Source organism: Balaenoptera musculus, chromosome 11 (assembly GCF_009873245.2).
Source record: "Balaenoptera musculus isolate JJ_BM4_2016_0621 chromosome 11, mBalMus1.pri.v3, whole genome shotgun sequence".
Classification (NCBI taxonomy): Eukaryota; Metazoa; Chordata; class Mammalia; order Artiodactyla; family Balaenopteridae; genus Balaenoptera; species Balaenoptera musculus.
In genome coordinates this window covers 21,930,966-22,002,535 of record NC_045795.1, presented here as the reverse complement: position 1 = coordinate 22,002,535, position 71,570 = coordinate 21,930,966, and the positions used below count along the sequence as shown (strand labels likewise).

The 71,570-nt window shown below is 40.2% G+C and overlaps 3 protein-coding genes, 4 non-coding genes and 1 pseudogene across 7 annotated transcripts in view; 7 read left to right on the top strand and 1 right to left on the bottom strand.

Annotated features, from left to right (window-relative positions):
* The window catches only part of GPX6 (glutathione peroxidase 6), an 8,750-nt gene extending 291 nt beyond the window's left edge, over positions 1-8,459 (top strand). Inside the window, exons 2-5 of the mRNA XM_036869604.1 lie at positions 1,626-1,779; positions 6,285-6,402; positions 7,375-7,474; positions 8,253-8,459. Of these exons, the coding sequence (XP_036725499.1) occupies positions 1,626-1,779; positions 6,285-6,402; positions 7,375-7,474; positions 8,253-8,459 (579 nt within the window). The remainder of the gene's footprint in view (positions 1-1,625; positions 1,780-6,284; positions 6,403-7,374; positions 7,475-8,252) is intronic.
* A 7,075-nt stretch (positions 8,460-15,534) lies between these two features.
* TRNAT-CGU lies at positions 15,535-15,608 on the top strand. Its single transcript has one exon. It is a non-coding gene; the product is annotated as a tRNA-Thr (tRNA).
* A 2,503-nt stretch (positions 15,609-18,111) lies between these two features.
* TRNAM-CAU lies at positions 18,112-18,184 on the bottom strand. Its single transcript has one exon. It is a non-coding gene; the product is annotated as a tRNA-Met (tRNA).
* A 1,871-nt stretch (positions 18,185-20,055) lies between these two features.
* Positions 20,056-20,137, top strand: TRNAL-AAG. The gene has a single exon. It is a non-coding gene; the product is annotated as a tRNA-Leu (tRNA).
* Positions 20,138-23,083: 2,946 nt separating this feature from the next.
* TRNAT-UGU lies at positions 23,084-23,157 on the top strand. Its single transcript has one exon. It is a non-coding gene; the product is annotated as a tRNA-Thr (tRNA).
* A 13,016-nt stretch (positions 23,158-36,173) lies between these two features.
* On the top strand, positions 36,174-37,115 carry LOC118903528 (olfactory receptor 2B11-like). The gene has a single exon (XM_036868682.1). The coding sequence runs from the start codon at positions 36,174-36,176 to the stop codon at positions 37,113-37,115; it is 942 nt and encodes a 313-aa protein (XP_036724577.1).
* A 5,903-nt stretch (positions 37,116-43,018) lies between these two features.
* LOC118903527 lies at positions 43,019-58,552 on the top strand (annotated as a pseudogene).
* An 18-nt stretch (positions 58,553-58,570) lies between these two features.
* Positions 58,571-67,037, top strand: ZSCAN23 (zinc finger and SCAN domain containing 23). Its single transcript, XM_036869566.1, has 4 exons — positions 58,571-58,610; positions 64,996-65,480; positions 65,725-65,872; positions 66,227-67,037. Exons 2-4 carry the CDS (start codon positions 65,073-65,075, stop codon positions 66,838-66,840), a joined length of 1,170 nt encoding a protein of 389 aa, XP_036725461.1. The 5' UTR covers positions 58,571-58,610; positions 64,996-65,072; the 3' UTR covers positions 66,841-67,037.
* The last annotated feature ends 4,533 nt before the right edge of the window (positions 67,038-71,570 follow it).

Here is a 71,570-nt window from a genome sequence, read left to right as displayed (position 1 = left end):
TGAGCCTGGTGGGTCACTGGGCCGAAAGTGGGCGAAGGACGCAGGCTGCTCTCGCTGCATTCCGCTTTGCCACTTCCCCTGGTGGCCGCCTGATACCCCAGAGCCCGTCCCCTCCACTCTGGTCTGGAACCTCAGGCACCATTGCGGGTCCGGGAAAGAGGACATGAAGCAGCAACTGGATTAGAGGGAAGCTGAACTGGTTGCTCTTGGGGAGGGTGAAACACCGGGGCAGGTGGAAAAGAAGCTGGTGCTGAAATGTGCCCTAAGGAGTTTTAGGGTTGGGGGAGGGTTTTTTTTCTTTTCTTTTTTGTCAGGGAATAATAAAACACAAAAGGCCCAGAGAGTTGCTGGCCAATTTTAATTTCAGGGGAAGTGATGTGACATCCTGGAAACAAGCTTGGATCACAGGTTGATATCCATGTGTGAGACAGACAGCTGGAAGCTGTTGAGCCCAGAGCTAAGGCAGCATGAAGACAAGGAAAATGGAGGCACACAAATGACAGCTCACAGGATGATTTCCACTTTAAAAAAAAAATTGTACTAGAAAGAAAGGCAAATGCTAGAAACTCTTCAGCACAGAGCTGAGGTAGCATGAATGCAAAAGAGAATGCAGGCACATAGATGACAACACTTTCATGGTGGCTTTCTTAGGCTAATACTCTCAAATATTTGGATTAATGTTTGTGCACAGATGTGTATGGATGTATGGAACACAGGGAACATGCCTGCCCTGCGTCAGCCTCCTTCTCTCCAAGGATAATGAAGGGGAAGCTATGCCTGGTATCCTAGTGACAGAACTAACAGGCTTAGAAAATGATCAAAGAGTTTTCTGCCCCACTCTCCCCACAGGAGCTCACCCACAAGCAATTCCTTCACTGCATGGGGCAGACATTTATGTACATAGAATTTTAGAGTAATTGAAACTCACTTAAATTACTCTAAAATTCTATGCCTTTTCTCCACATCTCCAGAGTCCCTCTCCTCAGATAACAGTATTTTAGCTTTTTGCTCCAGGTCCTGTCCGCTCTTTCCCTTGGCATGCTTCTGGGTAGGAAGTCTCTTCCCTTTGCTTCCTGTTTCACATAGAGATAAGAAGAAAGGGGTGTCGAGGATGAATTCTGTAGGTACCAGTGAGCCCCCACCAACAAAACTCTAGAAAGTGCCTTCAGTGGGATCCAGAGGAGGAACAAGTTATTTGCTGGGCTCTGGGGGAAGGAAATTACTATGTAAGAATATATAGATGAGAAATTTATGTAAAACATATTTCTGTTATGAGAAACTCTGCCAAAATCTGTTAAGAATATTTGAGAAGGGACGGGACGACTGGAATGCGGTGTTAGGATGTGGAGGAGAGTGCAGGTAAATTGTAGATCGGACAATGGAGGTAAATTGTGTTAATATTCCAGGAATGGGAAGAGGATTATAAAGTGATTGTCCCACTGTTAAAAAAAAAAAAAAGATTGTAAGTTAGAAGATATAAGTTCTAACTGTGGCATTAGCCATAACTAAAAATATCACTTGGAAAATTCTCTTCAGTTCTTAGAGTTTAAAAAAAGTCCACAGATATTGGGGATTATCGTTTGTCTTATCATCGCATCATTATGGTTATTTTTGTCACATTCCAGGTGGATTGCTATAAGGGGGTGACAGGCACCATCTATGAGTATGGAGCCCTCGCCCTCAATGGCGAGGAGTATATCCAGTTCAAGCAGTATGCGGGCAAGCATGTCCTCTTTGTCAATGTGGCCACCTATTGAGGCTTGGCAGCTCAGTATCCTGGTAAGAACTCATGTTTCACCTCTCTTGGAACTAGCTTTGTCAGATGACCATATTCTAATTCCAGAAGGTTTTGCTACTTTGTTATTAGGAGGAAGCAGGGGGATTGGGGGGGGGGGAGATAGGTGATCATGTGACTCTATTCCCCTAAATCCTGCCACTGCTCTCTGCTTCTTAGAATGCCAGGAGAATTACCTCCAGATTTGAGAACGAAGATTCTCCCAAAGATTTAGTCAAAGACCACCAGGAACATATCTGTAGTTGAGTTTATTGCTCCATGTTCTGAGGGAAAACATATACTGTAGGCAACCATGGGGCTCTTAGTAAGAAGATGTTAGAACGGACTTGAGGATCTCGGCTTGTGTTAGGTGATTTGGGGAAGGGTTCAAGGAATTGAAGCTTTGCTCTGGATTGGATGCTGTCAGGAAATGGGCACAGGTAAGTGACTGGGTATCTTAATAAATCATATCTACAGAGTAGGAGGAATACAGCAAGGGTAAAGAAACAGCAATCACTTAGATTGGTAAGAATAGGATGATGCTTGGTCATTTTTGTGATCTGGATAATGTTCATGTTTTGTGTGGTTAAAACATGATTAAGGGGTTTCCCTGGTGGTGCAGTGGCTAAGAATCTGCCTGCTAATTCAGGGGACGGGTTCGAGCCCTGGTCCGGGAAGATCCCACATGCTGTGGAGCAACTAAGCCCGTGCGCCACAACTACTGAGCCTGCGCTCTAGAGCCCGTGAGCCACGACTATGGAGCCCACGTGCCTAGATCCCGTGCTCTGCAACAAGAGAAGCCACCACAAGGAGAAGCCCTGACACCACAACGAAGAGTAGCCTCCGCTCGCCACAACTAGAGAAAGCCTGTGCATAGCAACGAAAACCCAACGCAGCCAAAAAAAAAGAAACATGATTATGGAGTGGTCCTTGTTTTTGTCTTGATTCATCATGGTCACTTGTATGATATTGATCTTCTGTGAAACTGTTTATGTTCAACAGGAGAACACCAAACCCTAGGTGTGACTCCCAGGCGAGAATCTAGCTTTCAGGGGCTGATTTTATCTTTCTCACTGGTGACTTCTGGTAACAGGAAAGAGGACTGATCTTTGATCTTTTGGAAAACACCCTTGGGTTCCGCAGGCACCTCCAAATGGCAGAGAAGTGGAAATGTAGTTTACTATCTACATAGTATTTAACTGGAGTGAGAGCTATTTGGGAAAATGCTTCATCTCTCCAAACTTGGCTCAACCTTTGGTGGCTGAGGTGGATTTTCCATTTTCTTTGTGCACTCATGGGGACGAGTTTGGAATTCCGGCTGATCCAGAAAAGGTTAAAGTTTTAGATGGATTATACTAGAGATAGATGGAGTTTTTGACATGCCAAGAACTTTATTTTCAGCTTTTTTTAAAAGTTCAAGATAAATTCGAAAGATTAATTATACCAGTGCCACCAAAAAATGGATCAAAAAATACATGAACGAATTTTAAGAAATTTTTTCACATATTGACATCAGTATCTAGTCAACTGATCAAAAATATAAAGTCCTATTAATTTGTCTTAATGGCACTCCAATAATAAGAAATCCAACAATTTTCTCCTTTTTAAACACCACTTAAATTTAGGCATATTGCAATCTCACTTCTAAGATATATGGTTCACCAAATTTTTTTTAAATTAATTTATTTATTTTGGCTGCGCCAGGTCTTAGTTGCGGCACGTGGGATCTTCGTTGCAGCATTCGGACCGTTAGTTGCGGCAGGTGGGCTCCTTAGTTGTGGCATGCTTGCGGGATCTGTTAACCAGACCAGGGATCGAACGCGGGGCCCCCTGCAATGGAAGCACAGTGTCTTACCCACCAGACTACAGGGAAGTCCCGGTTCACCAAATTTTGATATTTGAAAATTAACATTCAGCGGGTGCTACGGTTTGAATATTCGTGTCCCCCCACAATTCATATATTGAAACTAAAGCCCAATGTGATGACAATAGGAAGTGGGGCCTTTGGAAGGTGCTTAAGTCATGAGGGTAAAACCGTCACGAGTGGGATTAATGCTCTTACAAAAGATACCCTACAGGGCTCCCCAGTTCCTTCCACCATGTGAGGACACAGGAAGAAGTTGGCAGTCTGCAACCTAGAGGAGGGTCTTGTTCAGAACCCTACCATACTGGCACCATGATCTTGGACTTCCGAGTTCCAGAACTGCGAGAAATAAATTTCTCATTTATTTATTTACAAGGCACCCAGTCTGATATTTTGTTTAGCAGCCTGAATGGACTAAGACGGTGGGGACTGCTTGATTCAGGCAAAAATCATATTAAAATACCCCCTCCACCAAAGCACAACAAAAACCAAATGATTCACATTTACCAAAAGAAGCTAAAGACCTTTTCAATTTAATGTTGAAATTGTGCATAAAAAGATACTCTCAAATTACAGATTTTGAAAAGATCAAGACATTTAAAAGAATTTGGGAGTCACATTATATTTATTATTTTTATGTACAATCAACTCTAGGGAAAACCTGAAAAGCTAAAGACTACTTTTTAAAATTTTTATAAAAATCTCAGGATCTAATTATAAGAGCCTAAACAACAGTTTAGTATCATTTAGCAAGTGGAGATTCTCCTCCCTTCAAAAAGTTAAGCTTGAAAAATATGGTAAGCTTAAAAAGTTGTGAGGTGTAAACAGAAGTTCCACGGAATGTAAATCTGCTTTTAAATCTGTTTTAATTTAATTCAGTTTTAATTTAAACTTATTGAATAGGTAATACAGTCACAAGATTCAAAATTTAAAAGGTACAAAAGGGCTTTACAGTGAAATCTTCCACAGTCCCTTCCCTTTGGGCAACCAGTGTCATCAGTTTGTGGTGTACATTTCCATAAATCTTTTTTTTTAATATTTATTTTATTATTTATTTATTTATTTGGTTGTGCCAGGTCTTAGTTGCAGCAGGCAGCCTCCTTAGTTGAGACATGTGGGCTCCTTAGTTGCATGTGAACTCTTAGTTGCGGCATGCATGTGGGATCTAGTTCCCTGACCAGGGATCGAACCTGAGCCCACCTACACTGGGAGCTCTGAGTCTTAACCACTGCACCACCAGGGAAGTCCCTGCATAAATCTTTAATGCATATGCAAGCAAATCAGTTTCTCTCTCTCTCTCTCTCTCTCCTCTCTCTCTTTCTCTCTCTCACACACACACACACAAATGATTCTGCACAGTGCTTTTTAACATAATAAAATATCTTTGACATTATTCCGTATCACCACATGATGAGTTTCCTCATTCATTTTAAGATATAGTTTTCCAGGGAATTACCTGGTGGTCCAGTGGTTAGGGCTTTGTGCTTCCATTGCAGGGGCCATAGGTTCCATCCCTGGATGGGGAATTAAGATCCCACATTCCATGTGACGCAGCCAAAAAACAAACAAGACCAAAAAAAGAAAAAAAAAAGGATATAGTTTTCCATTGTATTGCTGTGCTATAATTTATTAAACTAGTTCATGAGAATTATAAAGAGCATCTCATTCAAATTTTACTCCAGATGAGGACATTGAGAGTTTAAGGAACTTGCCAAAGGACTAGAACCAAAGTTTGCTAGGTATTTCCGCAACAGGAAGGAAATATTCTTGATGGCTAAAGATAAGAGAGATAGTAACTGAATAAATATATAAAAAGAAGAAGGCACTTTCTTTTAAGAAGAGGTCCTTGGGGGAGATGCCAGCAGATAGAGCCGAGTCTGAATAAAACTGGCTGGTGCTGGTCATGGAATCAGTAAATCTGAACCGAAAATGGCTAAAGTTGGAAATAATGGTACAAGTCCAGACAGAGAGTTGGAAAGCTTCCTGGCAGTGGTAAAGAACAGTTGGAGTTTGTAGCCTAGAATCCCGGTGAGTGTTCCAGGGAAATGGCATCAGTTATGTCACTGGAACTGACAGAAAGGTAGAGAATGTTCTGGAGCTAGGCTTAGCATCTCACTGATTCCCTCAGCAACTCCCAGGTTAGAGCACCAAAGAGTGCTCCTGGGAAGGTGACTGGAGTGTCAGGTTGTGTCATCATGGGGCATAGTAGGAGGAAGGGGGTAGCATGTCCATTTTGTTTGCCTTTCCTTAAAACATTTTTGATCAATCAATCAATCCATCAACTTAGGAAGGCAATGGACTTCTCTTCAGAAGTCTGAATCAGAATCAAGCAGAACCCCACCTCCCGCCAACACACACACACAGAGTACTAACCAATCTGTGCTTTTAAAGGAGGGCTCCTATTGGGTGATGAAGTGGAGCCACTTATGGGAGCTATTGCACAAGAAAAATGGCAGATACTGGGATGCGCTTCTGGAAACCTGTGTTCTAGCTTTTTGCTCTGTTTCCTCAATCTCTGTAATCTTGAACCTTTCCCTCCATAGTCCTCAGCTTACTCATGTGATAAATGGATAAATCAGTGGTCTTTTACTGCTCAAGGTAGGGCTGCTGGCCGGGTTATCCATGCAGTTCACTCTCTACTTACAGAACTGAATGCACTACAGGAGGAGCTGAAGCCTTTTGGTGTAGTTGTGTTGGGCTTTCCCTGCAACCAATTTGGAAAACAAGAACCGGCAAAAAACTCAGAGATCCTTTTGGGGCTCAAGTAAGTGCCTGCTTGGGACCCTGCAAGACCCTGTCAGGATTTTCCTTCCACATTCTACCTAGAGGCTTCTTATTCTGGAGACTTCTGGGGTGACTGACAGATTAATGGGTTCAAGAACATCATTATGATGCTTTGAATTCAGTCTTGCCCAACTGGCAGTGCTCAATAATTCTCTCTACCTTTCAGTACTTTAATGGTAAGACTACGGGAAATCTAATGTAAAAGAAGCACAGGAAAAAGGAGAAGATACAGGAAATAGAAATGAATCAAGAATCCTAACCTTCCAATTTTCTTTTTTTAAAATTTTTATTGGAGTATAGTTGATTTAAAATGTGTTAGTTGCTGCTTACAGCAAAGTGAATCAGTTACACATATACATATATCCACTCTTTTAGATTCTTTTCCTATATAGTCCATTACAGAGTACTGAGTAGAGTTCCCTGTGCTATACAGTAGCTCCTTATTACTTATCTATTTTATATATAGTAGTGTGTATATGTCAATCCCAATCCCCCTATTTATCCCCCCCCCCCAGTTACCATGAGATTGCTTTCTACAACTGTGACTCTATTTCTGTTTTGTAAATAAGTTCATTTGTATAATTTTTTTCTAGATTCCACAGATAAGTGATATCATATGATATTTGTCCTTCTCTTACTTCACTGACTACTTGTCTGACTTACTTCACTCAGTATGACAATCTCTAAGTCCATCCATTGCTGCAAATGGCATTATTTCATTCTTTTTTATGGCTGAGTAATTTTTGCCTTCCAATTTTCTTGGAATTCTCCATTGGTTCCCTAAAGCCTGTGCATGAAGTCCTGATTCCCAAAGACCTCTTTCCTCACCTTCCCTGTCTACGGCCTCTCTTTCTTTACCTCTAATTTCCTTTTGTGGTTAAGTTGTGGTGGCCATTATTATCCATCCTTTTCTTAATTTGGGTCCTCTCAGGAACACTCTGGTTCATTGCAGGTATGTACGTCCAGGTGGTGGCTTTGTTCCCAATTTTCAGCTCTTTGAGAAAGGGGACGTGAATGGAGAAAAAGAACAGAAGGTCTTTAGCTTCCTGAAGGTAAGCAAACATAAACCTGGCAAGGATTGGTCAGGTAGGTAGAGATGCCCTGAAAGTGTGGGGCTCAAGTCTACGATTGAGTTTGGACTCCTTGGAAAGAAATGCTCAGTTCACAGATCATGGCAATATCTGTTGTGAGGCTTTAGCTTCAAGTAGAGGAAACATATAACATATGATTGCTCTAACATAGACTGACCTTCCCTACAGAATGGTAATGATTCATTTATTCAACAATCATTTATAAAATCCCTGATTATGTGCAAGAACTGTGCTGCACAATGAGTTAACAAATATTAATAGGGCATAATCTCTTCCCTGAAGGAATTCATATCTAATCAGAGAGGCAAATATAGAAACAGATATGTAGAGTGTCATGTCATAATTAACTTTAGAGTCACAGAGTGTTAGAACCACATAAGCCCAGAAGAGAAGGACTCCTTTTTTTCAGGTAAAGAAACTGAAGCTAAAGAAATGTTATGACTTACCAAAGAAAACAGAAGATAGTCTTTCATTGAAGCACCATGATATAATCATGGGAGTGAGGGAGAGACAGGGAAAGGAGGAAATTTTTCTATTTGCTATCATACTCTCTAGCTCTTGGTTGTTTGATTGTACTGGTAGTGATGTACTGAAATGTCTGTGGTTCATTAGGAGCATGTCAAGTAGTTAATATATTGATATATATAATGGTGAGTAGAATTTCTAGGGGTAGGGATAAGACTGGACCACACAGAAGCAGAAGAAAAACTGTCTTGCTGTTTCCATATCTCTGCTCCAGAACTCCTGCCCTCCAACCTCTGATTTTTTGGGCTCATCAAGCCAACTCTTCTGGGAGCCCATGAAGGTCCAAGACATCCGCTGGAACTTTGAGAAGTTCCTGGTGGGGCCTGATGGAGTCCCTATCATGCGCTGGTTCCACCGGGCTTCCATCAGCACAGTCAAGTCAGACATCCTGGAGTACATGAAGCAGTTCAAAAGCAAATAGGAAGGGCCAGACATCATCAGAAGTTGCCTCCTACCTGAAGAACACATTTAAGGATCTATCTTTGCTCCAGACTCCATCCTACCCAGCTTCCACATGACCAAAACATCCTGTACGGGCCAAATACCTGTGCGTGTGTGTGTGTGCGTTTGTGTGTGTGTGTGTGTGTGTGTGTGTGTGTGTGGAGATTAAGGGAAAGAAAACCTATCTCCCAACTGTCTGATCCCAAAGTATCAAGTTTATTCCACTCCATTCCAAAGGAAAATCATATTATAGGTAGATGGTTCGGACTACCCATGTCCCTAAAAAAGTAATCCCCAGCAGTCCTGACACCCTCCTTCCACATCCTGAAGGTTTAAAGAAAACAGAAACTGGCAGCAAGACTCTCAAGATCTCCTTAACAGCCTCTTCCCTCCTCCAAGACAGGCATGCAACCTTAAACTCTTCCTCTCCCTAGTTAGTTTTCTTTTAGTTCCCTGACACCCTGTAGTTCTCTTGTAGGATCTCTGAAGGCAGAGTGAGAGCAGAAACCTCAACTCACATGAAATGAGGGGCATCTCCATGATGGTGGATCCCAAAGCCCCTGTGGGTCGGACCCTACCAGAACCTTCTTTGGTGCCTGTCCCTTAGTGCATTCAGGTCATGGCACCTGGGCAGGGATGTTCCTTCTTTCTGAATGATGGGCTTTTTCCTCACCCTTTAAACTCATCATTGTCACTATCTCAAATTAAAAAAAATTCTGCAGCATCTGGCTTCCCATTGGTGTTTTCCCAGTCCCATATTTTGTGTGGAGTCATACCACTTCCTCTCTCACTTTGTTTCTGTTTCCTTGACTACCTCACCTAGCTCTTTAGTATTTTGGTTTTCACAAAAGTGCTCTAGACCTTTTTTTGGCTCATCCAAGAACACTGGGTGGGACTGGCTGCTCACAGAGTTGCTGTGACATGAACACAGACCTCTTGGAGTCAGCCCCCTGTACCCCTCCCCCCATTCAGGTCTCCTGGGGAACCCCTATGTGAGAGGAATCCTTGCTTCTTAAAAAGTCTCTCTCTCTCCTCTCTCTCTCTCAACAAATATGCATATATTTCTGTTTACAAAATTAATTTCTGTTCACTGTTAAAAATCTAAAATCACATTAAATTAGAAGAAAAGCATAAAAAAACCCACTCCTAATCACAGGAGTAAAGAACATGCTGGAAGCCTTATCTAGCCCATGCTGTTTTATAATTAAAGTTCAGTCTTTTATATGAAGACAGATTTCAGAATATCAGAAACAGGAAAGAGAAGATTGCATGAGGAATAAAATAGGTGTTTTTCTTTTCCTTTTCACAAATTACTATGAACATAGGTACTTGCACTTAAAGATTTTTTTGCACTAAAAAAAGTACACAGAATTTAAATATCGGTGAGTAATGTCAAACATTATAATCCTGTTTTGTACCTAAACAGAAATGTGGTCCCTGACAATCTTCATACAGCAACATGAAAATTGACAGACTAAGCCAGAAATGACCAGGAAAGTGATTCTTAAGACTCTAAAAATTCATAGGTGATAGACACACATGAGAAATGGAAAATAGTTTCAAAATATTTGGATGTTTTTTCTTCTTGAACTCAAAATCTAGTAAGAAAAAAATGGATTAAAAAAAAAAAGAAAAGAAAAAACCTGGCTGTCCTTGGCCATAACCCACAGAATTTGAGACGTCATAAGTCTTCTACTAGGCACTATGGCAGTTAGGGCAGTGAGGGGATTACAGAACCAGTTACAGTGGTGTTGAGAAATGCGTGTTTCATGTTTTAGTTTCTTTGAAATCTCTGCAGTTCTTGAGAACCTCCAGGAACCTTAACAGTCCTCAGAAGGGTTCCCAATCTGTTACTATTTTCAGATCAGAATACTCGAGGTGCAGGAAGTGGGTGGAGGAGGATGGGATTACCCAATGTATAGAATTCTCTCAAGATACTGGTTCAGCCCAAACCAGGAAACTGTAGTTGCTGGACAAAAGTGAATTCTCCAGGGGAATAATATCACCTGTTCCACAGTAAAGACCTAAAGTGATGAAGGTGGAGGACTGTGGCTTCAACCTGAGTGCATTATGCCTGAGTGTCAGGAGAGATCTCAGTCCTGCCACTGCTCTGGAAAATCCAGGTGTCATATTCCTGGTGCCCTCCAGTGGCTGCCCTGAAGAGAAAAGAAAGGTTGTTCTGGGGAGAGCCAAGAACAGAGAAATGAAAAACAAACTTCCTTGCACTGGGAGGTGAGTGCAGGTGAGGGGCAGGTGTGGAAGCAGCAGTCCTAATCAAAATGTTGCAGATTATGATGATGATGATGATGATAAAGTATTTATAAAGAGAAGATCAAGGGATACAGCTTTCCACTTCTCCCTTCCTCACCAATACATGTAACAGACTTTAGTCCCCAAGGAAAGTCACAGGCAGAACATTCTGGGAGGGGAAGACTGCCCAGGAGGGTCTCGAACGTTAGTCTGTTATAGCAGTTAAAACTTTACTATGAGGGAGTTCCCTGGAGGTCGAGTGATTAAGATTCCGGGCTTTCACTGTTGTGGCCCTGGGTTCAATTCCCGGTCTCAATCCCTGGTTGGAGAACTAAGATTCTACAAGCCGCGTGGCACGACCAAATAAATCAATTAATTTAATTAAATTGATGGCAGATTTTTTTGTTTTTAATTTTTGGCTGCATTTGGTCTTCGTTACTGTGCGTGGGCTTTCTCTAATTGCGGCCAATATTCTTCGTTGCGGTGCGCAGGCTTCTCTTGTTGCAGAGCACGGGCTCTAGGCTCGCGGGCTTCAGTAGTTGTAGCTCACGGGCTCAATAGTTGTGGCTTGCGGGCTCTAGAGCACAGGCTCAGTAGTTGTGGCGTCCGGGCTTAGGTGCTCCGCGGCATGTGGGATCTTCCCGGACCAGGAATCGAACCCGTGTCCCCTGAATTGGCAGGCGGATTCTTAACCATTGCGCCACTAGGGAAACCCCACAGCTTATTTTATAAAAAAAACAAAAAACAAACAAAAAAAAAAAAACAAAAAAAAAACTTTACAGTGACTATCATGGTGATCATCATCATCGTTACTGGCACTACTATTGCTGCAAATTTTTTCTTCGAACCAGAGGTTCCCACAATTTATCATTTAAATTAGATAGACTTGAGCTAATTGAATCTAAGACTAGTGTTGTTGCATAAATCTACTACCCCTACAAACCACCTAGCAGGCATCTAAAATCACTAAGGCTCCGCTAATCACAAAACCTTTGAGGAGAGTCCCTGGACAGGACAGGGATGTTCTAAAGTTCAGAGAACCAGGACTCAGACCTTCTCTAATCATCCTACTCCCAGTTTGTTAAGCAACCCATCCCTGGAAGTAAGGCCCCAATACTGTCTCCCCCATGACAGTTATTGCATAGATGTAGTATCTTCCCTGTAGACTGCATGGACACTGGTGGTTGTTGGACTTTGAGAGTGCCTGTGTTAGTTCTGGAAGCTGGATTCCCCAAATCTGATAAAGAGTAGCCAAAGTCCCTCCCATAGCCAGCACATCAAATCTTGCTCTGTGGTCTCGTGAATACTCCTTGACTTGGCTTCGGGTCTCAGAAAACAGAAGCTGTGACTAGCAGTCAGGTACACATAATTTACTGAGAGACTGGTCTCAGAAGAGGGAATCAATGAAGCAGAATAGGGCAGGGTAAAGAGAGAAGTAAGGATGCAATTTCTGTTGGAGTTTAGCTTCAGGTAAATTGCACTATAATTATTTCCATCTTGAAGGAAGAGAGATGGCCTTTTGTAACTCATGTCTGTCAATCCTTAGCTATGGGCTCACCCTTGAGCCCCAGGGGCATAACCGATGTGAGACAGATCCCTTTGGCTGAAGGAAATTCTCTGAAGAATATGGCAGCTGAAGGTAATACTCTGAAAAAGGGACAGCTATGGGCCATTAGGAGCCAACACTCAGAGCAGGTAGGGATGGATGGACAATCCTTCAAGCACATCTGAATAAGGCCATGGAGACCATCTACTACCCTCCATGAACAACTCATTATTCAGAGGAATCCCCAATAGAGGTCCTCACTCAGTCAACATTTTCTCTTTCTTGCCTTCTATCTCTAGGGAGTTGATTCTCAAAGCATGGTCCTCTGACCAGCAGCCAACAGAGTCCCTTGAGAACCTGTTAGAAATGCAGTTTTTAGATCACTTTCAGACTTACTGAATCATAAACGAGGGTTGGGGAGGGTGAGGATGCCGGGGTGTGGGTGGGAACAGCAATCTGTGTTTTAAAAAGCCTTCCAGGTGATACTAGTACAGGCTAAAATTTGAAGACCACTGCTCTAGGGAATGGAGAATCAGCAGAAGGTATTGAAATTTTGACAAAGGATGAATGAGGAAAATCTCTCTAGTACTCCATGTGGCTACCATGTCCTCTGCATGACCATGGCTACAGTGCCTCCCCCGCTCAGCCATTAGGTGTTCCTAGGACCCCAGGGCTGACATGGACAATTCAGCCCCTTGGTTTTCTGTTTCCTCAGTCTCTGACCTTTGTGGTTTCCACCTGGGTCCAAATTCAAGGTGTATTACCTGGCAGACTTCCTTTTTGACCAAACTTTAGTCAGGCTTCTCTGAGCCCTCTTCCCTACTAGTCCTCTACCTTGGCCTGTCTTTAGCAAAAATCCTGTTCTTTATGTTTCTCTGTGGAATCACTCCAAGATATTAGAAATGATTAAGGTGCACAAGAGTGTGTTTGGTACACTTTCATTGAGTAAAAAGTGGGTTAATGCTATAGGCATGCACTTGTCCTTGGAAGGAAACACAAAAATGAGTATGTGTGTCTGTAAGCCTGACATGCTGTCTTGTAAGGCTGTAAGGCTCCCTCTCTGGGAGGTGGAGGTGAGGTGGGAGACTGGGGACCGGGAGCGGGGGCACGGTGGTGAGGGGTAAGGAGGGTCTGTTTGACACTTTTTCAGGTTTGGGACTTGTCAAAATGTTACATATACAACATAAAATCTTTTAAAACTGAACCTTAATTATCCTTAATTTATTATGGTAAGACAAAGTTCTTCCCTAAACACGTCTCTGCCAAATTATCAACTCCCAAAAAAGTGACTGGAAGGGCTCTCTCCCCTTTATGGAAAGGTCTGTACAAAAATGATTGGCAGGGGTGAGATTTGAATCTCCGTACCCCACGGGACTAGCGCCCTCCCCCAACGCTTTGGATCGCTTAGGCAATTTACCTCTGTGTACATGAAAAAAAAAAAGCAAATTACTTTACAGCTATTTCTAATGCTCAAAAGACATATAAGGAAAGTAAATTCAGTGTGAACTTTGTGTATATTACCTTCTCTACTCCCTTTCAACAGACACTCGTCGGGAACTTCACGTCCTTCAAGCAGGCAAAATTAGAGTTAAAATTGTATGCTCAGACTATTCCTAGATTCCCACGCACCAAGTATCAGGTGCTCCATCCTCCCTGATTCTCTGCGCTGTAATGAGTCTTCCCAACTACCGAGAAAGAGCAAAATTCGGTTTCGGGTGGTCACCCCTCTGTCCGTCCAACCCGGACCCAGCAGCCCCGAGTTTCGCCTCTGGTGCGGTCTCTCATGAGAACGAGGAGGTCGACAGAGAATAAATCCATTAGAGTCTAGAAAAATCAACCATCGAGAAAACGTTTGAAAATAACCATGGCCGACCTGGCTTTGGAACTGTGACGACCCTGAGATGAGTCTCAGATTTGCCGGCTGAGTTTAGGCGTCGGCGGAGAGAAGTTATATTTCTTGTCCGCAACCGGAAAGCAGACTAACTCCCCTCCCCACTCCGTGCCCCCGCATCCCTAACCACCTGGACTTCGAGCCCCGACCTTTTAATAAAGACCCTGTTGTAAAAGATATGGAAAGAAACATCTGTGCGATAGACCCACGTTTTTGCTGAATATGTTTATGGCCTGAATTCCCAAAGTTCAGGGCTGGGATCCGTGATGCGCGTCTTCGTACCCACCCGGGTCCTGCGGGTTCTGACCCTGCGAACGCAGTCTGGACTGGTCCTCGGGTCTCCCCTCTCCTGTCCCGGCCTCCCTGCCCGCATCACCTCAGTGGTCTCAGTTCCCGCCTGTCCTGGGGACCCCCAGACTCATCCCGACTCCCACGGCCCTTCCCCCACCCACGCGGGGCCTTCTGGGGGCGCGCAGCCGCGAAGTGGTCCAGAGCCCACCAGCCTTGCTCTCTGCTCGTCCCCGAGGGGATGCGACTGGGAGGTGCGGGGAAGGGGGGTCACCGTGGGGTGCAGGGACCGGGTTAGAGGGGACAAGGCGTTACCTCTTCTACGAGCTGATTTTCAGAACTACCTGAGTGTGAAAACCTAGTCCGAGAAGAACAGAGGAGGAAAAAAGTGGGGGGAACTGAAGTAAACAGCCTTTTTCCTGGTTGGATTTTTTCAGATGCTCACCAAATTTCCTGAGGCGGAAGCTGCAGAGGTTCCTGCCTCCCTGTCCGCACTCCCACCTCCACACACCCCCTGAGCGGCTCCAAGTGGAAGGTTGTTACAACAGATCTTGGCCGTGCTCTTGAGAATGACAGCACGGGGTTTGGAGGGAAACTAAACGGGCTGACACACCTGTAGCTGAAGGAAGATGGCCTTAACGCCCAGCCTCCTCGGCTCCACCCGAGAGACGCACGTTCCTCCTCTCACCAATCCGGCACCTTCAGGTACCTCAAATGAGTTACTTTGTCACATATGGCCAGTTATTTCATGCAAATCCTTGAAGGTTTTTAAAAGATTACATATAGTTTTTAAAAGACATATTTCCTTGTAAAAGTCTTTACCACTTATTTCCTAGCCTCGACTTTCTGTAACGCTTTTCCTTGGGATGACAGTAAAATCCTTTGTCTAACGCTACACCTACCTATTACTTTTCCTTTCGTATTTTTCTGTCTCTAGTGCGTTCTGAGGAAGTGAAGCATCTCCCCGGAGTTGGCATATTTTCTAAAGGCAACAGATTAACACTGGACAGTGTAAAGTCATTTCTTTCACCCAATGGAAGTAAAATGGGGTAGATTCGGCTCCATTTTTGTCTTTCAGGTGGCTCTGTGGCTTAGTTGGTTAAAGCGCCTGTCTCGTAAACAGGAGATCCTGGGTTCGACTCCCAGTAGGGCCTTGAGTTTTACCCGGAAGCCAACTCTTCCTAAACATTTATTTTATGTTGGCGAGTTAATTGTGTCTTCCTACTAATCCCCCACAAATTCTCACCAAACGTACAGCGCTAGAACTCAATCAGATACATTACAAGTTATTCGACTGCAATTTGCTCATATTCCTTACTTTTGAAGAGAAGTAGATTCTTAGGGAGATGACAATTCAAATGCAAACCACCTCCAAAGAATACTGAATGTGACTTTACCTCAATCACTTTTCAAATAGGTTTTGCATTGAACTGTGGTAAGATGTTTTTGAGCACCTACAATGTGTTACAGTTTAAAGTACCCAAACAGGAAGATATGTATAATCTCTCTAGAGTCTAACAATCTCCAGCTCTAAAATTGATTTCATTAAATAAGATAAATTAATGAACAATGAATCCACTACTAGCTATAAAGGAAAATTAGGATGTTTGCAGGGGCATGCTTGCCATTTTGAACAGTATATTCCCATGTTATTTCTCTTAAGGAAAACACTAGAATACTTCAGGAATGATGATCAGCTGGAAGGAAAAATGTCCTAAACACAAACATTCTAGAGCTAGGACAAAGTTGCTGTGAGAAAAGAGCAAGTTGGAGAATTCTGCCAGATATCTAAAGCAATTGAGTTTCAGCCCTAAAGATTTATGGAACTTCTGTGTCTTTTTGTCTCCTATTCATTCATCAATTAATCCAACAGCGTAAACTGCTGGTCTTTTATGTACCAGGCATATTTCTGTCTTCTTTCTTTCTTTCCTTTTATTTTCAGTTACATTTTTTCCCCCATGTTATGGGAACTTTTAAGATCTACTCTCTTAGCAACTTTTAAATATACAATTCAGTATCATTAACTATAGTCACCAACCTGTGCATTACATCTTCAGGACTTATTTATCTCATAAGTGGAAGTTTGTACCTTTAACCACCTTCACTCATTTTGCCCGCCACCCCCAATCCCCGCCTCTGGTAACCACCCCAGGCATATTTCTAAGGGCAGGAAATACAGCAGCGAACAAAGCTAACAAAAAGCCCTCCTCTTATGGATCTTACATTCTGGTGGGGGGTGACACAAAAAATAAAGAAATGAGTGTGTAAAATAAGTAAGCATATAAGATACTGGTGAAGTCTGCAGAGAAAAATAAAGCAGTGAAAGAATATGGGGAGAGTACAGGGTAGAGGCAGAGTAACCAAACAGTGTCATCCTGTCCCTTGGTAAAATCACTGGCAAATGTTAAAAAATTAATTTTTAACTTTTTAATGAGAAATAGTTACAAAGTGGCTACTATTATTACTCTAAGAACCATGAGTAGCAATATTGAATAATCAGAAAACTGACTCCCAGCAATGCCTGGATCTCACCTCCATTCATTTTGATTAGGGCTTTATTGAACTAGTTCACACTGTCTGTATTCAAACCTCAGCTGCTCCACTTATTAGCTAAGGGACCTTTGGCAAATTGCTTTATCTCAGTGGTCATCACTGTGCTCATGTGTGAAACGGTAATAGGACTACCTAATAGAGTTAATGGGAGGACTTGAGGGGTAAATACACATAAAATATTTTAGAAGGATATCTAGCACATAAATAAGCAATCAATAAAGTAAAAATTGTGCCCAGAGTTGATTATACACAGAGCCTCACTCATTCCAAATTTAGGTGATATTTGCAATTTTTGAACTGATGAGATTTAGATGTGTTGATGCTGAAAATGAGTTAAGACTTGGGGGGAAATTCGAATGGGGTTAATATTTTTCCATGTGGGATGAGTGTGAATCTTTGGGGACCAGCAGGTAGACTAAGATGTCCTTTTCCTAATCTCTAAAACCTGTGAATATGATATCTTGCAAGGCAAAAGGGATGTGATTAAGTTAAGAATCTCGAGATAGGGAGATTATCTTGGATATTTGGATTGGTTCAGTGTAATCATAAGGTCCTTATAAGAGGGTGGTAGGAGGGTCAGAGTCGGAGAAGGAGATGAGACAACAGAAGCAGAGGTCAGAGTGATGTGAACATGAGCCAGGGAATAGGGGCATCGTCTACAAGCTGGAAAAAAGCAAGGAATGATTTCTCCCCAGGGCCTCTAGAAAGAAGGCAGCTTTGCCACACCTTGATTTTAACGCCTTAAGGCCCATTTCAGACTTCTGACCTCCAGAACTGATAAATAATAAATTTATGCTATTTTAAGGTGGTATATTTTTGCTAATTTTCTAGGGCAGCAAATAGACAGTTAATACAGATTTATGGTATGGGTGTGCACTGTAGTCAACGTATTGAAAAACTGTCTTGCTGCCAAAGGAAACTGGTACCAAAGAAACCTGCTGAATTTCTTGAAGGACTACAGCCCCATGTATAATCACATCAGATTGACTGGGAGTTAGTCCTTGTACCTAGATTTCACACCGCAGAGCTCGATCAGTGGGATCATTTTATTTGTTACCCTGTTTCTTTCTCAAACGAGAGTATGTGGAAGCGACAAAACTCTTCTGCCTTCTCTGAGGTTCAAACTCAGGACCTTCAGATTATGAGACTGACGCGCTGCCTACTGCACTAAGAAGGCACTGGCTTGTGTTGATTTCGGTAGAACTATCGATTCTCTTTCATGTTTATACGAACTTTCTAGGAAGTTATATTTTTTGAATAGAGTGCAAAATAAGAGTATGTGCTAGGGCATATGTTTACCGTTGCTCCGAGTATGTCGCAGTGATTGATCAAAAGTATTTCAGGATTTTATCCTTGATTAAATATGCCACATGGTGAATTTTTTTTTTCCATTATGCCTTAAACACTACTTACTGCTGGGAGACATTAGACTTCATTAGATTTCACACTGCCCCACTTCACAACATGTGTAGAAAGTGACATACAGATACGAGGGGCCTGAGCTGGGTCCACAGGCATGAAGATTTCCAGACTGCAACAATGAGGGACACACAAAAATGCTTAGCTCTGCTGAGGGCGAAGCTGCTGTCTCCTTATCTAGCTCTGGAGCTTCCTTGCCTGCCAGTGTTCCTCTTACAATCGATGTCTTTGATCATGACCATGACCATGACCATGACCTGAAGGCCCTTCTCTTCTGGCTAGAAGTCCAGAATAATGTAAATAGAGGCGAGATAAGGTGGAAGAGATGAGGTGAGATGATTGAGAATGGAGAAAGAATATACTGGATTTCAATCCGGCAAAGTAAGAAACGGTCCCAAAATTGAAACTGTAGGACTGAAGTGTAAATCTTGTATGTGCCATCTATTAAGTTAGGAAAAATAATTCACTTGGTTTTCTTGGGAATATGTCAATTTTAAAAACTTCATTATCTGTAAAATGGGATAATATCTCACAGTATTATTTAAAAGACTGGACACTTGACACACACAAAAAAGTTGTTCAATGAATACTAGTAAGTGATACAAATGATGATAGCAAACTGTATTAAGTGCTTATTATGGGCGAGGCACTCTTTTAAGCAATTTATATGTATCTTACATGTATTGACCATCTATCTATCTACCTATCTATCTATCTATCTGTCTATCTATCTATCTACCTACCTACCTATCTATCTACCTATCTATCACTTTAGGCGAGTCTTATTATTGTCTCCAGTTTACGTATGAGAAAAGTAAGACCCAATAAGTTTAAGTGACTTGCCAGTAGGCTTGTGGCTACTCAGTCGATGTGAAACAGTGGAACTAGGGCTCACTTAAACGGTGCCGCATATAATGGATCAGGCCGGTCAGCGAGAGGATGAGCCGCCTGCAGGCAGAAACCGGGGGAAAAAAGACCAAGGGACTCGCCCAGTTCGCGCTGCTGGGGTTGGAGCAGGTAGAACGCGTCCTCTCTGGGTCTGGAGAGGATGGGACGCCCCGCACCAAAAGCAAACTAATTCCCTCCCTGAACTTTGTAAATTAAGACCATGATCACATTCAGCAAAAAGTAGGTCTGCTTGCGCAGTTGTTTCCTTCAATAAGAAATCACACACAGACATACAAACCCTGACCTGACTCAAGTTCCGAGTGAGTGGGAAGGGGAGCTTCCTTTTTCTAGGTGAGGACATTAAAAATAACTTCCCGCTGCTGACCCCCAAACGCAGTTGACAAATTGGAGACTCTTGATTTCTGCGTCCTCAGAGTTCCGGTGCTGCATCGGCGGTGGTGATTTCTAATCATTTTTTGTAACGACTGATTTTCTTCGTTTGAGGGATATTATGCATTGGCTGCTTCCCCCTTTACTTTCCAGTATCACAAACATAGCATAGGAGGCAAAAGTGTGTCTCCCGAAGTAGGAATCTATTTGCAGATTTTATTGGTAGTTGGGATGACAGTTGTCCGGGGTGGGGGGCGGGGGCAAATGCTGTAGAAAAAAAGAATAACACACGCGAGAACAGACTTGTGTCTTTTAAAGTGTTAAGGAGAGTTTTAAAAAGCTCGGTGGTGTGGTAGCGTGGCCGAGCGGTCTAAGGCGCTGGATTAAGGCTCCAGTCTCTTCGGGGGCGTGGGTTCGAATCCCACCGCTACCAGCTCTGTTGTTAAGCCCGTTTCTTTGGAACAATTGCTTGAGGCCGGAAGAACCTTGTTTTCCGACTTCAGGGGTAATTAAGGGGGAAAAAAAAAGTCTGACTGCCAATTGTTTGTATCGAAGAACAGGATTTAGGATCGAAGGGAATTCTTTTAAATGTTTTTTTAAATGTTCGTACAGAAATAAATAAAACTTCCACATGGTTCAAAATTACTAAAATAGATACACAGTGAAAGTCTACCCTCATCCCACTTCATTTCCCCCCAGCACCGGATTCTGGTTCCTCACGCAAACATGTTAGAGCCTGGAGTTACCTTGAAGGTATACTTTTTGCATGCAAGCCTGTAGAAGTCTATTATTTTCCTCACATTTTGCACTTTTCAAACCTATTCTACTGCATCTTGCCTTTATTACTTCTCGTATTTTGCCGTGGTTTTCATATCAACATAGAAAGAGCTTCTTTTCTTTTTCTTTTGTCTCAAAAGTATTCCATGTTATGGATATATCTTAAATTTAACCAGCCACATTTAACAATATAAACAATGTTGAAATAAATAATATCTGCATTTCATAAGGGTGTGTACTAGAGAATTTTCTGAAAGTGCAATTGCTAAATCAAATCATATGTGTGATGGTAATTTCGGTGGTTCTTGTCTTTGTCTTCCCTAAATGTTACTAATTTATCCTCCTATAGAGCCAAGGAGGGGCCTGTTTCCTTGACACCCTGACCAGCACAGAGCATTCCTGTGACAATGAGAATTAACAGCCATTTAGTTCTTACTAAGCCCCAGATATTGTCATAGTTCTTTACATTGTCATATTATATTCTCAGTAATATATAAGAAAGTTATATTATTATTCCCATTTTACAGAGAAATAAACTGAAGTTATAACCAGTTAATCTCTTGCTTGTGGGTGGAAGAATCAAGACGTTAATACTGTAGGGTAGACTAAAAAATGGTCTTCCAAAAGATATCTCCATCCTAATTCCTGGAAGCTGTAAATATTACCTTATAAGGCCAAAAAAAAAAAAAAAAAAGGTGGAGTCTTTGCAGAAGAGATTAAGTTAAAAATCTCAAAATGGGGAGTTTATCCTGCATTATCCAGGTGGAGCTTAAATGCCATTACAAGTGTCCTTACAAGAGAGAAGCATAGGGAGAGTACACAGAGACAGAACAGGAGAAGACAACGTGAATACAGACAGAGGCAAAGATAGGAGTAATGCAACTACAAAGCAAGGAAGGCTGGCTGCCACCAGAAGCTGGAAGAGGCAAGGACAGATTCTCCCCTACGGCCTCAAAAGGGAGTATGACCCTGTCAACACCTTGATTTCTGCCCAGTGATACCGACTTTGAACTTCTGGTCTCTAGAACTGTGGGAAAAAAAATTTCTGTTGTTTTAAGCCACTGAGCTCTGGTAATTTGTTACAGAAGCCACAGGAAACTCATACAATGTCTTCAAGTGCTACCACAAACAATTTCTGTTTGTTTGTTTACCAGTCTGTTAGGTAGAAAATATTATTTCATTGTAGTTCTGTAGTTTGGATGTCTCTGAGAAGCTCCACGAATTGGAAAGAGGAAAGGCCTGGATTAGGAGAGTTTCCCACACCCTTAGGTTCTTGCCCTTGGTGAAAGAACTCTTGTCACCTAAACTAATTCCCCGAAGTGTGAATTTTCCGTTAGCTTTTAAGGAAGAGCTTGTTTACTGGGGTTCCACTTGCCGACCTGAGGGGGCTGGGATGTGGCGGTGGGACTTGAACCACTGTTTCTAAAGAAATTAGAGACAATGCTGCATCCTAGAAGGCTCCCACACTACCTCCAAACGTTTTAATCAAACGTTTTTCTCATTTCCAAAAAATATTAAGAAAGTTCTGTATTCCGTATGTATGTTTAAATAGACTTTGCTTTTTCTGCTTTCTTTGTACAAAATAGGAGCTTCGATTCCTACCCCTGGGAATATCAGAGGCGCATCTGCGAACGTCACCTGCTTTATCTTACCACGATCCCCCCAGTCAGCTCCCCGTAAAGCCTTCTGGGCGTTCAGGTGGCCTGCAGTTGCGATCAGGGGACCACCCTCAGACCTAGCTCTCTGCTCGTTCCTCAGGGGGATGCGACAGGGGGGGAAAGGGCGGGTCATCTCGGAGTGAAGGAACCGGGTTAGAAGGGAGAAGGTGTTGCCCTCTTTGCGAGTTGACGACCTATTGCACTGGAAATCAGGCACTTGGTGGGCAGGGAGTGGTCAACGGGTGGTTCTCTGGAACCGTAAGGCTCTTCACCTAAGGAGGATTGTACCTGGATCCAGGGAACACCTTGTGGCCAGCAGGGGACCATTCCGCCTCTCCCCGTCCCCCACTCCAAGGGGCTCTACACCTGTGGTTGTCTGATCGGAGTCTTTACAGCGACCTTGACATTGGCGTTTTAGGATTTTGAGAGCGATGTGACTGACTGTGTAGCTGAACTCTACACTCCCAGCCCCCTCTTCTCCGCTCCCGATTCTTCCCCTCCAAGTCACTGCTTGCTAAGTGCAAGTGACGTGTAGGGACACTAGGTGCTCTAGCCCGGCGGTCTAAGAGTCTTCTAGTGGAGTTCCATTTTTAGAGTTCCTCACTTAGTTTATTGGAATGAAGAATCTTAGTTACAAAAGACGAGGTGCAGTAACAGCAAATTTTGCTTTTAGAAGACTTTATCCTAATTGGAAAAAGTGAGTAGCCTCGACTTTTACTGATGGTTATCCTTCGACTAATTGAAGTGCTATTGGTCCCAACATTCAAGCTGCCCGAAACTTTTTCCCGCTTGTATTAGCTCTGCAGCGCATCTAAGTAAGCAAAACGTCTTCTTGGAGTTTGTCTCTTTTCTCACAATAAGCTGCACTAAATCACATAAACTACGTCAGGAATATTTAATCTCACGGTAAGCACAGATCTAGAACAAAAGCATGCTCACGTGTGGGCTCCATGGCTTAGTTGGTTAAAGCGCCTGTCTTGTAAACAGGCGATCCTGGGTTCGAGTCCCAGTGGGGCCTTGGCTTTTTCCCTCTCCCTAGGAAGCCAAATTCTTCAGTAACCCCCCATTACTACTAATTCTCCACCGTACTCAGTAGTACTGTGAATTCTGATCCACTCACTCAAAAGCAGCTGTGACTACAAAAGTTCTCACTCCTAAGGAAAAGGTGGTGGGTCACTTTATGGGAACAGAAAGAAAATGACCTTCTGTTTTTCATCTTTGCTGAAGTTCCCTGTCCTCTCTTTTTTAGTTGGGGAGGGGGCAACAAAACTGTACCAACTCTTTTTTTTTTTTTTTCACACACACACACACACTATATTTTATTTTTACAAGAGATAAATAGACTGACACCAAGCATTGTACATGGATGACCACAACAAAAGCAACAATGATTGCAACTACCAAACATGAAACACACTCATACTATGTCATAATATTGACATTCAGTCCAGTAATCCTCCACTGTAACAGCTCCTTTACTTTGCAGTGAAAATTTATGTGTATATTCTTTGCCTCTGAGTCCTTGTTGGATTTTTTTTTTTTAATTCAGACAGAAAGTCACAAAAATTATACTCATCCTCATCAGTTCACTCAGTCCCATGTAATTAATTTTTTTTTCATCTTGATCTTTTATTAGCACTTTTATGAGTTCATCAGTTTTTCATTAGAGTTCTGAAAATTCAGTTCTGCTTATTCATTCAGTTCAGCAGTACAGTCAGTTACCAGAAACCTGTACTTGTCAGAGTCTTTTCCATGAATTTCTTAAAGATGAAACCCTTTTATAGGAACATATTTGCAATAGCATCAGAGTACACACAGAACTGTCTGTAAATGACAAAAGACTTAAAAATGACCACAGTTAAAAATTTGATGAAAGTTCATAATAATGCAGTTGACAAGAAAATTAGTTATTTCTGAGATATACATTTTAAGGTAGTAACTAGGATTATGATTTATAACATTATACCAGAACATATAAGATTTTTAGAAATTTCATGTAATATCTGAAACATTTATATTCACATATTTCCATACAAATAACCCAATGAAAGTTTAGTATTAGTTGTTTTGTTTGTTTGTTTTTTTATACTGCAGGTTCTTATTAGGCATCAATTTTATACACATCAGTGTATACATGTCAATCCCAATCGCCCAATTCAGCACAACACCATCCCCACCCCACCGCAGTTTTCCCCCCTTGGTGTCCATATGTCCGTTCTCTACATCTGTGTCTCAACTTCTGCCCTGCAAACTGGCTCATCTGTACCATTTTTCTAGTTTCCACATACATGCGTTAATATACGATATTTGTTTTTCTCTTTCTGACTTACTTCACTCTGTATGACAGTCTCTAGATCCATCCACGTCTCAACAAATGACTCAATTTCGTTCCTTTTTATGGCTGAGTAATATTCCATTGTATATATGTACCACACCTTCTTTATCCATTCGTCTGTTGATGGGCATTTAGGTTTCTTCCATGACCTGGCTATTGTAAATAGTGCTGCAATGAACATTCCGGTGCATGTGTCTTTTTGAATTATGGTTTTCTCTGGGTATATGCCCAGTAGTGGGATTGCTGGGTCATATGGTAATTCTATTTTCAGTTTTTTAAGGAACCTCCATATTGTTCTCCATAGTGGCTGTATCAATTTACATTCCCACCAACAGTGCAAGAGGGTTCCCTTTTCTCCACACCCTCTCCAGCATTTGTTGTTTGCAGATTTTCTGATGATGCCCGTTCTAACTGGTGTGAGGTGATACCTCATTGTAGTTTTGATTTGCATTTCTCTAATAATTAGTGATGTTGAGCGTCTTTTCATGTGCTTCGTGGCCGTCTGTATGTCTTCTTTGGAGAAATGTCTATTTAGGTCTTCTGCCCATTTTTGGATTGGGGTGTTTGTTTCTTTAATATTGAGCTGAATGAGCTGTTTATATATTTTGGAGATTAATCCTTTGTCCGTTGATTCATTTGCAAATATTTTCTCCCATTCTGAGGGTTGTCTTTTCGTCTTGTTTATGGTCTCCTTTGCTGTGCAAAAGCTTTGAAGTTTCATTAGGTCCCATTTGTTTATTTTTGTTTTTATTTCCATTACTCTAGGAGGTGGATCAAAAAAGATCTTGCTGTGATTTATGTCAAAGAGTGTTCTTCCTATGTTTTCCTCTAAGAGTTTTATAGTGTCCAGTCTTACATTTAGGTCTCGAATCCATTTTGAGTTTATTTTTGTGTATGGTGTTAGGGAGTATTCTAATTTCATTCTTTTCCATGTAGCTGTCCAGTTTTCCCAGCACCACTTATTGAAGAGACTGTCTTTTCTCCATTGTATATCTTTGCCTCCTTTGTCATAGATTAGTTGACCATAGGTGCGTGGGTTTATCTCTGGGCTTTCTATCTTGTTCCATTGATCTATGTTTCTGTTTTTGTGCCAGTACCATATTGTCTTGATTACTGTAGCTTTGTAGTATAGTCTGAAGTCAGGGAGTCTGATTCCTCCAGCTCCGTTTTTTTCCCTCAAGACTGCTTTGGCTATTCGGGGTCTTTTGTGTCTCCATACAAATTTTAAGATGATTTGTTCTAGTTCCATAAAAAATGCCATTGGTAATTTGATAGGGATTGCATTGAATCTGTAGATTGCTTTGGGTAGTATAGTCACTTTCACAATGTTGATTCTTCCAATCCAAGAACATGGTATATCTCTCCATCTGTTGGTATCATCTTTAATTTCTTTCATCAGTGTCTTATAGTTTTCTGCATACAGGTCTTTTGTCTCCCTAGGTAGGTTTATTCCTAGGTATTTTATTCTTTTTGTTGCAATGGTAAATGGGAGTGTTTCCATAATTTCTCTTTCAGATTTTTCATCATTAGTGTATAGGAATGCAAGAGATTTCTGTGCATTAATTTTGTATCCTGCAACTTTACCATATTCATTAATTAGCTCTAGCAGTTTTCTGGTGGCAGTTTTAGGATTCTCTATGTATAATATCATGTCATCCGCAAACAGTGACAGTTTTACTTCTTCTTTTCCAATTTGTATTCCTTTTATTTCTTTTTCTTCTCTGATTGCCGTGGCTAAGACTTCCAGAACTATGTTGAATAATAGTGGTGAGAGTGGACATCCTTGTCTCGTTCCTGATCTTAGAGGACATGCTTTCAGTTTTCCACCATTGAGAATGATGTTTGCTGTGGGTTTGTCATATATGGCCTTTATTATGTTGAGGTAGGTTCCCTCTATGCCCACTTTCTGGAGAGTTTTTATCATAAATGGGTGTTGAATTTTGTCAAAAGCTTTTTCTGCATCTATTGAGATGATCATATGGTTTTTCTTCTTCAATTTGTTAATATGGTGTTATCACATTGATTGATTTGCGTATATTGAAGAATCCTTGCATCCCTGGGATAAATCCCACTTGATCGTGGTGTATGATCCTTTTAACGTGTTGTTGGATTCTGTTTACTAGTATTTTGTTGAGGATTTTTGCATCTATATTCATCAGTGATATCGGTCTGTAATTTTCTTTCTTTGTAGTGTCTTTGTCTGGTTTTGGAATCAGGGTGATGGTGGCCTCATAGAATGAGTTTGGGAGTGTGCCTTCCTCTGCAATTTTTTGGAAGAGTTTGAGAAGGATAGGTGTTAGCTCTTCTCTAAATGTTTGATAGAATTCACCTGTGAAGCCATCTGGTCCTGGACTTTTGTTTGTTGGCAGATTTTTAATCACAGTTTCAATTTCAGTGCTTGTGATTGGTCTGTTCATATTTTCTGTTTCTTCCTGGTTCAGTCTTGGAAGGTTATACCTTTCTAAGAATTTGTCCATTTCTTCCAGGTTGTCCATTTTATTGGCATAAAGTTGCTTGTAGTAGTCTCTTAGGATGCTTTGTATTTCTGCAGTGTCTGTTGTAACTTCTCCTTTTTCATTTCTAATTTTATTGATTTGAGTCCTCTCCCTCTTTTTCTTGATGAGTCTGGCTAATGGCTTATCAATTTTGTCTATCTTCTCAAAGAACCAGCTTTTAGTTTTATTGATCTTTGCTATTGTTTTCTTTGTTTCTATTTCATTTATTTCTGCTCTGATCTTTATGATTTCTTTCCTTCTGCTAACTTTGGGTTTTGTTTGTTCTTCTTTCTCTAGTTTCTTTAGGTGTAAGGTTAGATTGTTTACTTGAGATTTTTCTTGTTTCTTTAGGTAGGCTTGTATAGCTATAAACTTCCCTCTTAGAACTGCTTTTGCTGCATCCCATAGGTTTTGGGTCGTCGTGTTTTCATTGTCATTTGTCTCTAGGTATTTTTTGATTTCTTCTTTGATTTCTTCAGTGATCTCTTGGTTATTTAGTAACGTATTGTTTAGCCTCCATGTGTTTGTCTTTTTTACGTTTTTTCCCCTGTAGTTCATTTCTAATCTCATAGCATTGTGGTCAGAAAAGATGCTTGATATGATTTCAATTTTCTTAAATTTACTGAGGCTTGATTTGTGACCCAAGATGTGATCTATCCTGGAGAATGTTCCGTGCGCACTTGAGAAGAACGTGTAGTCTGCTGTTTTTGGATGGAATGTCCTATAAATATCAATTAAATCTATCTGGTCTATTGTGTCATTTAAAGCTTCTGTTTCCTTATTTATTTTCATTTTGGATGATCTGTCCATTGGTGTACGTGAGGTGTTAAAGTCCCCCACTATTATTGTGTTACTGGCAATTTCCTCTTTTATGGCTGTTAGCAGTTGCCTTATGTATTGAAGTGCTCCTATGTTGGGTGCATATATATTTATAATTGTTATATCTTCTTCTTGGATTGATCCCTTGATCATTATGTAGTGTCCTTCTTTGTCTCTTGTAACATTCTTTACTTTAAAGTCCATTTTATCTGATATGAGTATAGCTACTCCAGCTTTCTTTTGCTTTCCATTTGCATGGAATATCTTTTTCCATCCCCTCACTTTCAGTCTGTATGTGTCCCTAGGTCTAAAGTGGGTCTCTTGTAGACAGCATATATATGGGTCTTGTTTTTGTATCCATTCAGCAAGCCTGTGTCTTTTGGTTGGAGCATTTAATCCATTCATGTTTAAGGTAATGATCGATATGTATGTTCCTATGACCATTTTCTTAATTGTTTTGGGTTTCTTTTTGTAGGTCCTTTTCTTCTCTTGTGTTTCCCACTTAGAGAAGTTCCTTTAGCATTTGTTGTAGAGCTGGTTTGGTGGTGCTGAATTCTCTTAGCTTTTGCTTGTCTGTAAAGCTTTTGATTTCTCCATCAAATCTAAATGAGATCCTTGCCGGGTAGAGTAATCTTGGTTGTAGGTTCTTCCCTTTCATCACTTTAAGTATATCATGCCACTCCCTTCTGGCTTGTAGAGTTTCTGCTGAGAAATCAGCTGTTAACCTTATGGGAGTTCCCTTGTATGGTATTTGTCATTTTTCCCTTGCTGCTTTCAATAATTTTTCTTTGTCTTTAATTTTTGCCACTTTGATTACTATGTGTCTCGGCATGTTTCTCCTTGGGTTTATCCTGTATGGGACTCTCTGCGCTTCCTGGAATTGGGTGGCTATTTCCTTTCCCATGTTAGGGAAGTTTTCGACTATAATCTCTTCAAATATTTCCTCTGGCCCTTTCTCTCTCTCTTCTCCTTCTGGGACCCCTATAATGTGAATGTTGTTGAGTTTAATGTTGTCCCAGAGGTCTCTTAGGCTGTCTTCATTTCTTTTCATTCTTTTTTCTTTAGTCTGTTCCGCAGCAGTGAATTCCACCATTCTGTCTTCCAGGTCACTTATCCGTTCTTCTGCCTCAGTTATTCTGCTATTGATTCCTTCTAGTGTAGTTTTCATTTCAGTTATTGTATTGGTCATCTCTGTTTGTTTGTTCTTTAATTCTTCTAGGTCTTTGTTAATCATTTCTTGCATCTTCTCAATCTTTGCCTCCATTCTTATTCCGAGGTCCTGGATCATCTTCACTATCATTATTCTGAATTCTTTTTCTGGAAGGTTGCCTATCTCCACTTCATTTAGTTGTTTTTCTGGGGTTTTTTCTTGTTCCTTCATCTGATATATAGCCCTCTGTCTTTTCATCTTGTCTATCTTTCTGTAACTGTGGGTTTTGGTCCACAGGCTGCAGGATTGTAGTTTTTCTTGCTTCTGCTGTCTGTCCTCTGGTGGTTGAGGCCATCTAAGAGGCTTGATGGGAGGCTCTGGTGGTGGGTAGAGGTGACTGTTCTGTACCAACTCTTAAAGCTTTTTTCTGAATTCCCATGTAATTTATTAGTGATTCTAGGAAACTCAGCATTATGTTATCTGTTTTATATATGATTTTCCAAATATTACTAAATTATAATAACAGTAATTTACATTTGCTTATACGCCGTCAGTCTTCAAGGAAGGGCTTTAGTCCCAAAGGGAATACATAAATTGGCCCCACTAGAAACTGAACTTTAATTCTGCAATTTAAAAAACGGAATGATCCTATAATGCAATGATTCCCAAGCTTAGTAGACATTTAAATCACCTAGGGAACTAGTTAAAACACAGTTTCTTGGGACTTATCCCCAGAGGTTTTAATTCTGTTTTGGTGAAAGGCCCAGAAATGTGTGTTTTTAACAAGCACTCCAAGAGATTTTGAAGCAAGTGAATCACATTTGCAAAAATCCTGCTTAGAATATTACACACAGAGCAGAACTGAAAGTGAGGTCCAGCTATGCTATTAGCACTTTTGTATTAATTCATGAACATCTACTTACCCTCTTTATCATCTAGTTAGGATTATTGGAAGTCTACTACATTCCAAGAGTTTCCAGACACGCTGTCATTTAATCAGCCCAACAATCCTGTCAAATATGTGTTATAATCAGCTCTTTGAAGATGAGGAAACAGGTTCAATAATATTCACAGTAACAGAGTAAGTGACAAAGTTCAATTTCAAACTCAGGTCTGTCTGATTCTGGAATCCATGCTTTTCTCATGATATCTGTCTTCTATTTGATTAGAGTCAAGAATGAAGTTTTTGGCCACAGAACTAAATAAAATTCAGCAACTTAGACTGATCTCAAACCTTAGTCCTAGGGGTTAGGGATCCTGAGATAACTGTCTGTTTTCTGCTAGAAGATAATCAGCCCAGTGAACAGTTGCTTAACTCATTTAACTTAGGGAGGAGGAAAATATAAAATAAAACCTCAGAAATCTATGTAGGAGGTTCTCCACAAAAAAATGAGCAGGCCATATAACTAACAAACTGAAATAATCTTCTTCATCTCCTAGGCTCTGTTTGTTTGTTTGTTTGGTTGGTTTTGGTTTTTTGTTTTGTTTTTTTGCCTTGGACATGCTGTCTTCATGCCCTGATTCTTTAGATTTAAACACAGTGTATTAGTCAGCTAGGGCTGCCATAAAATATCACAGACTGGGTGGCTGAAATAACAGAAGTTTATTTTCTCATAGTTCTGGAACTAGAAGTCCAAAATCAAGGTGCCGTCAGACTTGGTTTCTGGTGAGACCTCTCTTTGTGCCTTGTAGAAGGCCCCCTCTGACTGTGTCCTCACATGGCTTTCCTCTGTACATGCAAGGGAAGAATGGGAGTGAGAGTGAGAGCAGAAGGTAGCTCTGGTGTCTCTTCCTCTTCTTATAAGGACACCAGTCTTATTGGATTAGGGCCCCACCCTTATGACCTCATTCAACCATAAATTACCTCCTTAAAGGCCCTGTCTCAAAATGTAGTCACATTAGGGGTTAGGGCCTCCAAATATGAATTTTGGGAGAACACATCCAGTCCATAACAAGTAGGAAGAGGGAGGACTGTATGGCCTAGCTCTGAGTAACAACTCAGTCATGACAGCATCTAATAACTTTTGAAGTTCAGCCTGAAAAGGGAGTTTTTGGATGTGAAGAAAGTGTTGAGATAAAAGTTTTGTCAGACACTTTGTATCAGGTAATAAGATTTAAATGTAAAAATATGTAATATTTATGTAAAAACAGAAAATACTGTTATAAAATATTTAAAGTAAAACCATAAAATATTGCACAAAATGTAGGTAATATTTATAATATCTTGAGGTGGAGAAGGCCATTCTCAACATGGCACCAAATGTACAAACTATTTTTTTAAAAGAGTGAACGATTTCATGAATAAAAATAATTTTTATTGTAAAATTAACATCCCCCCAAAATTAAAATACAAAGTATAAAAAAGGGGAAAAAAAAGCATTGTCAGACAATTAGGCAAGGATTTGTCCTTTAAAGTACTTATTCAGTTGCTTCTTTGTTCTACCTTGTTCTGAGGAGTGACCTTCTCTGAGATGGTCTTCATGTGATGGAGATGTGGATATTATACCTGCATTCGTAAGAAATAAGAGGAGGATCTTAATTTGATCAGCACTGTGCTTTAACCAGTTGAAAAAGAGGACATAAACCTTGCCCCCAAGGAGCTTTCAATATGGTTGAAAAGACCAAATAAGCACGTACCCCAAACACTACAGATATTTAAAAATCCTATGTTTACTCATGACATTTGCAGAGCATCCAGTTGGTGTGTGAATTCTGGAAGTGTGTGAGCCTTATGAACCTTGGACAAATTACTTACCTTTTTTAAGCTTTAAGTCCCTCAACTATAAAATGAGGACAATAATAGTACCCACCTCAAGGAGTTGTTAGGAGACAATTCATATAAATTGTCTAGAATGTGTTAAGCCATTATTATCATCATTACTGTTAATAGCACTATATTTGTTTTCTTTCTGAAAATTATTGGGGTAAATCCTGCTCTCCCTTGCTATTAAGATGGGATTAATGAGCGGAAGAACTGATGCAATCTATAATCACAACCAAAAGTATAAATAAAAGATAGATACTGTCTCTAGAGAGATTAATTCACCAGTGACAGCCCCTATGGGATCACTGGCACACTGGGTGTGAACTTGTTTTATCTGCCTTTGAATCAGATTTGGAACCAGGAGAGATTATCCAATGCCTCCAGAATCACATTCACCCTACCTGCCATATTAAGACCTTTGGTGGCTTTTATTGAAGTGCTGACCTGATCATACTTGCTTCCCTCTCTCAGGACTGTTGGAATCCAACCCTTCTGCAAACTTTCTCCTGACTAAGCTTCTATAGCTAAACACATTTGCTTAATACAAATTCAAATAAGAAGAGGTAAGTTCTAGTGATGTCTCTTTCTATTCACACCAGCCTAGATGGTATTGCGTTTTGTTTTGAGACAGAAAATGAAGGTTCTGAGTTTTGGCAATATCAGGCAGGGTAAGATGCCACCATGAGCTAAATGAATTCTCGTTATGCCAGACCAGTGGTTGTCACTTGTTCAAAATTATGTTGATCCCAGAATTATGTCCAAAAAATCCAATTATCTAGGAGATGGGGAGGAATGAGAAAGCAGGTCAAGTCACTAAAAATCAATTCTCTAAAACCAATACTCTGTCATTTTTGTCACATCCCTATGTGAAGACCAGCAAGAATTTCCCAGTAATAAAGTTTTTATCTTTTTGCTTTAAAGTGAATGAATGAATGAATAAATAAATAATAAATGCCACTACTCTGAAGATAAATTTGAGGATCAAACAATATAAAGAATAACCAATGATAAAATATTGAGGATTTGCGAGGTGGGGTGTGGGGTAATGGGATCTTGTTTTTCTCTTTTCCTCAGCCATTTTATACACAAATGCATGAACTTCCTGGCAAATGCAGGCGATTATCTTTTCTGTTTTTGGAGACATACTCCCTTGCCTCTCCCTCTTTCTGTCCCCGTCCCTGTCCTTGGTGGTTAAACAGCTGCAACAAACCATCCTAGCCATGAATTCAAGTGGTTGTATGTAAATGTGTAGTTTGTCAAATTGACCTAGAGGTGTCTGGATGAAGCAGGAATCCATCCTCTGGTGAATGGACCCTCAGGGCCAATTGTTATAGGTCAAGCTTTAAATTTATCTTTTTGGGGAGGTCTTTTTTAGTTAAATCTCATATTCTGATCAATCCTCATATACATGCTTCTTTCTCTTAATTGAATTTCCATTCTTTCAGCGCCTCAGATTAAAACTTCAAATGTTCTTTCAGCTCCTTCCTCTCTCCTACATTCATACCTTGCTCTTGATTCCCACCGCCACTATCTGAGCTAACGTTCTCAGCCTCTCTCCCATAGACTCTTGCAGTAGCCTCCCCACTGAGCTCCCAGCTTCCAGTCTCTTCTTGAATCCCTCGTTATTCAGCCATAATAAATGTTTTTAAATGCTGCTCCAATCATTTCACACCTCTTCTGAAAAAAAAATCTTCATTTGATCAGACTCCTTAACCTAGTGTTCAAGATTTTCCATATCCTGGACCCAAGTTATTTTTGCAACCTGGTTTTCCACTACACCATGTTATGCACCCTATGCTGCAATAAGTGATGATGTGTGCTTTCCACGCTTTCAAACAATGTATACGACTCTAATGCCTTCACCATCATTGACAAATATTCAGATCCCTTCCATTCCTTCTTATTTAATTTTCATTTATATTAAAGACATATGCGATCAAAGTTAAAAAAATAAAATAATACTATGGGCTTATAATGAAAAATAGCAGTTCCCTTCTTCATCATTCCTCACTCTCAATTCCTGGTCTCCCAAGTTAACACATTTTTAATAATTTCAGTGTTTTCTTTTATTTACCCATACTTCTTAATAACAAGTCTTTATTCTATTTGTGGGTTTTTTTTAGTTTTAAATATGACTTATCACTTACTATAAAAAATGAGAACTTTTAACCCTTACATTACAAAGAGAAAGAGCGAGGACAAGAGACAGAGAGAGAGAGAGAGAGGGAGAGAGAGAATGTCTATGCCTTACTCTCCAGATACTCTTATATCATACTTTTTGGTTATATCAGCATGGAGAGTTTACACTTTCACGACTGCATAAACATTAGTCACAGTGGAATCATTTAGTGAACTATGGTTACCTAAAAAAAAATCTCTTCTCAATTCTCACAGATGGTCAGATGGTACAATTCCTGTTGTTTTTGTTTGTTTGTTTTTGGAGACATGACAAGGGATCTTGTCCTCAACACCAGTCTGTTGTTATTACATAATCCACACACATCTTCAGGGTCCTTCTACTATATGCTAAGGGAATTCTGACAAATCAGCATCATTTAGATGGGTCACTTTAAAGTGACCAGGTTTTAGTGTTGACTAAAACAACAGAGAAAAAAAAAAAACCAATTAAAACCATACTCATGGCTCCAGCCAGTAAATTGAAACAAGTCTCTCTGGTAAAGGTAACAATTATGACAAATTCATATCTAATTTCTTGGGTCAAACGCTCTCAAAATTCATTCCCATATACAGTCTCCAAATTTCTGCCCCAAATTAGCAAGGACCTGTAATGTTTCTTGCCCTGGCAGAGCCTGCAGCAATCGAACCCTGTTTACCTGATGGGTATGGAGAGGGCCATCAGGAGAATTATTCCTTTTACTCTGCATCCCACTCAGTAAGGAAGTATCACAATTTTCTTAAGATTTTATTTTTAGAACAGTTTCACATCACAGCAAAACTCAGCAAGAGTACAGAGATTTCCCATATAACCCCTGCCCCTACACATGCATAGCCTCCCCCTTTACCTTCATCCCTCACCAAAGTGGTACAATTGTTAGAGCTGATGAACTTACCCAGACATATCATAATCACCCGAAGTCCACAGTTACATTATGGTTCACTCTTGGTATTGTACATTCTATGGGTTTGGAAAAATGTATAATGACATGTATATACCATTATAATATCATACAGAGTAGTCTCACTGCCTAAAAATCCTTTGTGCTCTACTTAGTCATCCCTCCCTCCCAAACGTTGGCAACCACTGATCTTTTTACTGTCTTCATAGTTTTGCATTTTCCAAACATACTGTATGATAGCTGGAATCATACAGTATATTGCCTTTTCAGATTGGCTTCTTTCAGTTAGTAATTAGCATTCAAGGTTCTTCTATGTCTTTTCATAGCTTGACAGCTTGTTTCTCTTTAGTGCTGAATAGTACTCCATTGTCTGGATATACCACAGTTTATTTATCCATTCACCTTCGGAAGGACATCTTGGTTGCTTCCAAATTTTGGCAATTATGAGTAAAACTGTTGCAAACATCTTTGTGCAGGCTTTTGTGTGGATGTAAGTTTTCAGCTCATGTGGGTAAATACCCAGGAATGTGATTACTGGATCATATGGTAAGAGTATGTTTAGTTGTGTAAGAAACTGCCAGACTGTCTTCCAAAGTGGCCCTACCATTTTGTATTCCCACCAGCAAATGAGAGTTCCTATTGTGCCACATCCTTGCTAGCATTTGGTGTCATTGTTCTCGATTTTGGCCACTCTAATAGGTGTGTAGTAGAATCTGATTGTTGTTCTAATTTGTATTTCCCTGATGACATATGTCTTAGTCCATTTGGGCTGCTATAACAAAATGCCAGAGACCAGGAGACCTATTGCAACATTTATCTCACAGATCTGGAGGCTGGGAAGTCCAAGATCATGGCACTGGCAGTTTCAGTGTCTGGTAAGAGTCCACTTTTTGGTTAATAGATAGCACCTTGTAGCTGTAACTTCACATGGTGGAAAGGACAGGAATCGCTGTGGGTTCTTTTATAAGAGCACTAAGACCATACATGAAGGCTCTAGCTTCATGACCTAAGCACCTCCCCACGACCCCACCTCTTAGGTCACACACTCCCTTAGCTGCAAGGTAGCTGGGAGAAGACCACCTCCCATTGGCTTCTTTAATCATACAGAAGAGCCATAACTAATAATGAATGTCCCCTAACCCAACACATAGGGCTTTGATTTAGGGGGGAAAAAATGAAACCACTTTCTCTACTGAAAGGATTTTTCAAATGTGACTTATTAATTATAATTATTATATTCATTAATGTTGTTATGATTTCTACTGAGGGTGTACCCCATTGCTCCCCCATAAAAGTATTTTTTTCCTGTTATTGTCAAAACTTCTGCCAACTCAGGGTTTTTAAAATCACCCTTCTCTTCCTTGATTTTAGCGGGTGTCTCCCAGCAAAATTCAATGAAGCACATGAATGAAAGTTTTCCAGAGGATTTCATTCTCATGGGCTTTACCAAATATCCGTGGTTGGATCTTCCTCTCTTCTTTGCCCTCCTAATCTCCTACATGTTCACACTGTTGGGAAACATTGCTATTATTCTGGTCTCTCAAATAGATTCCCAACTCCAAAGTCCTATGTATTTCTTCCTCACAAGCCTCTCCTTTTTGGACCTCTGTTTCACCAGCACAGCTCTACCCCAAAAGCTGTTCAACTTGGGGGGGGGGCCCAAGAAGAACATCACTTATATAGGCTGTATGACCCAGGCCTATGTATTTCACTGGCTAGGCTGTACTGAATGTGTCCTGCTTGGCACCATGGCCTTACACCACTATGTGGCTGTGTGTAAGCCTCTGAGATACTCTGTAATCATGAACCACAAGCTCTGCTGGCAGCTCTCCAGCACTGTTTGGCTCATTGGTCTGGCCAATTCACTACTGCAGTCCACACTCACAGTCCAGCTGCCCCTGTGTGGGAACCAGGAATTGGACCACTTCTTTTGTGAGCTGCCCAGTCTAATTAAGATGGCTTGCGTGGACACCACAGTCAGTGAGCTTACAGTGGTGGCCACCTTCCTGATAATGGATCCCCTCTCCATGATTCTTGTCTCTTACAGTTATATTGCCCAAGCTGTATTTCAAATCCCTTCTGCTGATGGGAGACTTATGGCCTTCAACACCTGTTCATCACACTTACTGGTGGTGTCTTTATTTTATGGCTCTGGCATCTACATCTATATGCAGCCCTCAGGGGACAGCCCTCAAGACGTCATCAAAGTTCTGATGCTGTTTTACTGCATTATTACTCCCATGGCCAACCCACTCATCTACACCTTGAGGAACAAGGATGTTAAAGGAGCTTTGAGGAGACTTCTGAAGAGGGCCATTTTGTCCAAAAGAATGTAAGAAAATGATGCTTTATTCTGAATGGGAAAGCCCAACAATAACCTGAAATATATCCTCCTTTAAATAGATGTTCCATCAAAATCATGCTCAAAAGTCAATTCAAGAAAACCTTTGTGTGTTGTGTTTACCACTTCTGACACCAAATGTGTTGGCTTTTTTCTCCACAACAACCAATTCTCTGAAACAAACTGGGTGTCCTACATTCAATTCAATTCTGACACTAACTACCCAGAGTTATCATAGGCCCCACAGGTTAAGGGCTCAATTCCACAAAACTGCCTCTGTTACTGGAGAGTAGGTTCTTGTCTCATCCCAGAAAGATTTCAGAGATGAGACACAGAGGCTAAGAAAGCAAAGCGAGGATTTATTAATTGATAGTACACTCTCAGGAGGGAGAGCAGGCAGGCTCAGGTGAGCAGCTGCTCTGAGTTCCTTCGACAAGCTGGTTACATAGCGTATGAAAATGATTGGGCAGAAAATATTCATTGACGAGGGAGGGGTTTGGGGTCAAATATCCTGATTTTCATGCCAGCTCCACCTTCCCCGGGGGAGGAGGAATTTTTGCCCTTTCTTGGTCTTGATTGTAAGTGTCATGGTGTCGGTGCATCATGGGTACTTCTTTTCTGCAAGGCTAATTTTATTGTAATGAGAGCGTAACAAGCAAAAGGTTACATTCAGAAGCCAGAGATTCCCACCTTTTGCCGCCATTCTTTGCCTCTAGGACCCCTGTCGCCTCAAGATGTAAGGTTTCCTGTCACCTGACCCGTGCCCCCCACCCCCTTTCTCTGCTCATATCTAGCTACCTACCTGCTCTAATACCTCTGCTTCAGATGCCAATCACAAGTTCAGGCCACTTGTACTTCTGACCAACCAGCTACAAAGTCAAGGGTTCCTAGAACAGCTCACTAAACTCAAGAAAACATTTTTTAAAACATTTATTTATTTGGCCGCGCCAGGTCTTAGTTGTGGCACTCGGGATCTTCGTTGCAGCGTGCGGGATCTTTTAGTTGCAGAATGTGGGATCTAGTTCCCTGACCAGGGATGGAACCTGGGCCCCCTGCGTTGGGAGCTCGGAGTCTTAGACTCTAGACCACCAGGGAAGCCCCTCAAGGGAACATTTCACATATTTTACCAATGTATTATAAAAAATACAACTCAGGAACAGCCAAATGTAAGATATGCATAGGGCAAAATATGACAGGGAGGGGCAGTGGGCAGAGCTTCCACTCACTTTCAGGGCATGGGTCCCCTGCACCTCAATGTGGTCACCAACTAGGAGGCTCTCCAAACCTCATTGCTCAGTGGTTTTTTATGGAGGTTCCCATATGATTATGTAAATCATTGGCGGTGCGTGACTAACTCAATCTCCAGCCTCCTCCCCTCCCCAGAGTCAGGGGATGGGGCTGAAAGTTCCAACCCTCTAAACACATGGATGCTTCCCTCTAGCAACCAGCCCACATTCTGAAGCCGTACAGGAGCCCACCAAGAATCACTTTAGGATAAACTCAAATATAGCTGAAAGGGGCTTGTTATGAATAACAAAAGATGCTCCTATCACCCCTATCAGTCAGGAAATTCCAAGGGTTTTAGACGCTCTAGGTCAGAAACTGGTAATAAAGACCAAATATATGTTTCTTATTATCATACTTTTCTTATGAAAGTAAGCATCTTCATAAAAAAAACCCTAAAAGTTAGTTTGAAAATTCTTTGGAACCTTTAGTATAGTATCAGTGAAAAATGCTAAGGGCATGTAAAGTTCTGAAACAAATCTGAAAGGAATTACCTGGGAAAGTGTTTTATTATGTTAGAACTTTAAAAACCTTAAAATATAATTATCAAAACTGTATAAAATTTTCATTGATAAAAATATAAAATTATTTTATGACTTCGTACATTTAATTATTTCTAAAACTTATCAAACCACAGTTATTTCAACAGGACAAAGAAGCACTATTATTAAACAATATTGATTCTATCGGATGTTGGTATGTTGAATAATTGAGTCTATACTTCATACCACAAATTACAACAAATTAAATTTGAATCAAGAAGTTAAACATTTAAAAAGCTTTTCATTAAAAATGAAATACTTTTCTGTCATAGTTGTGGAAGAGAAATACATTTCTGACAATTGAATATATGGAAAAAAAGACCAAAACAAGATGAATAGAAATAATAAAGATGTATATAACAAAATAAACATCAAGAGTAAAGTTGTTGCTTTAAAATGTAGCCAATATTATGTTTTATTCTATATAAAATATATAAAGACTTAACAAATATATATGTATAATACCCTGAAATAAGCAACCACTATTTAGTGACAGACACTTTACATACGGGCAAACATAGGCAATATATCATTATGTGACGAAACTCAGTCTTACAAACAAGTTTTTTTTTTTAAAATATAAATTTATTTTATTTTTATTTATTTTTGGCTGCGTTGGGTCTTTGCTTTCTCTAGTTGCAGCGAGCGGGGGCTACTCTTCGTTGTGCGGGCTTCTCATTGCGGTGGCTTCTCTTGTTGCAGAGCACGGGCTCTAGGGGCGCGGGCTCTAGGGGCGCGGGCTCTAGGGGCGCGGGCTTCAGCAGTTGTGGCTCGCGGGCTCTAGAGCGCAGGCTCAGTAGTTGTGGCACTCGGGCTTAGTTGCTCCGCGGCATGTGGGATCTTCCCGGACCAGGGCTCCAACACGTGTACCCTGCATTGGCAGGCGGATTCTTAACCACTGCGCCACCAGGGAAGCCCCTTACAAACAAGTTTTTAAAAATTCAGAAGAGATTGCAAACTGACATGGTTTCCTGGTTCCTTCTGCTAACCCAAACTGGGATATATGATAGATATGTGAAAGAAATTGGTGGATGTCAGAAACTAATATTTTTTAAGTGTGAGAAATCCTTTGGAATATAGAAGTTAGCTGAGTCCTGTTACCTTGAGGAAAACAGAACCCTAAAGAAAGAAGTTTGAAGGCCAGGGCTAGAGAATAAGCTGGCCCTCAAACATGAGAGGATCCTTGCCTCCTTCATCACTAAGAGCAAAAGCAGTCTTCCACTCTAGCGGACCTGTCTAGAACTGGATCTACCAGGATGATGTCAGAGCCTGGCTAAAGATGGATATAAATTACAACAGATAAAGTAAGAAAGGCTGGTCTGTACCATTCTCCACTTCACTCCTTGGGATAGTTAATAACCATACAGAGTGGCAACAGTTGTTGACCTGTAATTTCACTCCTCCACCCAGGTACACATTACCGACAGAGATTGTTGATGTTCTAGAATATGAACTGCAGAACAAAAGTATAAAACATTTGAAGAACACTTGCACTTTAAGAGGAAGACAACAGATTGAAGTATGTAGAGCAGATAATGGAGTGTTAATGGGATAGATATAGTATAAATCAATATAAGAATTATATTTATAATATAAATATATTTATATTTCTCATTTAAAAATGAAGACACTGAGTATCCAAGCAGACAATGACCAGATCATATATGCAGATAGAACTCTGACCCCAAATCTGTAGCAACCAGCCCAGGAAACCAACATAATTATCTATAATAACCAGCCCAGGAAGCCAGCCTATTATCTGTAAGTCAGACTTGTAGGAAGTCAGTCCACTACTCTAGCAACAAGCCCCAGAAACCAAACAATAACTTCTGAAACAATTGGCTCCAAATTGCAAGGACTTGATTAATAACTGACAGCTTCCTCATTTTTATCCCTGCTTCCAACTTAGGACCAAACAGAGAAAGTCAAATATGCACCCCCCCCCCCCAAAAAAAAAACCTACATATGTACATAATTAGCAAACATTTGTTTGGTATCTACTGTGCTTCAGGGGTCCTTTACATGATAATCATTCAATACTCACAGTAACTTTTAGGTATATGTGCTATTATTCTCATTTTACAGGTAAGGAAAATGAGGCACATAGAGATGAAGTAACTTGATCCATTGCACAAAGCTAACAAGATTTCCAAGTCAAGCTCAGAAACCAAGCTCTCAAGCACCACACTATCTTTTGCATATAAATTTTTTTGCATATAAATGTGTATGTCTGTACATGATTATATGAGCAGAGAGAAAAATATGGAAGAATGCATACTAGACATACGTTGTGTGAACGGGAACGTGCTGGGTTTTTGGATGGCGGTGGATGGAGAGAGATTGATAAAACTTGGGGGGAGAGGAAAGGAGAGAAAAAAATCAGTATCGTCATACCGAGCGGTCATTCCTGGACTAACCAGGTGTTGACTTGGCAGTTGGTTTGCTGCGAAGTTCTCGGGCTATACGGGACGACCTTGGAAACCTGTTGGACTCGGCTGGAAGGCGCCAGCCATAGAGATGGATACTCCTAGAGGGGCGTGGCTCTGGGGCGTGGCTTCCGGGACATCTGCAGGTCCTTAGGTGGATTTTCTGGGCTTCCGGGTGCGTGGGGCTTGGGCGCGCGTCGGGAGAAGAGCTGCAGCCGGGGTCAACCTCCGCAGCATGGGGTCGACCCGGGCCGGCCCGGGTCCAGTGTGAGACATTCCCCCCCTTTCCAATCCCGGCTGCCGTGAGCTGGTCTCCTGGAGTGACCCCTGACGTGGGAGACTGGGCTTTGTGCCCGGACCCGACCCCAGATTTCTTACCCCGACCGGGCCCCAGAGGTTTCAGAGAAGCAGAGGACTCCTGAGTGTAAGAGGGGTGGCTTGTTTTGGAATCTGGTGGGTCTTTGACGCATAGAAAGCAGGCACTTTTCTTTAGTCCTTGGGGTCAGAAGTGTTTTCGAAATCAGATTGAGGAATTTTTTAAAAAACATGGTGCGTATATAGTATATTGAATGCATAACACCCCAGGAATCTGGGGCAGTCCCATATCTTATTACAGAAAGTAGTATCAATATTTCTGTAACAAAATATGAATACTCACTTTAAAAGTATAAATAATTTCATGTCATTTCAAGCCAAGCTGTTACAAAATGAATTTATGTCACTTTGAGTATTGCCATCAAATGACTTATGAAAATACTCTTGGTTTTCAGAACTCTGAGGGATGTCAAAATTGTGGAGGAGGGATTGTGGACCCGTTCTAGTTAATATTTTCACTGCCTTATTTCTCTAATCTTGTTTGTTTATGTATCACACAGTATTAAAGCAAACAATTCCTCAGCAAGCTGTTGAAAAAGTCTTAGAGTTAATACCTTTTGTTAGTCATTATTTTTTTCAACAGATAGTTAATTGATGATTTATATGTCCCATACATTCTTTTGGCACTTAGAATGGTGCAGTGTACCAAACTGATAGATAAAACCCCTGTTCTTACGGCATTTATATTACTCTGGAGTAACAAACAAAAGGCAAATAAACATATGTTGTCAGTTGGTGGTGAGTGTTACAAAGAAAGTAGAGTAAGAGGGTGGATAATGGTAGGAAAACTATTTTATATACAATAAGCTAGAAATGTCTCTTTGAGAAGATGATTTTTGAGCATACTTTAAAGAAACAAGGGAATGCCCTATGCTAATATCTGGGTAAGAGCATTCCACACAGGTGTGAAGGGCCTCAGGTAGACTGCATTTAACATGTCTAAAATAGAAAAGGTTTGGAGTAGAGTGAGTATAGGAAAAAGATTACTCTTTTCATTTCTAAAATAATCATATGAATTTCCATTACCAAGAATGTCAAATCCTCAAGTCATCTACATCACTGTTAGGCAGATTTCAAAAACCTTTTCTGTTGTGTTTTTCTTCAAGTGGTATAGGCAGTGTTTAATAATACATGTGGATGTTTTTAAACTGATGGCAGTTTTTCATCTTAATACTTTCTATATTTTGCAAAGGGGAGTCTCCCTGGGGTGTGAACCTATCTGCAGGGACCCCTCTCCTGAGAGAAAATGACTACAGATCTTATTATTCAGAATGAAAAAAAACCAGGAGGGACCTGTGATAATAAAGGTGGAGGAAGAGAACTTTTTTGTACAAGAAATTGACTTGCAGCAGAATAGCCAGTCCAGCCAGGATGTCTTCTGCCAACACTTTAGACGGTTCTGCTACCAGGAGACACCTGGACCCAGGGAGGCTCTGAGCCAACTCCAGGAACTTTGCTGTCAGTGGTTGAGCCCAGAGAATCATAATAAGGAGCAGATCCTGCAGTTGCTGGTGTTGGAGCAGCTCCTGACCATCCTGCCCGAGGAGCTCCAGGCTTGGGTGCGGGAGCATCATCCATTGAATGGAGAGGAGGCTGTGTCTTTGCTGGGAGATTTGGAGAGAGAACTTGATGATCCAGAATTTCGGGTGGGAAGAGGAAGCATGTTCTGCTGTGGCAATCAGACCATTAAATTAACCACATTTAATAGTTTGGTCAATAGGAAAGCAGTGAGGGTAACAGTGAGCTTTTGTCCCTGTCAGGAGTCATTGCTTCTGTCAGTTCCTTTTTCTGTCTCATCTCTCCTGCTAAGCCCATTCAGTCCTTTTTCCTAATCCTGTCTCCATGGGAGTTGTTTCCTAAGGTTTTAGCTCTGGTTTTCACAGTAGTTTCCTCCTAAGCCCAATGGTCCCTAATTGTCTCCAGGGCACATCTCAAGCAGGTGGACAGGAAATGCTCTGGCAGGAGGTGATATCTCTGGGAGCTGCACAACAGTCACCAAGTTGTCAGCTCTGGCACGTGGAGACCCTGCTCAAGCATGACTCTATAGTCACAAAATATAGAAAGTATTAAGATGAAAACCCCATTTCCTACGAGAGAGGTGAGGAGGAGAGGGAGGAATCTATCTGGGAAGGTGGGTTAGGGTAGCAGGCTTCTACTTGGCCGACCAAAGCCATCCTTTACAACTTAATCATTAGTGTTTCTAACCCTAACTCTCACCTGAAATCTTCCCTGGCTCATCTACCTCTCTCTTTACAAAGTACAACCTTTATTCTTGGTCTTTTAAGCAAAATATTTTTATTTTATCTGTTTTCATATACCATGTTGGTTTTCATTAAAGCATTAAACTATCACATTCTGTTGCTTTTTATACCACCTCTGTTTTACAGTGTCATTTACAATGACCTTCTAAATGTCCTATCCTACCCTGTATCTGTCAGTTTTCTATACCCATCAGTGATAAAGTCATCTTTTAAGCCTTTCACTTTGACTACCTTTCTCCTGTCCTCTTCCACATTAAATTCTCTTGTCTTTTCATGTCAGTAGCTTCCCCTACGTGTCACTCCAGTCTAGGTTTGTTACACCTTTTCCTTTCCACATTCTCTACATGCCAAATGTGCTTTCCGTTTACTAAGCATCTCCCTTTTTACATCCTGATCCCCTTTAGAATCTATCTCCAGAAAAAGCAATAAAGTGACCAGAAGAGTCAAGAAATCAGTCCTTTTCCAGTATTTCCTTTGAGTTCAAGTGGAATCTCCATTTTAATGAGCTCGATGGGACATTTAATTTATTTCCTTCAGGTCAAATTTCACTAAGAATGTGTATTTTATTGTGTTCATAAAGCAATACTGATGTTAGTTTGTTTGAAGGAATTATTGGTTTACACTGAATCTTCAAGCAATGTTCCATGTGGGGGAAGATTAAGACAAAGGGTTTTCTCTCCAAGCAATAGAGGAAATACACTTTTGCCTTTCTGCTATACAGTGGGCCCTTTGTATCTGCGTGTCGCACATCCTCCTATTCAACCAACCGTGGATCGAAAATATTCAGAAGAAAAATTCCAGAACATTCCAAAAAGTAAAGATTGAATTTGCAACACACTGGCAACTATTTCCATAGCATTTACATTGTATTAGGTATTATAAGTAATCTGGAGATGATTTAAAGTATATGGGAGGATGTACATAGGTTATATGCAAATACTATGCCATTTTATATAAGGGATTTAAGCATCTTCAGATTTTGGTATGGAGGCATGGGTCCTGGAACCAATCCCCTGCAGATACCAATGGACAACTGTACTTGTATTTGAATGCAATTTAAAGTACTGTTTACACACTTAGACTTTAACAAATTAGTGCCCCTTTTTGGTGTTAAAGATTATTCTCAATCCTACCTTAGTAATTATTACATAGGTTATTTATGCCTAGGATATGTCTATTTCAACTTTTCTTTCTAGCATTTTCCTTAATTGAACATAAGAGCTATTTATTAATTGTTGGAGGAGCATGACTAGAAAAGAGATAAATGATCCCTTAGGAGTTTAATATTTCATCAGTTCAAAAAGGTGACATTTCTATTGTTTACTTTTACATATGTTTAAAATCTTCCATAATAAAAAGCTTAAAAAGAAAGTGACATTTAAATGATCCATTTCCTATTTTTGAAAGTGAGACCAAACCTTAGACTGGGAAGTTGACTGCAAAGCAAGAAGTGTCCAAAGGAATGGAATCACAGAAGATGATACTCAACAGAATCTTCAGAGGCAGGAACATTTTCTTGGGGGCTCATTTTGGAGACCTTTGAGAATGCAAGGACAGGTTTGGAGGGCATGAAGGAAACGCAGAGGAAGGGAAAGAACACAAATGTGATCAGTGTGGGAAAAGCTTCATGCACATCATGAATCTTATTGGACATCAGAGAATCCACACGGGAAAAACCCTTTCAGTGTAAAGAATGTGGAAGAGCCTTCAGTCAAAATACAACCCTTTTAAATCACCTCATAATTCACTCTGGCAAAAAACCTTATCAGTGTAATCATTGTGGCAAAAGTTTTAGTTAAGGCTCAGTCCTTATGAAACATCAAAGAAATCACACTGAGGAGGGGCCTTATGAGTGCAATGAATGTGGCAAAACCTTCAGTAACAGCACAGGACTTAGCATCAGAGGTACCATACCTTAACGAAATGTTACCAGTGCAATGACTGTGGGAAGGCTTTCAGAGAAAGTTCAAACCTTACTAAACATCAGTGAATTCACACAGGAGAAAAACCCTACGAATGTGATGAATGTGGAAAAGCCTTCAGTGGAAGTTCTGACCTTACTAGACATCACAGAATTCACACTGGGGAGAAACCCTAAGAATGTGACAAGTGTGGGAAGGCCTTCCAACTGAGCTTACATCTTACTGAACACCAGAGAATCCACAACAAAGAAAAACCCTATGTGTAGTAAGTGTGGAAGAGCCTTTAAACAGAGAACAGGTCTTTTTCAACATAAAAAAAAAAAAAGCACAACTAATCAAAATCACTTTGGGAATTCCCTGGTGATCCAGTGGTTAGGACTCTGAGCTCTCATTGCTGAGGTCTCAGGTTCGATTCCTAGTCAGGGAACTAAAATCCTGCAAGTGGCACGGCAAAAAAAAAAAAAAAAAAAAAAAAAAAAAAAAAAATCACATTGCTTTAATTACTGTAGTAAGAATGTTAAGCAGCTTTGTTTCTCGTAGAATTCAGAGAAGCTACATGAGCACTCTCCATATCTGTCACCGTCTCAATTTCTCTGACATCAAAGTATCTACAGACCAGATTCTCAGAGTGAGCTAATCCAGATTTTCTATTTCTAGGCCTCAGGGCTGACTAATTTAAAATGTAAAGCTTCAAAATGGCCTGTTTCATCCTATCCACAATGAAATTTAGAGAAAAATGCACACCCATAACCCAGAGTTGAAAGTACCATAACATTTCTCAAGTGAGTAGTTAAAGGTTTAGGCATTGCTTTTCTTCCTCGCTTTTTCTTCCTTTGCTTTACGTGTGGCGATCAACACCTTAGTAACTTGTTAGATGTTGCTTTAAAAGGGGGTTGACATGGGGTGAGGAAAGATACTAGGTTCTAGTATCCACTACGCCACTGTGTGATCTTAGGCGAGTCGCCCACACATTCTAGGCCTTAGATTCCTCATCTGTGAATTATGGGATTAGAATATATATTCTCTCAAAGACCCCTTGAACCTCTACAATTGATTTTTGTGAATGCCTTCAAGCTTCTGTATTTAATTCCTCAACCTGACATTCAAGAGGCTCCTCTACAAATTTGTCCCAGTAAGAAATGTTACTTTCTTCACTATCCTACAAGAGCTCTCTGCTCTTATTGTATTGGTCTCACTTTCCCCAGCTCCCCCCAGTACACTCCAGCTTCCATGTCTTTGTCTTCCATTCTAACCCCCTTCACGCCCTGAATGCCCTCCTTATCTTTGTTGTTTCTCCAGTTAAATTTGATATATGTCTTACTGTAACTCCACTTAGAATAAACAAGCTCTCTGAGCACTGAACCTCCCAGAGGCTGTATGCAGTACTCCTAAGGTGTCACTTAAATTTTATTTATTTATTTATTTATTTATGGCTGTGTTGGGTCTTCGTTTCTGTGCGAGGGCTCTCTCTAGTTGCGGCAAGCGGGGGCCGCTCTTCATCGCGGTGCGCGGGCCTCTCACTATCGCGGCCTCTCTCATTGCGGAGCACAGGCTCCAGACGCGCAGGCTCAGTAGTTGTGGCTCACGGGCCTAGTTGCTCCGCGGCATGTGGGATCCTCCCAGACCAGGGCTCGAACCCGTGTCCCCTGCATCGGCAGGCAGACTCTCAACCACTGCGCCACCAGGGAAGCCCTAAGGTGTCACTTAAAAATGGGCTTGGGAGGGCTTCCCTGGTGGCGCAGTGGTTGAGAGTCTGCCTGCCGATGCAGGGGACACAGGCTCGATCCCTGGTCGGGGAGGATCCCACATGCCGCAGAGCAACTAGGCCCGTGAGCCACAACTACTGAGCCTGCGCGTCTGGAGCTTGTGCTCTGCAACAAGGAGGCCGCGGCACTGAGAGGCCCGCGCACCGCAACTAGAGAAAGCCCTCGCACAGAAACGAAGACCCAACACAGCCAAAAAAAAAAAATAATAATAATAATTAATTAAATAATTAATTAAAAGAAAAAAAATCTAAAAAAAAAAAAAGGGCTTGGGTTAAATAGTATTGACCCTCTTGGGAATCTCTCTTCCCTTTTTTTCAGACCACTTATAATACCATAGGCATCATTTCTTTCTAATTCTCTGCCTTCCCTCCAAACTTGCGTTTCCTAAGTATCATTGTTTCAGAGGAGGAAGCAGACATAGTGGGTTCAATCAGAGATGATGGCATCACATTTAAGGGAAAAAAAAGGAAAAGAAAACCCTAGATAGGGAGTCAAAGTACAGACACCTACATCAGAATTTATGATCATCTACTGGTAATAAAGATCTGAAAAATACACAAGCTGTATGCTTCTCAAGTAAAAGAAGTCTAAAGGTAGATAGTTTAGGATTGTTGCTTTTACTCCATGGAATCATCAGGGATCCAGGTCCCTTCCACTTTTCACCATTCTCTGCATGGCTGCTGAAGCACCAGCCATCAATTCTACATTCCAGTCAGCAGGAAGGGCCAAAAAGGGACTCCCAGATCAGTCAGCATCTTTCTCGGAGCCTTCTCAGGACAATATATTTCTTCTTATACTGAATTAGCCAGAATTTAGTCAAATGACCACAACTCAGCTGCAAGGGTAGCTGAGAAATGTAATCTTTATTCCAGGTGCCAAAGGACACAAATACAAAATTAGATTTCTGTTATCTAATAAAAAGGAGCTACTTATTTAGTAGGCAATCAACAGCCTGCCACAGTCCCAAATAAAGTCATGGCATTTTGAGTTCTAAAGTGCAGGTACTAACTCGTGTGTGTGTGTGCTGTGAGTGACCATCTATTTTTACTTACAGCAGCTCTGGTCATGGATTATTTGTGAAGGGTTTTTCTTTTTCTTTTTTTTAACTTTATCTTTTTATTTTATTTTATTTTTGAAGTATCCTTTTTTTTGAATTTTATTTTATTTTTATACAGCAGGTTCTTATTTGTTATCTATTTTATACATATTAGTGTATATATGTCAATCCCAATCTCCCAATTCATCCCCCCACCCCCCCCACCCCCGCTTTTCCCCCTTGTGTCCATACGTTTGCTCTCTACATCCGTGTCTCTAAACCGGTTCATCTGTACCATTTTTCTAGATTCCACACATATGCATTTTTATAGGATATTTGTTTTTCTCTTTCTGACTTACTTCACTCTGTATGACAGTCTCTACAAATGACCCAATATTGTTCCTTTTTATGGCTGAATAATATTCCATTGTATATATGTACCACATCTTCTTTATCCATTCCTCTGTCAATGGGTATTTAGGTTGCTTCCATGACCTGGCTATTGTAAATAGTGCTGCAATGAACATTGGGGTGCATGTGTCTTTTTGAATTATGGTTTTCTCTGGGTATATGCCCAGTAGTGGGATTGCTGGGTCATAAGGTAATTCTATTTTTAGTTTTTAAAGGAAACTCCATACTGTTCTCCATAATGGCTGTATCAATTTACATTCCCACCAACAGTTCAAGAGGGTTCCCTTTTCTCCATACCATCTCCAGCATTTGTGGTTTGTAGATTTTCTGATGATGCCCATTCTAACTGGTGTGAGGTGATATCTCATTGTAGTTTTGATTTGCATTTCTCTAATAATTAGTGATGTTGAGCAGCTTTCCATGTGCCTCTTGGCCATCTGTATGTCTTCTTTGGTGAAATGTCTATTTAGGTCTTCTGCCCATTTTTGGATTGGGTTGTTTGTTTTTTTAATATTGAGCTGCATGAGCTGTTTATATATTTTGGAGATTAATCCTTGGTCCATTGTTTCATTTGCAAATATTTTCTCCCATTCTGAGGGTTGTATTTTCATCTTCTTTATAGTTTCCTTTGCTGTGCAAAAGCTTTTAAGTTTCATTAGGTCTCATTTGTTTATTTTTGTTTTTATTTCCATTACTCTAGGAGGTGGGTAAAAAAAGGTCTTGCTGTGATTTATGTCAAAGACTGTTCTTCGTATGTTTTCCTCTAAGAATTTTATAGTGTCCAGTCTTACATTTAGGTCTTTAATCCATTTTGAGTTTATTTTTGTGTATGGTGTTAGCGAGTATTCTAATTTCATTCTTTTACGTGTAGCTGTCCAGTTTTCCCAGCACCACTTATTGAAGAGACTGTCTTTTCTCCATTGTATATCCTTGCCTCCTTTGTCATAGATTAGTTGACCATAGGTGCGTGGGTTTATCTCTGGGCTTTCTATCCTGTTGCATTGATCTATATTTCTGTTTTTGTGCCAGTACCCTATTGTCTTGATTACTGTAGCTTTGTAGTATAGTCTGAAGTCAGGGAGTCTGATCCCTCCAGCTCCGTTTTTTTTCCCTCAAGACTGCTTTGGCTATTCAGGGTCTTTTGTGTCTCCATACAAATTTTAAGATTTTTTGTTCTAGTTCTGTAAAAAATGCCATTGGTAATTTGATAGGGATTGCATTGAATCTCTAGATTGCTTTGGGTAATATAGTCATTTTCACAATATTGATTCTTCCAATCTGAGAACGTGATATATCTCTCCATCTGTTTGTGTCATCTTTGATTTCTTTCATCAGTGTCCTATAGTTTTCTGAGTACAGGTCTTTTATCTCTTTAGGTAGGTTTATTCCTAGGTATTTTATTCTTTTTGTTGAAATGGTGAATGGGATTGTTTCCTTAATTTCTCTTTCTGGTCTTTCCTTGTTAGTGTATAGGAATGCAAGAGATTTCTGTGCATTAATTTTGTATCCTGCAACTTTACCAAATTCATTGATTAGCTCTAGTAGTTTTCTGATGGCATCTTTAGGATTCTCTATGTATAGTATCATGTCATCTGCAAACAGTGACAGTTTTACTTCTTCTTTTCCAATTTGTATTCCTTTTATTTCTTTTTCTTCTGATTGCCATGGCTAGGACTTCCAAAACTATGCTGAATCATAGTGGCGAGAGTGGACATCCTTGTCTTGTTCCTGATCTTAGAGGAAATGCTTTCAGTTTTTCACCATTGAGAATGATGTTTGCTATGGGTTTGTCGTATATGGCCTTTATTATGTTGAGGTAGGTTCCCTCTATGCCTACTTTCTGGAGGGTATTTATCATAGATGGGTGTTGAATTTTGTCAAAAGCTTTTTCTGCATCTATTGAGATGATCATATAGTTTTTATTCTTCAATTTGTTAATATGGTGTATCACATTGATTGATTTGCATATACTGAAGAATCCTTGCATCCCTGGGATAAATCCCACTTGATCATGGTGTATGATCCTTTTAATGTGCTGTTGGATTCTGTTTGCTAGTGTTTTGTGAGGATTTTTGCATCTATATTCATTAGTGATATTGGTCTGTAATTTTCTTTTCTTTTTTTTTTTTAAATAAATTTATTTATTTACTTTTGGCTGTGTTGGGTCCTCGTTTGTGTGTGAGGGCTTTCTGTAGTTGCAGCGAGCAGGGGCCACTCCTCATTGCGGTGCACGGGCCTCTCACTATCGCGGCCTCTCCTGTTGCGGAGCACAGGCTCCAGATGCACAGGCTCAGTAGTTGCGGCTCACGGGCCCAGTTGCTCCACGGCATGTGGGATCCTCCCAGACCAGGGCCCAAACCCGTGTCCCCTGCATCAGCAGGTGGACTCTCAACCACGGCACCACCAGGGAAGCCCCTGTAATTTTCTTTTTTTGTAGTATCTCTGTCTGGTTTTGGTATCAGGGTGATGGTGGCCTCGTAGAATGAGTTTGGGAGTGTTTCTTCCTCTGCAATTTTTGGAAGAGTTTGAGAAGGATGGGTGTTAGCTCTTCTCTAATGTTTGATAGAATTCGCCTGTGAAGCCATCTGGTCCTGGACATTTGTTTGTTGGCAGATTTTTAATCACAGTTTCAATTTCAGTGCATGTGATTGGTCTGTTTATATTTTCTATTTCTTCCTGGTTCAGTCTTGGAAGTTTGTATCTTTCTAAGAATTTGTCCATTTCTTCCAGGTTGTCCATTTTATCGGCATAGAGTTGCTTGTAGTAGTCTCTTATGATGCTTTGTATTTCTGCAGTGTCTGTTGTAACTTCTCCTTTTTCATTTCTAACTTAGTCATTTGAGTCCTCTCCCTCTTTTTCTTGATGTGTCTGGCTAAAGGTTTATCCATTTTGTTTATCTTCTCAAAGAACCAGCTTTTAGTTTTATTGATCTTTGCTATTGTTTTCTTTGTTTCTATTTCATTTATTTCTGCTCTGTTCTTTATGATTTCTTTCCTTCTACAAACTTTGGGTTTTGCTTGTTCTTCTTTCTCTAGTTCCTTTAGGTGTAAGGTTAGATTGTTTGAGATTTTTCTTGTTTCTTGAGGTAGGATTGTTTTGCTATAAACTTCATTCTTAGAACTGCTTTTGTTGCATCCCATAGGTTTTGCATCGTCGTGCTTTTGTTGTCATTTGTCTCTAGGTATTTTTTGATTTCCTCTTTGATTTCTTCAGTGCTCTCTTGGTTATTTAGTAACATATTATTTAGCCTCCATGTGTTTGTGTTTTTTACATTTTTTTCCCTGTAATTGATTTCTAATCTCATAGCATTGTGGTCGGAAAAGATGCTTGATACGATTTCAATTTTCTTAAATTTACTGAGGCTTGATTTGTGACACAAGATGTGATCTACACTGGAAAATGTTTTGTGTGCATTTGAGAAGAAAGTGTAATCTGCTGTTTTTGGGTGGAATGTCCTATAAATATCAGTTAAATCTATCTGGTCTGTTGTGTCATTTAAAGCTTGTGTTTCCTTATTAATTTTCCATCTGGATGATCTGTCCACTGGTGTAAGTGAGGTGTTAAAGTCCCCCACTCTTATTGTGTTACTGTCGATTTCCTCTTTTATAGCTGTTAGCATTTGCCTTATGTATTGAGGTACTCCTATGTTGGGTGCATACATAGTTATAATGGTTATATCTTCTTCTTGGAATTATCCCTTGATCATTATATAGTGTCCTTCCTTGTCTCTTGTAACATTCTTTATTTTAAAGTCTGTTTTATCTGATATGAGTATTGCTTCTCCAGCTTTCTTTTGATTTCCATTTGCATGGAATATCTTTTTCTATCCCCTCACTTTCAGTCTCAATGTGTCCCTAGGGCTGAAGTGGGTCTCTTGTAGACAGCATATATAGGGGTCTTGTTTTTGTATACATTCAGCAAGCCTGTGTCTTTTGGTTGGAGCATTTAATCCATTCACATTTAAGGTAACTTTTGATATGTATGTTCCTATTACCATTTTCTGAATTGTTTTGGGTGTGTTTTTGTAGGTCCTTTTCTTCTCTTGTGTTTCCCACTTAGAGAAGTTCCTTTAGCATTTGTTGTAGAGCTGGTTTGGTGGTGCTGAATTCTCCTAGCTTTTGCTTGTCTGTAAAGGTTTTGATTTCTCTGTCGAATCTGAATGAGATCCTTGCCGGGTAGAGTAATCTTTGTTGTAGGTTCTTCCCTTTCATCACTTTAAATATATTGTTCCACTCCCTTCTGGCTTGTAGAGTTTCAGCTGAGAAATCAGCTGTTAACCTTATGGGAGTTCCCTTGTATGTTATTTGTTATTTTTCCCTTGTTGCTTTCAATAATTTTTCTTTGTCTTTAATTTTTGTCAATTTGATTACTATGTGTCTCAGCGTGTTTCTCCTTGGGTTTATCCTGCCTGGGACTCTCTGCACTTCCTGGACTTGGGTGGCTATTTCCTTTCCCATGTTAGGGAAGTTTTTGACTATAATCTCTTCAAATATTTTCTCGGGTCCTTTCTCTCTCTCTCCTCCTTCTGGGACCCTTATAATGCGAATGTTGTTACATTTAATGTTGTCCCAGAGGTCTCTTAGGCTGTCTTCATTTCTTTTCATTCTTTTTTCTTTGTTGTGTTCCATGGCAGTGAATTCCACCATTCTGTCTTCCAGGTGACTTATCCATTCTTCTGCCTCAGTTATTATACTATTGATTCCTTCTAGTGTTTCTTTTTTTATAAATTTATTTATTTATTAATTTTTGGCTGCATTGGGTCTTCAATGCTGCACGTGGCCTTTCTCTAGTTGTGGCGAGCAGGGACTACTCTTTTTTGAGGTGCACAGGCTTCTCATTGTGGTGTCTTCTCTTGTTGCAGAGCACGGGCTCTAGGCACGTGGGCTTCAGTAGTTGTGGCACGTGGGCTCTGTAGTTGTGGCTCACAGGCTCTAGAGTGCAGGCTCAGTAGTTGTGGCACATGGGCTTAGTTCCTCCATGGCATGTGGGATCTTCCAAGGCCAGGACTCAAACCCGTGTCCACTGCATTAGCAGGCAGATTCTTAACCACTGCACCACCAGGGAAGTCCCCTTTCTAGTGTATTTTTCATTTCAGTTATTGTATTTTTCATCTCTGTTTTGTTTGTTCTTTAGTTCTTCTAGGTGTTTGTTCTTTAATTCTTCTAGGTCTTTGTTAAACATTTCTTGCATCTTCTCAATCTTTGCCTCCATTCTTTTTCCGAGGTCCTGGATCATCTTTACATCATTATTGTGAATTCTTTTTCTGGAAGGTTGCCTATCCACTTCATTTAATTGTTTTTCTGGGGTTTTATCTTGTTCCTTCATCTGGTACATAGTCCTCTGCCTTTTCATTTTGTCTATCTTTCTGTGAATGTGGTTTTCATTCCACAGGCTGCAGGACTGCAGTTCTTCTTGCTTCTGCTGTCTGTCCTCTGGTGGATGAGGCTATCTAAGAGGCTTGTGCAAGCTTCCTGATGGGAGGGACTGGTGGTGGTTAGAGCTGGGTGTTGCTCTGGTGGACAGAGCTCAGTAAAACTTTAATCCACTTGTCTGCTGATGGGTGGGGCTGAGTTCCCTCCCTATTGGTTTTTTGGCCTGAGGCGACCCAGCACTGGAGGCTACAGGCTCTTTGGTGGGGCTAATGGCGGACTCCTGGAAGGCTCATGCCAAGGAGTACTTCCCAGAACGTCTGCTGCCAGTGTCCTTGTCCCCGTAGTGAACCACAGGCATCCCCTGCCTCTGCAGGAGACCCTCCAACACTAGCAGGTAGGTCTGGTTCAGTCTCCTATGGGGTCACTGCTCCTTCCCCCTAGGTCCTGATGTGCATACTACTTTGTGTGTGCCTTCCAAGAGTGGAGTCTCTGTTTCCCCAAGTCCTGTAGAAGTCCTGCAATCAAATCCTGCTAGCCTTCAAAGCCTGATTCTCTGGGAATTCCTCCTCCCATTGCTGGACCCCCAGGTTGGGAAGCCTGACATGGGGCTCAGAACCTTCACTTCAGTGGGTGGACTTCTGTGGTATAATTGTTCTCCAGTTTTTGAGTCACCCACCCAGTGGTTATGGGATTTGATTTTATTGTGATTGCACCCCTCCTACCATCTCACTGTGGCTTTTCCTTTGTCTTTGGATGTGGAGTATCTTATTTGGTGAGTTCCAGTGTCTTCCTGTCGATGATTGTTCAGCAGTTAATTGTGATTCTGGTGCTCTCGGAAGAGGGAGTGAGCACATGTCCTTCTACTCTGCCATCTTGACGTGCAGGTACCAACTCAATAAATTTGTGCTAAAAGATCAATGAACAGATGAATGAATGCATGAATGAACGATAATGTGTTCAAGGAACAAAATGAGAACCAGGAGATATAGTGGTCTAGTGGATATTAAGAGGGGAGGAATAGAACAAGGAGAAGGAAAAGCGGAAAGTGGGGAATGAGAATTGATAAAACTCCTGAGTTGGAGTTTCTCTAAGCTTTCTTCAGTGAGTTCACTAAACTCACTAAGCTTTCTTCAGTAAGAGTTTAAATCCATTCCTAAATGGTATCAAAGAACTTTTTTAAAGAAAAATATTCCTCTAGAATCCTACCTCTTAATTTAAGAATTATTTTCATTTCTTACATTGTGTATTTAGAGAGATTGATAGATATAAATAGGTGTATAATTTTACATAATTTTATTTCCTGTGTTTAGGATTTTTCTGCTCTATTTTTAGCAATTACTCTTATTTAAGAAAAACTTTCCATGTTTCTATATAATCATAGTTATCACCTTATGGCTTGTATAATAATTTTAAGTCACTTTAGTCTTTATATTTATTAAGGCCACCTCTATCTCTATTTGGAATGCATTTCACATAAGGTAGAATAGTTGAGTAAGAAGATTGTCATACATATATATTTAAGCATTACTGATAACTTCATTTTTGTCTAATGGACACTGTGTTAAACTTGCAACCAAAAAAAGGGCCCCTTTAGGATCTGTATGTAAGGATTCCTAGGCACTGATCCCTCAGAGCCAAGGGAGATAGCTGATCAGGAAACATGGATTTGAGTCCTGGTTCTGCTGACCTCAGCAATACACTTCATTTCTCTGAACTTTAGTTTTTTCAGCTGTAAAAAATGGTTTGAATTAAAAAAAAACTTTATTGAAATATTGTATACATATGTAGAAAGTACACAAATCACAGGTGTACAACTAAATGAAATTCACAGAGTGAAACCACCCACATAATCACCACCAACATCAAAAAATAGATCATTACCAGTTCCCCAGAAGACCCCAGTTGCACTCCCTCCCAAACTATTCCTTTCCTACTCCCTATTGTGACTTCTAACACATATTAGTTTTGCCTGTTTTGAACTTTATATAAATGGGACCATGAAGTATGTATCTTTTTGTGTCTGGCTTCTTTCACTCATTATTATGTTTGTGAAATTTATCACTGTGGCTTGTAGCTGTAGTTCATTCATTTTCATTATTGCATAGTATTTTATTGTATGGATAAATTTCAATTTTTGTACCAATCTTATTCTTAATAGACTTTTGGGTTGTTTCCAGTTTAGAGCTATAAAAAATGCTGCTAAAGTGTGTCTTTAGATGTAAATATATATGCATTTCTGGCAGCAATATAACTAGAAGTGAAACTCTTTGGTCATAGAATATGCATATGTTCAACTTCAGCAGATACACCAAAGAATTTCCCAAAAATGTTGTTGCCAATTTACACTCTCATCAACAGTGTATGAAAATTTCCATTGCTCCATAATCCTTGCCAACATTTGGCACTGTGAATTCATTTTTAACAGGGATTTCAGCTTTCAGTTTGCGGTTTCTTAACAAATACCTAATGACCTATCATATTGGCAACATTCAAAAGCCTGAGAACATACAGTTGGGGAGGCAGTGTGAAAACAGGCACTATCTTGCATTGCTGTTGAAAGTGCAAAATGATACAACCCTTACAAAGACACTTCTCTCCTCTCTTCTCTTCATTGTTCATTGCAGCATTATTTGTTAAAGCAAAATATTGGAAACAATCCAAATACCCATCCCTAAGAGACTGGTTGGAAAAATAATGGTACATCTACGCAATGGAGTACTACACCACTGTAAAGAGAAAAAGAGGAATATTTCTATGAACAGATTTAGAATAATTTCCAGGTTATTCTATTAAGTTATAAAGCAAGATGCAAAAGAGTATGTATAATATAACTTATAGTGGTAAAAGGGTAAACACATTTTTGTAAAAGAAAGGAAGGAAGGGAAGGGATGAGAGAAGGAAGTAGGAAGGAAAGGATAAATTAAAAACTAATGAAAATGGAACAAGAGTATATATAAGATAAAGGAATTAGGGATGGAAGCAAAACTCTGAATATATCTTTTTATATAATTTTGATTTTGAGCTGTTTTGCATGTTCAGAAAGGAAATGAAAAAGATGAAAGGAAAGCAAATCTTGAAATTAAAACAGAAACAAATGACTAACTGTATATCAAGTTTATAACATAACTACACAGAGAAAAGAATTCAAATAAGGTACGTATATGTACTCTGAACTATACTCCCTTAATGGGATACAATTCAAGAACAAATAAAGCAAGCAAAGAAATTTTGAACTGTACATACTAGGTGTGTTGTTGCTAGTGATGTTGATATTTTAATTTTGAAAATTAAAAAAAAAAGATTGTAAGAGCAAATTGAGTGAATATATTGATGCTGCTGTGAACCAGGGTGTTCACTGTGGAAGAAAGGAAAATCAAATGTGCAACGGTGAAAATGAAAAAAAAAAATCTGTGAAGTTGTATTTGAATTGGAAATATCTTATAAAATCCCTATCATATGTATATTGTATTCCAGCTCTAAGGTCCACTGATAGGGCCTAGAAGCAATGACCTATCCCAGTAGCAATGAGCTTATCTATTTTTCAAAATCTAGATCCTGGTTTCTGTATATTATTCTCCATTAAAAGGGACCATAGCTTCATGGAGCAATGGTGGATTCCAGGTCTAAGGCAGAAAAAGTGTAAAATGAGCCTGGAATATCTCGTGCGAGAAAGTAAAGTGCACAAAAACTTTCTTTGCAGGAGACTTTCTTTGCAACTGATAAATGTAGAAGGAATGTGCCTTAGGTTCCTCATCTGCTAAATGGGGATAATTATACCGAACTCACAGGACTGTTAATGTAGAGTGAGTTAGCATGTGTAAATGAGTTAGTATGCGTAAAACGCTATATTAGCTGTTATTACTGTATATTAACCCCCTTGGAAGAGACTATGCCACTTAGCGCCTCACTACGCCTGGAAGGGGATTCAGCGTGGCGACCACAGAGGTGTGAAAACCTCCGGGCTTACTAGAAGGAACGCGGCCAGAACCGCTGTTCCTCCGGAGAGCGGCGGTGTGACGCACTTCCGGCCTTTGTAGTCTATCATCATCCGGGCTGCGGTTGTCAAGGATTCAGAGGTGGTGCCACGGCTACCCGGTGAGCTTCGGAGTCCGGCTGCCGCAGGGCCTTCGGAAGGTCCGGGCTGTGCGCTGCGACTCTGGACTGGGCGTGGGGAGGAGGCAGCGGGTCTTCTTGGCCAGAGTTTGGCCGGACAGTTGAGAGGCGGAGGAGGCTGCCCCCGAAACTAGAAGGGCCCTGTTAACTGAGTCCCCACCCCCATCCCCTTCGTCTGTTCCTGAGCCCTTCAACCACTCCGTCCTAGCCCCCGTGCCCCTCGGAACTGTCCTTCCCCGCATCTAAGGGTAAGGGTAGATTCGGATATCCAGGATGGTTTCTGTTTTCCCACGTCTACCATTCTCGACTGGGGGCTTATTTTAAACAGCAAGCAAGGATAGTTTTATAACATGCCACAGCCTCTCTTAGTCTGATTCACTCAAGAGTGTAAAGGCTCTTGCCACCTGTTGATTTAAAAAAAAAAAAAACACGAATATTTAAATAGCACTTACGTGTCAGCCAGCACCCTTCAAAGCACTTTACAAATATTAACTTATTTGCTTTTCATAACTCTATGAGGTAGGCACTGGTAGTATGTAACTTCTCCCTCCTCCCCCCTTTATTTAAGGTCCAGGAAGAAAATGAGATTAAGTAACTCACCCCAGTTGATACAGCTGGTAAGGGGTGTAGTCAGGATTCAAATCCAGGGAGTCTGGCTTCAGAGTCCATTTTCTTAAAATCTTTGCTATGCTGACTCTGCTCTTTTTCTCTGTGTTAGCTTTATAGTCACAACCCAGTAAGTGAGTTCCCTTATTTGAATCTGGTCCTACCCCTTTTCTACCTTAGTAATCCTGAACTTCTAGTTTGGATTTAAGATTAGAGAGAGGTGTATACCGGAAGACATGTAAGTCTGTCAGAGTGTGTCTGCAAACCTAATGAAACAGCTATTTCATTTGTGTGTGTACATGTGTTTCCCCACCCACTCACTGGTGTTGGTGCTTTGAGCAGTAGAAAAGATGACAGTCTTGGCCCTAAATGTAGGTAGCAGCTGTTGATCAAGCCATCCTTGTACCAAAAATTGTACATTAAATTGTACATTATCTCATTAAAAGGTGGTTAATTGGCATGTTTAATATGTGCTGTGCTCTTTGTGCAAAACCACTTTATAAGCGTTATCTCACTTAATTCTCTCAACGGCTTTGTAGGGTAGTTGTCCTCATTGCATACATGAGGAGATCGAGGCTCAGAAAAATCAATCAAGTAACTTGCCCAAGATCACATTGTTAGTAAGTCAGAATTCACAACCAGATCTGCCTATCTATGTTCTCTGCTGCCTCATACTATCTTCTACTTAGCTTAGTTAATAGGAAAAATATGAGCTATGTCCTGTGTGTGTGTGTGTGTGTGTGTGTGTGTGTGTGTGTGTGTGTGATTGCAGACACATAGAAAGGATACATTCCAATTTTTAACAGTGTCTGTTTCTCAGGAGTAGAACTTGGTGAAGGAATTCTAAATTCTGTACTTTTGGGGTTTTTTTTTGTTTGTTTTAGTAAGAGTAGACTGGGATGGATGAGGAAGACGTCAGGGAGGATGTGAGATTTTAATCAAACTGCAAAGATCGGGTAGAGTTTGAATAATGCAGAAGGCAAGACCAGTGACATGGAACAGGGACGAGAAAAGCCTGGTTAAAGAAGAAACGCCTAAGTGGAGCTGGCAGTTTCTGCATGTGGAATATAGGAAAACAAGAGTGGGGCCAGACAGTGGAAGCTAGAAGTGTAATTGGTCTTGAGCCAGGCTTGAGAGTTTGGGATAAGTAGTGAGGAGCCATAGATGGCGACATCAGAAGTGAGGGTAGGGGGATGTATTATGATAAAGGCACCTTTGCATTGTGTGCTGCTTTGTCTTCACTACATGCATATCCTTGGTAAAGAGCATTGCTCCAGGAATGATGTAGATTTAAGGGTGTTGAGCTTGCCAAGGCTCTAGGAGAAACCAGCTTTAAAATGCAGGTGTATTTTTTAAGGTAGGGGAGATTATTATGCCAATTATGTACCTGGCATATACAATGGGGTGGTGATCCTGGGTGGGAGATTAGTAGCTGTATGCTTGTGACCAGGAGGGCAGGGTTATAAAAAAAAACTTGGGAAGCCTTTCAGAGACAGTGGTTTCAAAGAACTAAGATATGCTGGTGCGAAGACCTGGGTATTCAGGCCACCAGATAAAAGCAAATTCAGGGGAGGGAGAGCAAAAGGGAACCTAGGATATACAGAGAATGGAGGGAAATTGATCTTAGTGAAACTGAGTAAAGATTTGAAACACCATATACCAGAAATGATTTTCTACTGGCAGAGCTCAAAGCTTCAGCTGCATTGTCTGTGAATAGAAAAACTTTGACTTGAAACCAAGGTGGGTAGGCAGCAGATAGGAAGAAGACATTTTTCAGGGGCCTGGAAGGTTGAGAAAACAAGCGGTTGTTTAATTCTTTGAACCCATGCTGGGTTAACCGAGTAATGTGAGAGCACATATTCTTAATTTACCTATTTGATATTTGTACCCCCCAAATTTCTCACCCTAGAACAAGCTCAGCAGACCATGGTTCATGCTACCATCATCTTTCCCCTAGATTATTACCGTAGCTTCTCTTCCTGCATCTGCTTTTCCCAGTGGTCTCTTGTCACAGCAGCCAGTTATGTTTTTATATTAAAATTGAATAAAATTTTATCACCCCTCTGCTCAAAACCTCCTCCTCATCTCTTAGAGTATGAGGCAGAGCCCTACGATGGCTTTTCACGGTCTGCTCCTAACTTGACTTCATCTGTTCCTGTCTTGTTTGCTTTCTCTATTCTAGCCACATTGGTCAACCTACTGTCCCTTGAAAAATGCAGGCATGCTTCTACCTCCAAGAACTCAAGTGTTCCCTTTGCATGGAACAGTTTTTCTCCAGATAGTCATGTGACTTGCTTCTCACTTCCTTCAGGTCTCTGCTCAAATAATGGTTTGTCAACAAGGCTTTCCTTGACTACCCCACATAAAATAGAGACCTTTCTTCTCCCTTACTGCCTATCTCCTTTACCTTTATTTTTCTATATAGCATTTATCACTACTTGACATATAATTATTTTCTGTCTCCTATGGCCCCCTTTCCTCATCCTGTCCCCTTCTTACCCCCACATAGAGGAGAGAGAGTGGTGTAGTGACTGAGACTATAAATTCTAGAGTTAGCTTTGCTGGGTTTAAATTGCAGCCTCACCACTTACTACCTGTGAAGCATTGCATGAATGACTTAAACTCTTTGTGCCTCAGTTTTCTCATCTGCAATATGGGGGTAATAATAGTACCTTACTCATAGTTGCTTTGAGGATTAATTGAGTTAATATATGTAAAGCATCTAAAACAGTGCCTGGTACATTAAAAGCACTATAAATGTCAGCTATTATTATATTGCTATAAAAATGTAAATTCCTTGAGATGAGAAATTTTTTTTGTTTGTAGCCTAGAACAGTACCTGGAATGTGGTAGGCTCTGAGTAAATATTTGCTCAATGAATGAGTGGAATATGAAAAGTTCTGACAGAAAAAGATAATGTGGTGGTCAGAGTGGTGGTGAGTTGGGGGAAAACATGAACTCAGGGATCCTATCTTTTGAGTAAAAACCCTCTCCATTCTTCCTAAGGTGATCTATAGAAGTCAAGCAAGCCAAAGATGTTAGAAATTTGTGAGGGGATAATGTTCACAGGTTATCCAGAAGGATGCTGTCCCATACCAATGTGGTTTTTTTTGTCTTTGATAATTATAACCAATAATGTCAATATGAATTTAACTTTTCTTCTAGTTGTAGTATGATCAATGTTCACTTATAATTTAAATAATCTACCCTTGGTTTTTTAAATTTTGCGATGCATGCCAATACTTAAGAATAGTGTAGGGTTATTTTTACAGTGAATTACAATAATTTTACTTAAAATTAAAACAAAAACATTTTAAAACTATAGGTCATGATCCCTTTGTGGGTCGTGAAATCTATGTAGTGAGCTATGACCAGGGTTTTTTGTTTTTTCATTTTATGAAATAGGATTTAAAAAATAAGAGTATATATCACATAATGTAAGGGTACATAGTATTTTGTAAAAAAAAATTTGTATATGTGTATCTCACACATGCACAAACATGTATTCATATGCACATGTATGTGTGTTCTGGTCACAGTATACAATGTTTCTTACTGAGGGTCCTGGTCAAATAAGTTTGAAAGCCTCTGCCCAAAAATGGTGCTTGGCAACTCATGCAGCTCAATATCAAAAAAAACAAACAATGCAATTCAAAAATGGGCAGAAGACCTAAACAGACATTTCTCCAAAGAAGATATACAGATTGCCAACAGACACATGAAAGGATGCTCAACATCACTAATCATTAGAGAAATGCAAATCAAAACTACAATGAGGTATCACCTCACACCAGTCAGAATGGCCATCATCAAAAAATCTACAAACAAGAAATGCTGGAGAGGGTGTGGAGAAAAGGGAACCCTCTTGCACTGTTGGTGGGAATGTAAATTGATACAGCCACTATGGAGAACAGTATGGAGGTTCCTTAAAAAACTAAAAATAGAATTACCATACGACCCAGCAATCCCACTACTGGGCATATACCCAGAGAAAACCATAATTCAAAAAGAGTCATGTACCGCAATGTTCATGGCAGTGCTATTTACAGTAGCCAGGACGTGGAAGCAACCTAAGTGTCCATCGACAGATGAATGGATAAAGAAGATGTGGCACATATATACAATGGAATATTACTCAGCCATAAAAGGAAACAAAATTGAATTATTTGTAGTAAGGTGGATGGACCAAGAGTCTGTCATACAGAGTGAAGTAAGTCAGAAAGAGAAAATCATATGCTAACACATATATATGGAATCTAAAAAAAAAATGGTTCTGATGAATCTAGGGTCAGGACAGGAATAAAGATGCAGACGTAGAGAATGGACTTGAGGACACGGGGAGGGGGAAGGGTAAGCTGGGACGAAGTGAGAGAGTAGCATTGACATATGTACACTACCAAATGTAAAATAGATGGCTAGTGGGAAGCAGCTACATAGCACAGGGAGATCAGCTCGGTGCTTTATGACCACCTAGAGGGGTGGGATAGGGAGGGTGGGAGGGAGACGCAAGAGGGAGGGGATATGGGGATATACATATGCATATAGCTGATTCACTTTGTTATACAGCAGATACTAACACAACATTGTAAAGCAATTATACTCCAATAAAGATGTTTAAAAAAAAATAAAGTATGTACTAGAAAAAAAATGGTGCTTGGAAATCATTAGGTCACATAATTATTTTTCTTTCAGAAAATTGCCTTCATTAATTACTATCCTGATTAAGATTTAAGTGGTCATAGATGTTTGTCTCTTTATTAGCGCTTATTTTATTTTACATACGATTGCCCACTCTCCATCCTCAAGGAACTTCAAAGAGAAACAATTTCCAAGAAATTGAAGAGCAAGAAAGAGCTAAAGTTCTGTGATTTAAAAATATTAGAACTAATATTTCCTTCATTTTAATATCTGTGGACCAAGACCACTCCAGTTGACTACTTTCTGATTCTTTCACCTTAGTGTTTAGATCACTAGGATATTCATTTAGTCTGTCAATAAAATTTATAAGAAAAATAACAATAGTGGTAATTTATAATACTTTCGAGTTTACCAAACTGCCAGCTTCTTTGTGCTCTTTTTATGTGATCTTATTTTATTTCTATATCAACCTAGAAAGGTAGACAAGGTTGGCTTTAGGATCCCTATTTTACAGATTGAGTAGACTAAGGCTCAAAAGATGAAGCCCAAGACTGTGCAGGGAGTACCTGGAAGATCAGTCTCTATCCCAGATCTTCCCCACTCCAAGCATACATCACTTTCCTCCACACCTCACCTGATTTGAAGGACTCTGCTTCTCTTCCCCAAGCACATTTGTTTTGCTCCTCATTGTGTCTTTTTATCTTCTTTACTTTCCCTTCCTCCTCCTTTTTCTTTCCTTTTTCTCCTTGATTCTTAGTGTCTTCTGTGACCACTTGGGCCCAAAGTGTTTGTTTACCCCCATTCAACTAAAAACTGACTATGAGTCCAGTATCTTGCCATTCAAATGGAAACCCAGTACATCCAAGCTGATTTATTTGAGCTGATTCATTCAGGATAATCAAAATGGTCCCTTCCTTCAATAAAACTCGGGGGGTGGTGCTGTTTTGGTTTTGTTTGCCTTCCTATATTACCTTCATCAGTATTTGCATAGTCCTTATTAATCATGCATTTATGTTCTTCATTAGACGAAGTTACTGATTTTAGTATAAATACTCCCAGTGCCTACCAGCAGAAAAGATTTTCTACATTTTAATATTTTTTTTTCCTGCAAATTATTTTTTAGATTTTGGGATTTCCAGAAGAAAAGATCAAGGGGGAATTATCAAGAATAGATTCCTTTTCTGAATAGTTAAACCTCAAATGACCACAGCCTTGGCCCTTCAGACTCCAGAGATGCAGGAGGGACTTATAGCAGTGAAAGTAAAAGAGGAAGAGGGAGACCATGCCTATGGGCAAGAATCTGGCCTGTCAAGAGATAACCCTCACACCAGAGAGATCTTTCGTAGACGCTTCAGACAATTCTGCTACCAGGAGACACCTGGGCCCCGAGAGGCTCTTCGAAGACTCCGGGAACTCTGCCATCAGTGGCTGAGACCAGAGATGCACACCAAGGAGCAGATCCTGGAGCTGCTGGTGCTGGAGCAGTTCCTGACCATCCTGCCCGAGGAGCTCCAGGCCTGGGTGAGAGAGCACCGCCCAGTGAGTGGAGAGGAGGCGGTAACTGTGCTGGAGGATTTGGAGAGAGAGCTGGATGAACCAGGAGAGCAGGTGGGAAGATGGGAGAACAGGGGTTTGTGCTCGTATGATCAAGCATGGGGTTTCAGTGCAGTAAGAGGAAGAGGAAGAAGAGATGGATTTCTTTATGCCTAACTTGATCTGTAATAGGCTCTTAATCTCTGCCTTTTTTTCTTTGCCAGTTTCTTGAGCCTTCTTTTCCTATCCACTGGTCCTGAGAAGGCCTTGCAATGTCTTCTCTGATATTTGCTTCCTAACTGTCCTTGATTTTTACCAGGTCCCAGCCCATGATCATGAACAGGAAGAGCTTGTGAAGGAGAAAGCAACTCTAGGAGCAGCCCAGGAGTCGTCAGGTGGCCAGCTCCAAACCTTGGAAGAGCAGCCTCAGTGGAACTTGCGAGGCGTGTGCCCGGTTCAGGAGATTGGTGAGGATTAGAATTTCCTCAGGAAGCCTAACTCATTCCCTGAATGGTCATTATTCAGCACATTTACTTAGTGTCTGCTGTGTGCCAGGCACTGTGCTGGGTACGGGGGAAACAGTGATGAGGAAGGTAGATGTGGTTCCTACCCTCAGGAAGTTTACAGTCTGGTGGGAGAGGCAGACAATAAGCAAGCAGTTACGATACAGGGCATCTTCTCCTGAAGTCCTGGTATAATTGTTGAGAGTGGGAAAGTAAACAGAAAATGTGTTGCTTGTCCCTTTCCACCCACTCTCCTGACCAGTTTTTTTCTTTCTTCTTTGGAAACATAACATTCATGCCATCCATTTATTATTTCAGATGATGAGGCTGGGACTTGGAATGTGGAGTTAGCCCCAAAGAGGGATCTGTCTAAAGAAACGAAATCTTGCGTGGAAGTACCTGAAACATTGAATGGTGATATTATTCCAGTGCCTGAGTGTGGAGAGACCTGTGACCACGAAGCCAGATGGGAAAGGCAACGGGTAAGCTCTTCGGTGGAGAGACCCTATATCTGTGGTGAATGTGGGAAAAGCTTCACCCAGAATTCCATCCTCATCGAGCACCAGAGAACGCACACGGGCGAGAAGCCCTATGAGTGTGATGAATGTGGGCGGGCCTTCAGCCAGCGGTCAGGCCTCTTCCAGCACCAGAGACTCCACACTGGGGAGAAGCGCTACCAGTGCAGCGTTTGCGGTAAAGCCTTCAGCCAGAACGCTGGGCTTTTCCATCACCTCAGGATCCACACGGGGGAAAAACCTTACCAGTGCAGTCAGTGCAGTAAGAGCTTTAGTCGACGTTCTGTCCTCATTAAGCATCAGAGAATTCACACTGGAGAAAGACCTTATGAATGTGAGGAATGTGGCAAGAACTTCAGTTACCACTGCAACCTTGTCCAGCATCGGAAAGTCCACCCTGTGGCTGAATCCAGCTAGCTCCTTGGAACAGGTAGGGCAAAATTTCATGATGTCAGACCACTAGGCATGGTAGCAAGGGTCCTGGTTCTTACTTTGTCTCTGAGAGAAAAATAAGAGATTAATCCTCTAGTATAGGAAGATCCAAGGAAGACCAGTGAAAACGTCCTTATTTTTATGCTGAGAGACATATAATATCTTAAATATATCTGTCAAAATCTCTTTGGTCAGTGACATCCATACTTTGCAATACTGAATATTGTGTTGACTTCATCAACATAGCCTCAAACACATCTGTCCCAAAAATTTTCTACATATACTTCAGGAAAACTCCTTCATCCTAGTTTTTAAAAACTTTTAAAAAACAGTCTTAAAGATTATATGCAGCCTGAATACAAAATGTCAAACGTAGTTCACTGAGTATTTAAAAATTAATTTAAAAATAATTGCAGTAAAATCTGTAATGTAAACTATTAGATTAGTTTCCATTCACATAAGATAGGATAATTTGCTTTTAACCTACAAAAGGGGGCAGATGAATCCTCCCATAAATATATAGAAGGCTTCTCCCTGTAGAGGTTTAGTAATTCAGCCTGCAGTTTAGGAACCAAGGTATTGAAGCAACCATATATTATTAGTAGCTCAGTGGCTAGTCATAACAAATATTGCTCATGATTTTAAATTTTGCAAAGCCCAAGACACTTAGCTAAAAATCTGATATCTCACTTCAGATCCTTATTGCGAAAATATGGGCCTCATTGTACTTTTCCTGTGACTTATGAGCATTTTGGGGTTTTTCTTTATTTAAACTTTTGTTATGGAAAATTTCAAACATATACAAAAGTAGACAGAAAAGTATGATCAGTCTTCCATGTTGATTGCTTTTTATAACCTACATGCCTCTCAGCACTACCTATTGATTATTATCAAGGTCATACATAAAAAGATTTCTTTTCCTTAACACTGACTGAGTGTTACAAAACTTTATACTAAGGCCAGGAGACCAAAAAAATGAAAAATCTATGGTGATAACAATCTGGATTGGAATACCAAATACATACACAGTTAACTTAAGAGTAATAGAAATGCTCTAAGGGACCTCAGAGATCACTTCTACGTGCCCTTATTTGACAGATACGGAAACAGAAGCTCTAGGAAGTGACTGTGCAAGATCATACAGCTAGTTAATGGAGCTGGAACTAAAACCCTCTCTCCTAATTCCTAGTGCAATGCTCTTTCTACTAAGCCACTGGAAGCACTGTATTGCCATATAGAACTTAGAGGACTTACAAGGCACTGAGGTTTTGCTTTTTAGCTCAACAAACCCTCCCATCTATATGTTTCAATAAATGTACAGCCTATTTAATTTACAGTGGAGTTCCAGGAAAGATTCCTCCCACTTATCTCTCATTTGAGGCATTTTATTTATATTTGTAATGAGTGATTATTTTTAACTTTAAATTTTAATTTACTTAGAAGGAGTTTTTTTAAAAAATTCATTCTTCACCTGGTTCTAATATCGAAACAACACTAAAAAATGGTCGCTATCTTTCCCTTATAGGTAGTCATTTACTAGTTTCTTATGTATCTTTCAGTGTTTCTTTATGTAAGTACAAGAAAATATGAATATATAATCTTATTCCCTTGATTACACAGAACGATGGCATACTATTTATATTCTTCAATACCTTATTGTTTTCATGAAACAATATAATCTTTAGAGATTTCTGCATTATAACAGAGGGCTTCCTTATTCTATTTACAAGTTGACAGTATCTCATTTGTTGGTGCTCCATAGTTCAACATACTCCTACAGATGAAAAATCACTACTTTGAAATGTTATGTATTGTTTCATTCTTCTCCCCAGTTTAGTCCAAGTCAAACACTTTCTATTTAAAAGCTAACAACTTCCACATGAGCTAGGAAACAGGGTTTGGACGACTAGAATTACACATAATGCTTCTGTGGAGAATGGAGAAGTGATAGGTGGTATTTTTCAGTTTCATGTATTTTGTTCTGTTATATATTCTTAGACCTAACATTTCAAACTATTTGTGTCACTACTTGTGACTAATTGTAGGTATTATCAACAATCTTAGAAGAAAAAAAGTCTTAAATTTCCTCAAGAGTATATTTTATTGTCTTGAGGTTTAAATTATATCCAAGAGAAATAAATAGGGATTTTAGGATGAAGTTAAGGAAAATATAGTAGACGTAAGTTTGAAATAAAATCAACTTCTCAAAAAAACTCAACTTCTCAAGTTAAATATATATTCCATATAGTGATATAGTACATATACTATTACAATCTGAGTTCATAAGTATTTTAAATGTTTCTCCAATATGCTGAAGCAGCATGTTTGGATAATTCAATTATATCAGCTCTTAAAAGATTTTAAATATGAACAGATTAGTATTTTAGAGGATGAATTTCTAATGGACTGAGTTTTTACACTTGCAGTTGAAGGTTGGATATTTGGTTTGTTCTGTGCCTGTTTTTTTGTTTTGTTTTGTTTACAGCTTCTCAAAAATTCTCAATTTTCTTAACAACTGGTAAAACGCCAAGAAACAAAATACATTATATATGCCGTAGAGACAGATGTACTGCTTAGAATGCAATGATGGTTAACACAATTAAAATGACTGACAGTTCACCAAACTAACTTTCCTTGTTTTCTGATACTAATTGTACTAATTCTCTTATGCTAATTCTTTTATCTAGGATGCACATTCCTCATTATGTGAGAAATAATATTTGTCTCAACCTATAGACAGTGGCATGTAGACTTTGACTTCTTCTGTGATTATTCCAGTCTTTCTGGCCAGAAGTCCTTAGTTGTCTCCCTTTTATATTTCTAAATTTTCCTCACTTCTCCTCTCTTTTCCACCCTGGCTCCTTTTATTCAGCCTATGAAGTCTCTAGTATTGATCTCATTTCAGGTGTTCCCTGGACCAGTATCCATCCCTCCCTATCCCTTTGAAAAGTCCAATCTGAGAGAGCAGAGTTTGGTTTTACGGTTGAGCAAGGTGTAAGAAATATTGATTCAAATCCAATTAAATAGCCTTATTGGTTCTTGAAGGATAGTCCAGCACCCCTTTGAGCACTGTTAGGACAGTGGACACTGCATCAAAAAATGGCTAAGTATCTCGCAACCAAAACCTGCCTAGAGCTGTAGATAGAGCCCTGAAGATTCTCTTTCACTATAATTTTGAGTTGAAGGTCAGGACAACAGGAGAATCAAGTCTCTGTCCATATTTTGTATTTGGAAATGACTCCTATTTTCTATATCTGACAATACTTTTCTTTTAAAAAACATAATTATAATTTATAGTAGAAGATTGTTTTATATTTTTCTAGTAAGACAAAAATTATCTCTGAGGAAAATTTAAAATAAAAGTAGGTCAAAATTATTATAAAATATGAAGTATTTTCTGTGGAAGAATTTTGAAATATAAAATATATATGAATATACATGTGTCATTGGTTAAATGTTGAATTAGTAATTGAGAGAAACATAGATTCTTTGCAGAGGGAGGTGGAGGACAGAGGAAAGTGTTTTTGGCACAGGGAATAGGGTGAGGCAAGACCCCCATTTAAGACATGCTCAAGAGCCAGAGGTTTTCCAGTTTGGGTCACGGAGTTCCTGCAAAGAAGTGCGGGAGTGGGAGATTGTAGGTGAGGGCCAGATTGAGAGGGCCTTGAACACTTTCCTAATGCATTGAGTCTTTGATAAGCAGTGTGGAATCATCAAAAGTGTTTTTTTGTGCGTGATAGGAGCTTTTTACTATAGAATCAGAGAATATTGAGCTTTAAAAAGAAAATTTGGAGTTTTGCTCATTTCATACCTACATGAGAAAAGTGAAACCCAAGTGGTTAAGTACTTATAGTGATCTTTCTAGTTTTTAATCACATTAAGTTTTTTTAAAACAAAACTATGAACAAAGATCATCGTGAATTATATGTAGTTTCATGGACACTTAGACTTGGAGCCCTGAGACACATTTTAGGCATCTGCAAAAAACAAATGGGATGGAAAGAGAAAAAGGATGGACAAAATGTGAGAACATTAAAAGGAATCAGACAGAAAGCAAAATGAGACACCAAAACTCTGGCCAACAATGGTGACCAAAGAGAAGGAAAAATAAGATAGATGCAGAGACAGCACTACCAAGATAAGTGCTTCATCTTCACAGTACTTACTAGAAATTCCTCCATCTCAGTTGTTCCAAGTGTCTTAGGTACAGAGTCTGAAGCAGTGAAAATAGTCTCACTGCCTTCGCTCCTCACTCATTTTAGTACTTTCCATAAAAAGGAGAACAGGGAGAAGAGCACAGTCTATAAATTACTCTGTGATGTTTTTAGGTCTCTCTGGACCCACATCCAGATTTCCATGCCAGCTACCTTAGCTTTATGATGAAGCCGCTGTTTCTTGGTGTATACCTGCGTTAGAATCACCTGGGCTGTTTGAAGTGCAGTTGCCTGGGCCCCACCCCAGACTGACTAAATCAGTGGTTAGGTTACTCAGAGGGACCCGATTATGCAAAGATTTAAAACAGTGGAGAGCAAGCCGACCTCTGCCCCTCTTGTTGCCGCTTTCCTTAGGTGGATGTTGATTATTGCTTCTGACCCTGGAAGTTAACTGACAGTTGGTACCTTAAGAGACTGCAGGAGAGGGACCCTGAAGGCTGGGACGTCAGAGGACCGGGCCCTAAGGGAACCTAGGGTTTCGAGAATCCGGTGAGAGTGGCC

Excerpts from the sequence above, each read along its gene's own strand:
- LOC118903528 (XM_036868682.1), top strand. The coding sequence starts at position 36,174 with ATGAAGCACATGAATGAAAGTTTTCCAGAGGATTTCATTCTCATGGGC.
- ZSCAN23 (XM_036869566.1), top strand. The coding sequence starts at position 65,073 with ATGACCACAGCCTTGGCCCTTCAGACTCCAGAGATGCAGGAGGGACTT. Across the intron at positions 65,481-65,724 it reads TGGATGAACCAGGAGAGCAG|GTCCCAGCCCATGATCATGA; the intron begins GTGGGAAGATGG and ends GATTTTTACCAG. Across the intron at positions 65,873-66,226 it reads GTGCCCGGTTCAGGAGATTG|ATGATGAGGCTGGGACTTGG; the intron begins GTGAGGATTAGA and ends TTATTATTTCAG.